The sequence below is a fragment of the Mytilus trossulus genome, chromosome 14, assembly GCF_036588685.1.
Source record: "Mytilus trossulus isolate FHL-02 chromosome 14, PNRI_Mtr1.1.1.hap1, whole genome shotgun sequence".
In the NCBI taxonomy this organism is placed as follows: domain Eukaryota; kingdom Metazoa; phylum Mollusca; class Bivalvia; order Mytilida; family Mytilidae; genus Mytilus; species Mytilus trossulus.
Genome location: NC_086386.1, coordinates 29,118,615 through 29,190,703, shown reverse-complemented (window position 1 = coordinate 29,190,703; position 72,089 = coordinate 29,118,615). Strand labels below are relative to the sequence as shown.

At 32.0% G+C, this 72,089-nt stretch overlaps 3 protein-coding genes across 3 annotated transcripts; 1 reads left to right on the top strand and 2 right to left on the bottom strand.

The window, feature by feature from the left end:
• Nucleotides 1-6,121: 6,121 nt before the first annotated feature.
• Nucleotides 6,122-8,599, bottom strand: LOC134696568 (uncharacterized). The gene is made up of 3 exons (XM_063558423.1): nt 8,558-8,599; nt 7,499-7,623; nt 6,122-6,643 (listed from the first exon to the last, which is right to left on the bottom strand). Exons 2-3 carry the CDS (start codon nt 7,566-7,568, stop codon nt 6,174-6,176), a joined length of 540 nt encoding a protein of 179 aa, XP_063414493.1. The 5' UTR covers nt 7,569-7,623; nt 8,558-8,599; the 3' UTR covers nt 6,122-6,173.
• Nucleotides 8,600-15,490: 6,891 nt separating this feature from the next.
• On the top strand, nt 15,491-23,357 carry LOC134697647 (uncharacterized). The gene is made up of 4 exons (XM_063559930.1): nt 15,491-15,707; nt 16,661-16,720; nt 19,507-19,569; nt 21,461-23,357. The coding sequence occupies exons 1-4, from the start codon at nt 15,491-15,493 to the stop codon at nt 23,284-23,286; spliced, it is 2,166 nt and encodes a 721-aa protein (XP_063416000.1). The 3' UTR covers nt 23,287-23,357.
• Nucleotides 23,358-30,761: 7,404 nt separating this feature from the next.
• Nucleotides 30,762-69,412, bottom strand: LOC134697401 (PDZ domain-containing protein 8-like). Its single transcript, XM_063559661.1, has 21 exons — nt 68,957-69,412; nt 68,139-68,257; nt 66,983-67,061; nt 65,778-65,867; nt 61,821-61,997; nt 57,516-57,596; nt 56,862-57,075; nt 55,739-55,935; nt 54,931-55,013; nt 54,129-54,183; nt 50,670-51,134; nt 48,788-48,958; nt 47,515-47,658; nt 46,839-46,945; nt 44,419-44,625; nt 43,792-43,867; nt 42,275-42,369; nt 39,752-39,894; nt 36,151-36,374; nt 35,387-35,569; nt 30,762-34,544 (listed from the first exon to the last, which is right to left on the bottom strand). Exons 1-21 carry the CDS (start codon nt 69,104-69,106, stop codon nt 34,032-34,034), a joined length of 3,573 nt encoding a protein of 1,190 aa, XP_063415731.1. The 5' UTR covers nt 69,107-69,412; the 3' UTR covers nt 30,762-34,031.
• Between the last annotated feature and the right edge of the window lie 2,677 nt (nt 69,413-72,089).

Sequence of the window (72,089 nt, the reverse complement as noted above, 5' to 3'; positions counted from 1 at the left end):
AAAGACATTCTAGTGATTTGCGTTTATATGCCATGCAAGGATAATAGAGTTGAAAAATTGATTGAATTTCTAGATTGTACAGAACAACTTCATTCGCTCTGCTCTCAATACAATAACACACATCATATTGTTATAGGTGGCGATATAAATGAAAACATAATTGACAAAAGTGAATCAAAACGCTACGAGGCAGTCAAAGCACTAATGGAGGACCATCGCTTATATACAAAAGATCTGGGCCGAACATTCATAAACTACAAGCATGAAGAAATATCTTCTATCGATTTCATATTACTAGACAAAGAGCTGTTTGAGAACCATTCCGGTTTTCTTAAACTTGACTCCTGTAGTTCTTTAGTCTCTGATCATTATCATATAACCTGCAGACTAAACGTCAAAATAAAACATAGGCAACAAAGTACAAAAATATTGCCTACCAATAGAAAAATTAAATGGAGTACTATTGACGTGAATCTATACGAGGAGAATATTAACAAGTCACTAACAGCCATTTCAAGTGAGATTCAATCGGGTGATGAGCTAACTAAAGTTATGACACAAGTTAATACCATTATGAAAAATGCAGCAATAGAATCAGCTCCTAAACCCAAGGTATACAAGAGAAAGAAACAAAAACCTAAGATAAGATCCTTTCAAACAAATCAAGCAAGTAAAAGATGTAAAGAAGCTTTTGCAAAATGGAAAGCAAATGAAAGACCGACATCACCAAACAACAAAATATACTGTGATATGAAATCTGCGAAATATCAACTTCGAAAAACATGTAGAATAGAGATAGCGATGGAAGTCCTCAATGATAGACAAGAAATTTTAGATGCTAGAACTAAACATGATCAAATATTTTACAAGTTACTTGGTAAAAAAAAAGGAAAGCTGAAGAATTGTATATCCGAACTGAATGTACAAGATAATATCTATAAATCTGACAATGAAATTATAGTTGGATGGAAACATCATTTCAACAAATTAGCGCAACCAGCAATTGATCCTGAATATGACGACGAATATTACAAACAGTTAGCATTAGATCTAGACAATATAATTGATATATGTAACAATCAAACTAATACCATCTCTGTAACAGAAAAAGATGTTCAAGACGCCATAAATGGATTGAAAATAAACAAATCTCCAGACATTTATAGCATATCCTCTGAAAATATCAAATATGGTGGGGAAAAGCTGCAAACAGTAATAACAAATATGATAGTATCATCATTTAAATTAGGATTAATACCTGAAATACTTAAAAAGGGTCTCCTCACTCCTGTATTCAAGAACAAAGGAAGTAACAAGAATGCTTCCAACTACAGAGGGATTACTATCATGTCAATACTGCTGAAACTAATTGAGTCTGTAGCAAAGGCTAAGGTCCAACCTAAAATATTGAAAGAACAAAATAGGCTACAAAGAGGATTTACTGAGAACTCAGCTCCAATGAATTGCTCCTTCTTCATTGAAGAATTTATTAGAGAATGCAGGGATGCTGGTAAAATAATATATATATCGCTTCTAGATGCTAAATCGGCATTTGATGTGGTAACGCACGAGAGTATCCTACGAAAGCTATACATAGCAGGTGTAGATGGACTACTATGGAAACTTATACATAGTCTTCACATGGACTCTAGCAGTGTAGTTAAATTTAATGGTCTAATATCTGAACCATTCTCAATATGTCAAGGCGTAAAACAAGGTGGTATACTGAGCGCTGACCTGTACAAGCTGTACATCAACAATCTCCTAACAGATATCGAGTATTCTGGATTAGGAGCAAAAATAGGATCTATTTGCTGCGCAGCTCCAACTTGTGCAGATGATGTGGCACTAATGAGTGACAACCCCGAGGAACTACAGGTACTCATTAACATGGCATACAACTACAGTCGAAGGGAGAGATATAAGCTTCAACCAGTGAAGAGTGTTATTCTACCAGTATATCCAAATCGTAGAAAACAGAAAGAACCTTCCTTTCCATGGAGTATAGGTAACTCAATAATGCCAATAGTTAGCCAAACAACCCATATGGGGGTCTTGCGCACATCAAAACCAGATGATCCTAATCCGTTGTATGAAAACGTTAAAAAGGCTAGAAGAGCCATGTACAGTCTTATGCCAGCTGGTTTGCATGGGAAAAATGGACTGGACATACAGTCATTACTACATATATTTAACATCTATGTCATCCCTGTACTTCTGTACGGCCTGGAATTAGTAACTCCTACAGGAAAAAACTTTGATATTATTGACATATTCCACAAAAAATGTATAAAGCAGTTACTTTCTTTACCAACAAGTACAGCTACGCCCGCCATATACATTCTGTCTGGACAACTACCAATAGAGGGTCAAATACATAAAAAGATCTTGTCATTATTTGGAAATATATCTAGACAACCACATGATAGTTTAGAAAAACAAATTGCATACAGACAACTACTTATGAAAACGGATGATAGTCACAGCTGGTTTATCACTGTTAAAACGATTCTAGCGAAATACAACTTACCATCAGCTTTACATGTATTAGACAGTCAAATTCAAAAATTAAAATGGAAGACCATGGTAAATAAAGAAGTATCAAAGTATTGGAAACATTTTATCGAGGGTCATTGTAAACTATACCCCTCACTAAAGTATTTAAATATTCAATATATACCAGGGAAGACACATGTATTAGTAAACCTATCTGCTAGTAATTCCATGCAAGAAGCTATGAGAATACCCGTAAAATTAAGAATAGCAACAGGAAGTTATATACTCATGGCTGACAGAACAAAGCATTCAAAAAACAAAGGATTAATGGGAACTTGTCCTTTGTGCCAAACATCAGATGAAACCTTGGAACATTTCCTACTGCTTTGTCCTGCGCTGTCGAACCAGAGAAAATCAATCTTGAGTAATATCCAAATGCTACACGAAAAGCTCCGTATTCAATTCAAAAACAACGGTAGCGAAGTAGGCCTTATCCAAGTGATAGTTGATTCAAGCACAATTGGATTACTGGAACCCAGATGTGACAAATCAATCCTAATGGACATAGAATTTCAATCAAGGAGACTATGCTTTCTACTACACACAAGCAGGTCAAGAATTCTCAATGATATCGATCGAACATGAAGTTAGCTTAATAGATACCTTGAGCGTGGGTTACGCCACACTCTAGGGATAAAACTACGAAGCAATCTCAAAATTATTGCAAAATGAGCGTGGATTTCGCCACACTCTTGGGACACAACTATGAAGCGTCCTCAACATTATTACAAAATGAGCGTGGATTTCGCCACACTTGTTAACTGATCCATAATGCCTTCTTATACAAACACATATACGTCAACACAACAAAAGCGTGGATCTCGCCACACTTTATTGAAGAGGCTAAATATTTGTCATTGTTTATAACAGAGTAAGCGTGGATCTCGCCACACTTTACTGAAACTTACTACAACTTAGCCCAATAAAATCCTTTGAAGCAGTAAGCGTGGGTACGTGGCCACACTACACTGTGGTATACAGATAAAAGCTAACTATCTTAAATAAAACCAGCAAATATACAGAAGACCGATTTCCGCGGATCAACATCAGTGTAAATAAACTGTAAATATCGAGAAAATATATTTTAGATTTTAAATGTCATGACATTGAATTACCTCAAGTTTTTATGCCGATACATATGTATATACAACCACTTTTAATATTCCTTTTAATGATGATAGATGTCTACCAGTGTGACTTTTATATTTTAATCATTTAGAGATAAACATGTACATTTACAAGGTGGTGGAATACTCATGATTGAGGTGCTCCTTTATTGGAGGAAGTTACGATATACAAGTTACAAGTTACAAGATAGTATGGATGTTTTGATTCTGTGATTTTATTTGGTATAGTATATTGAATGTTTGGTATTTCTATCAAACCTCGAATGATGAATGTTCGACCTTTCTTCGAATACTAAAAGCTTGGAGGAATAACAAACAAATAGAGCGCTTCTTAGGCATAAATGTTTTATTCATAGGTTGTCCTATTTGACATTGATCCAAGGAAGACTCTTTCGGATGTTGCTAGGTGTTAATGTGCTGGTCTCCAGTTCGTGACCCAGGATAAAAGGTGGAGTTCCAACTATAATATTCCCCATTTAAATGCATTGATCGGCCCCCAAAAAGGGAGGGTTCCAACCCCCGGAACACCCCGTGGATCCGCCACTGCTAAGCAAGATGCAATTAGGAGTAAATGCGATGAGTAAGCGACCCGCAGTCAGGATACTAATATATCCAGATACTAATAGAGTGATTTTTTTTTCTGTGGATATTTTCTTTTATATTGGCTAGCTTAAGGTCAAGTCCAGTGTGTTGGTCTTTTATGAATTAGATCAAATTAAGGTGCAGTATTCATATTCAAATTAAAACATCGATCAATCACGGGTTCATCTAGTTTTTTTTTTTATTGTGCTTCATCCACTCTGCAAACATTGGTAATATTGATAATTTTTTAGAATAAAAGCCTTTGTTTCCGGGCACATCTTGCATGGTCATTGCAAGATTTCTTGCATTGTAATTTGCATGTCCAGATGAGTATTTCGGAAAAGACGCCCCATGAGCTGGTTAATTTAGATTTATTTACCGTGGCAATTACATGCACAGATAGCTTTCTCCATGGTGGCAATTGCTAGGGACTTCCATATTAGGATATCGCAATAAGAAGACATGGTGCCAATGAGGTATTACTCAGAGGCGGATTTAGAGGACCCAGGGGCCCGCCCTCTCCCAACCTTTTTTTTGGGGAAAAAATGGTTGCTTATATAGGGAATCACTGAAGCGTGACTGGCGCGGCCTCCTCTTATGCCGCAAGTGGGCCCCCACTTACGAAAAATTCTAGATCCGCCAGCGTTACTCTCAACAAGAGACCAGTTAATACAGAAAAGTAGTCAATATATTCGTGATACAGCTTTGCCGGCTAATCAGATAGCATATATTGAAAGCCTCTTTTTTTTTTTAACAAAAATGTTAATATTTGATAAATCAAGGGGTTGTATAATTGAAAGCATAATAAATAAGATCAAAATTAGAAACATTTTAAAACGGTTATTTATAAGACTTCTTTTTTATAGGATCACCGAAACTACTGTCTAAAATTACCATAAAAATGCAGTATGACAGGTAACTCGGGAAATCTGACATACTTGAATAAATCGATTATTATATGTTCCAAGTTCCGTTGGTCATCTCAACGAGATTAAGTTTCTTGAGCCGGTACGGTTGAAATGGCTTCAAATATAATTTAATACAGTTATCTCTTAATTTTATTTTTAAAACACCATTTGCATAAGTTTTCAATTTATCTATATTACAAAGCAGAACAATTAGATATCAAGCCGACGACATGAGTATCTATCAAGTTGAATGTAGAAAATGCATAACCACCGATTTTATTTTTTTCTCTCTCTCCCACGGACGGAGGCTACAGGTTGACTTCATAACATAAGAAATTCACAGCACAGTACTAAAAGATGAAATAATGGGTCAAGTGAAATACCTTTCTAATGAATCACAAAAAAGTGTAGGTGTTCGAAAATCTATTTTTTCAATGACTAAAAGTACTTTACGACAGTCTTTCAAGTTGAAGGATGAAAATGCATATCTTCGAACAAACATAACTTTGTGTATGTGATAATTAGGGCTTAAAGTCTTCAACCAAAGAACGTTCTTAGTCAGCCCCTCCACAAAATATTTAATTAGATTTTTTTTTAAATGTTTATGAATTTTCGAAAATTCCACCTGACAACCGATCAGACAATAGTTTAAGTTGACTCAATCAGAGACGTATAATGTATTATATGTCTCTGACTCAATGCAGTCACGAACATTAACTTATACTCATTAGCTAGAAGATACGTTGGTTTTTTAAAATACAACTGACATATAAATAAGGATCGTAATGGTGCTATTTGGATAAAATAAAGAGCTAAATTGGGAGTGAATCATCCCTACAATGGCTTCAATTTCTACGATTGTAAAAATTAACTGGCGTACTGGTGAGATAATTTTGACGAAGTACATATAGAATCCTGACTGTAAACAAGTGATTCAACTATGAAAACGTAAAAACGACTGAGTTTATTATTGAACTGATCAGCCTATATGTACAATGTATTATGTTGGTGTTGTCGGCCGTAAGGTTGCCAAACAGTTAAAGACATCACCATGGATTTGACCTGAATAGTCACACATTGAAAAATGGCACCAGTTTCCTGATTGTCCGCTTGATATTTGTTCCCCGAGTTGGTAATGTCTCCCTTCAAAGAAACATCCACGTGGTGTTGTGGTTCGTGGTAAGTTTGTAGTTGGGAGTAATGTAGTTGTAGAACAGTGGAAGTCATCCCCATGTATGATTTGCCCTGAAAGGTCACACATTGTGAAATGGCACCAGTTTCCTGATTGTCCCTGTTGAATCATCTCACCAAAACGATATGTTTGTCCTCTATAAACACATCTTGGTGGCTGGGGTATCATTGGCATTGAAGGCAGTGGACGCATTGTAGTTGGTGATGGCGTCGGAGGCATTGTAGTTGGTAGTGGCGTCGGAGACATTAAGGCTCTCAACACCATATTCATTTTAGTATCTACAATATGAAGGTACTGATTTACTGAATTATAACTTGTATTAAATATATAATGTTGTTTTTAAATATTCATATATTATTTATGGCTTCTAGTAACAAACGTCTGAGAACGTATCATCATGTATCAGGGAATACGAGCGCTAATTGTAAAACACAATAATTATAACAACAAAAAAACGCAGTTAATTTGATGCATCATACATGTTTTTCGAAAATGTATTTCATTACAAGCGCTAACAAGTCCTAAATAACCCCTATGATAAGAACAAATAATCATATTTATTTAATTCTCAGGTTCTTATTACGCAGATAGTCAGATATTTTTATATTTTGATTCTTTTAAGATGAATTCTTATCTTCTTTCATGCATTTCTGGGTTCTCTTTAGACACAGACGCTAATACATAATATGGCGAAACGTAAAATCGAATTTGCAGGGATTACCAGTGTAAACCGTAGTCTTTATGAAAAGCAAACCTAACAGTATCAGATAAATTCTACTATATTGTACATATCCGTCCTAGTCTGCACCCACTTGAAGTTCATGCACTCTTGAAATAAAAATCCACTCTTAAAATCCCATGATTATTATAAATTGTTTTGGTATAATATTAATTAGTCCTATAATATATGAACTCGGGGGCATTATTTTCTATTTCAATTTCCTTTTACTGATTTTGCTAATTTTTTATTTTTTTTATATTATCAATGTGCTACCCGAGCATATAAAAAAACGTTAAATAGTGAATATATAATGCGAAGTCATATATCATAGGACTAATTATTGATATGCTTACTTAAATACTAGGAACAGATAAACTGTCCCCAGTTACTACCAAGAGAAATACAAATTTACCTCCACTTTCCACTATCGTGTGTAAAAGTCCAAAGTATATTGACATTAAAAAATGCAGATGATAGTTCATGGTTTCCGAATATCCGTTACCAGTCTTATCTTTTTGTGACAAACACTTCAACAAACTGAAACGAATAGATGAAAGATTTCAATTGAACTGTTCCATTTGAAGAACAGGGGGAGGAAGTGTTAAAATGATTCAATCTTATTAAAATATGATCTCTGATTTCGTTATACTACTCATATGTAGAATAACGCAATCAGAGATCAATAAATTTAATTACTAGATTGAAAATGATTTTTTTTTTATACATTGGACCATTTTATTCCATTTTGACAGCAAATGAACAGGGAGGGGAAGAGGGTGTCAAAAGGCGTCATTTTCATTATAAAATGAAATCATCAATGGTGAAAAACAAATGTTAATTCATAACTTTCTCAGCCTCAAATTTCTGCTTAAAAAAGTATATAACATGTGAACCATTTTGCATAAGTTAAACAGATTTTTATATCTACGATAATCTACGTACCAAACATGCCAAACGTGTACAAAATAGATAAATAAGTACACATATAAAAGAGAAGATGTGGTATGATTTGCTAATAAGACAACTCTCCACACGAGACCAATTGACACAGCAATTAACAACTATAACAGGTCACCGTACGATCTTCAATAATGAACAAACCCCACACCGCATAGTCAGCTAAATAAGGCACCGAAAGGACAAATGTATTAAGCAATTCAAACAAGGAAACTAACGGCCTAGTGATTTATGCACAAAAAAATAACGAAAAACAAATATGTAACACATCAACAACCATGCACTGAATTACAGGCTCCTGGTTTGGGTCAGGCACATACATACAGAATGTGGCTGGGTTAAGTTAGCGGGATCCCGACCCTCCCCTAACATGGGACAGTGGGATAACAGAACAACATAAGAACGATCGACTAAAAATTGTAGTTTTATAAATAAAAAGAAAAAACACAACACATTATATTACTTCTTTAAGTCGAAAATGCAAACGGAACAGTAGTTTATAAAATTTACTCACAGTACATCCAGAGGTTTCTCTACATTTAGAAATAACCTTCGCTTGACACATAATCAGACACAAACATGTGTCCTATAGTTATACAATAATAGGTTAATTATCTCTCGGATATAAGTAAAATGACATCCGTTGTTTTTCTGATTGTTTTCCGAGATAATGGCTTTATTGACATTCTAATTTTCCAAATTATGATGTATATTATAGGATTAAACGCCCTTTTAAAGAAATTTATTGGTGTATAAACTCGACCAATTCACAACTGATTCACTCACAAACAAACAAAAGTCCCAAGGATTCTAATGATATGTTTGTGAGTGACTAAGTCCTGTTGCCAGGAACAGGACTCCTCTAACCCCCCATATTATACTAACGCATGAGGGTCTGGATAGCCGGGGGGGGGGGGGGGGTGGCTGTTATTCTGTAAACATTTAATTTACACCCCTTTTTTCTCTAATCTTCAAAAAATTAACCCTTTTTTTCTATAATCTTCATTTTTTTTTGCTCGTCGTGCACTAATCAATATCTTGAATAAATATTGTCCCCGGCATGGCGACTTCCGTGGTGTGGTTAATATTTGTTAACATTTCCTAACTGCTCAATCGCTTTTGAAGATTTCTACCTTGACAGTCACCAATTATAGATTCAAGGTTTAGTGTTTTGGACAGTTAATATATTTACACTCGGTTTATTTACGTACTTCTTTGTAGATGTATTTATTAAAAATGTTGGTTCTAAGTCATATCTTTATTAAAAACGAAAGTAGAGTCTTCAATATTTTATTTCCAGGAGAAGTCTATAGACATCTGACTGATCGGAATAGAAGAGAGTAAATCAAGTTTACACAAAGTAAGAAACACGTTGGTCGTTTGATCTTTGATGTCATAATATTAGTTTCTCCTCTTCCGGTCCATTGCAAGATATTTTTTATTTTAATTTTAATTTCCTGGTTAGAACAACAAAAACAATAATTTGTTAATCAAGACGCTCCTAGGAGCAGTACAATTACAGTTAAGATTAAAGTTTACAGATAATAAAATGTGGTGACCTTTTTAATTGAACTATTTGAAATTACAAAACATGACAATAATTTTAACAAAAACTATGTATAGAAGAAGGGAAACAACAAACACAGTATAATATATAGTATCAAAGATAATGATTGAGTGAAAACAATCAGTACCCAGTACCGTTGTATTCTTTAGAATAAGACATGAGTGCTACTCATTTATCACTTAATTTTGCTCTTCAAGTCTCTATCAAACTTTTAACTTTATCATTATGTTAGTAACAAATGGATCTTCATTAGACATCAACCTTATCATACAAATTTTGATTGGTCATTTAGAGTTTTAAATTTAGTAAATTTAGAGGATAAATCTAAAACGAAACTGGACCTTTCAGTTTTAAGTGATGGACATTGAAGAGGAAAATGAATTTCATCCACAACAATGTCATTAATCCATAATTTACAAAATCTTTTGTTAGTGGGGATATTCCTTTATGTCTTTCCTTTTCTATTTTAATTATGTTTATTGGAATTCTGATTTTAAATTTGGTTAACTCATTTATTGTTTTACAGTAAATATTTTTCAAGGCCAATGTTATTTTTAAAAAGAAGTCTATAGGTTCTTAATTCATCTGTGTGCACCATGCCAGGTTTATGGCTATTTAATTTGTTAAGCCAAATTCATCATATTTAAGATTTAAAAGCTTCCTAATTATAACATACGTAATTATGCTGTATTAATTATTTGTTAAAGTGTACCAGAATCTAGTGATATAATCTCCTTTTGTTCTGTTTCGGCATTTTGTATTGTTGAATCCTTGATAGTATTTTCGGTTATGTTGACTCCTGGACTCTGTTTGGTCTGATCAAATGAAATGATGGTTTGATCTTGTAATCCTAAATTCGCTTTCCTTACTGATCTGAAATTACGGCAACCAATTCATGTGATTGCCTATCGTTCTCATGCACAGCCTCACACGAGTCTGGATCCTAGTCCTCGACCCAGATGGCACATTTGAATCATTCACGCTCATCCTCATTCAAGTCTGATACTTCACCTTCTAGAATTTCTTGTAGGCAAGTTTCCACTTCTGTGATATCAAGCACATTTGCTTCAATGTTTTAAAGTTTTCTTCGCTGGCGAGTTATCCATAGAGTTACTGAATTCAACATAGCTGGCATACGTCTATCATGGTGCAACATAGTTGTAGTCTTTTGATTACCGATTTCATATAAAACTTTATCAAAAGGTTTGCTCACCACATAAGGTCCTTTCCATTTAGCTTGGAGCTTTGGGTTTTCCCCTATTTGCTTTGTCGTATCCATCGCGTAGACAAGATCTGTTTCAAGAGATGACAGTTCTTGTCTATTCGTTTTTGATGCGTTTTGTTATTTGATTTTGCCATGTGATTATGGACTTTCCGTATTGATTTTCCTCTGAGTTCAGTATTTTTGTGATTTTACTTTTTTCAAACGTATGCTCATTGTTTTCTGAGATCATATGTAGTCGTTTCTGATGTTCTGATGTTCTGATGATTTCATTGAGGACTTTCTTGCAAACTCGTGGCATTTCTGTAAAGAAGAAGATTATCTGTTAACATAGTCTTCATAGTCACAATTGATTTCTCTTGCATTCCAAAAATAAGTTCTTGCGGGAGATGTACCTCACGACCCAACATAAGTCTGTTAGGTGTCAGTCCAGTGTGAGGTGTACTCCGATATGCACTTGTTAATAAATACAGATGTTCATCCCAATTGTCTTGCCCTTGAAGGTCCTGTTGCTAAACTATCCCATTTGAACTAGGGTGATAAGGTGTTGTTCTTGTTTTTGCCCATCCAAGTAGTTGTCCTAGTCATCGCATTAAGACAAAATCGAAAGATTTACCTTGGTACGTGTTGACTTCTAATGATATTCCAAAACGAGAGAAGAATTCTCTGACCACTGTTTCTTCAACTGTTTCAGCTGTTTGGTCTGCTAACGGATAGGCTTCTGTCCATTTTGTGAACTGGTCCACAAGAACTAAAACATATTTACTTCCTCGGCTGGATTTTGGGAACGGTCCGAGATTATCTAGCTGTATGCGGTCCATTGGTGCTCCAGTCTGATAATTTTGCATTGGTGCTAGTTTTCGTGCTTTTCTTGTTGACTGCACACTGCTGGAAGGAAGATATATATAAGAAGCTACGTCATTTCTCATGCCATTACCAATAAAAATTTAACCGAACCTTTTCATTGTGCGGTGAATTTCAGGATGTGCTGCAAGTACTGATTTGTGACAAACTTCTTAAACTTTTTTCCTTATACTATCCGGAACGATAAATAACTCGTTCTCATCATAAATTGTTTTCCATTTATATTAAACGACTCCATCTCAAATGCTTACTTGTTGCAAGCAAAGCCAATAATGTCTTAAGCGGAACATTCTTTACTATGTGGTTGCGTTCTGGAGGTCCGTGTTTCATCCATTCAATTAAGTTCTTAGTGGCTGAATCTTTAGATTGTTCCTCCTGAAGTTGCATGCGCGATTAGCTCTCTTTAACCTATAATGGTTTACTTTTTAAATTGTTATTTGGATGGAGAGTTGTCTCATTGGCACTCACACTACATCTTCCTATATCTATATCATTTGGATCGACTGCTGTAATCCTCCTCGTGGCTATTGGGAGGACATCATAAACGTCTGCTTCAAATTTTACCAATTGTGTGTGCAGTTTGCTGCAGTGTTGGCAATCATTGCATGGCAATGTTAGCGGGTCTATTTTAGCTTTGTAGCAGTCACAAACATGACTTGTCTCTGGATATCAGGATAGTGCGTCAGCGTTGCAGTTGTCTTTTTCAATTCGATGCTGGAATAAAATGTCAAGTTGACTGAGCTGTTCTAGCCAGCGGCAAGTTGACCCTGTGGGCTCTTGAAACGGTAGAGCCAAGTTAGGGAGCTATGGTCTGTCCTCAAAGGGAATCTTTTAAGTAGATAATGCTCTGTAAAAGATACCACGGCAAGGAGCTACTTATGATTGACACAATATTTCTCCTGAGCAGGACTGAGACGTCGGCTGGCGAAGCTGATAACTCTTTCCACACCTCCCTGTATATGTGACAGCTACAATTGAAGTGTTTGATGCGTCTGTGTCTGTAAATGTCTGTTCCGGAAGTGGATAAGCTAAATTAGGCGTTGACGTTAGCGAGTCTTTAGCGAGTCGAATGTCATCTGTTGGTCTGTCCCACATGTAAACGTACATCCTTTGGTTAGTAACCGGTACAAGAGATCCGCAATATCAGCGTATTTGGAAATAAATCGCCGGTAGTAGTTGGTCAGTCCGAAAAATATCCGAAGCTCCTTAACATTGGAGGGGACTGGCCAATCTATAACAGTATCGATCACTCCGGAATTGGTCTCTATACCCTTGCACCGACATAGTGTACCAGAAACAGAAATCTCTTCTGAAACAGTTTACATTTGATGGGTTTGAGTTTGAGACCATGATCACTAAACCTTTCAAATACATGAGTAAGGTGACTTATGTGAGATTCAAAATCCGAACTGGCTATTATCACATCGTCAAGGTATATAAGAACCATTTCCCACTGAATACCTCGCAGGTGTAATAACATTACCCGTTGAAAGGTTCCTGCATGGTGCTCCACATAGCCCAAACTGCATTCGAGTGTATTCAAACAGTCCGTAATGAGTTTTGAATGCAATTTTGCATCGATTGTCGGGTGCAACTTCAATTTGATGGTACCCGCTCTGAAGGCCCAGTGTCGAAAATACACAAGATGTCTAAAAATTCTTCGATATTCGGAAGAGGATACGAATCTTTGGTTACTGCGTTGATTTTCCTGTAGTCAATGCACCATCTTATACCTCCCTCTTTTTTTCCTCTTAAGAACAACTGGTGCTGACAATTTTTAAAAATCAAACGGTACAACTGTTTCACTTTGGAGAAGCTTATCGTGTTTATCGATATGCTTTTTCTTCCCTTTGGAATACTTATGTATGACGTCTTAGGGGCTGACGAATTGGCCAAGCTTCGCCAGTCTTTATTTGGTGTTGAATACCAGAAAAGCAACCAAGATCTTCATCATTCTTAGCAAATATGTTTTTGAATTCCATTTTAAGTCTTGCAACCTTTTGTTTCTGGTGAGATGTAAGGTTTTCTCCTGTTGAATCCATAATAGGTCCTAGATATTTTGGGAAACTGTCTGTAAATTCAGGTATTTCGAAGTCTCTGTTGTCGGTATCAGGATTTATAGGTAATTAATATAAATTTATTTTTTCTCATTTATATAAATAAGCTGACCATTAAATGTGATTTTTTTCTTCCTTTGATAACCTTCCTGTGTTAGTACATAAGTATGATATTATATAAATAAAAATTACTTGTACAAAGTAGTACACCTGACTACTGGAACCGTTACATGTGTCCAACTGTTCTAAATATTAGTTTATTGAACACTAATTATACCCCACGCAACGAGTTGCGGAGGGTATAATGTTTTTGACCCGTCTGTCCGTCTGTCAGTCCGTCCGTCCGTCCGTCAGTCCTGTTTCTTGTCATCGCAACTCCTCTCAAACCACTCAACAGAATTTCACAAAACCTTTTCAGATAATAAGGACATACTATGTAGTTGTGCATATCGACGGGAAATTGCGATTCAATTTTTTTTCTAGGAGTTACACCCCTTTGAACTTATTTACTTTAGTGTACTACTGTAACAGTTTGTCATCGCAACTCCTCTCAAACCACACAACAGAATTTCACGAAACCTTTTCAGTAAATAAGGACATACTATGTAGTTGTGCATATCGACGGGAAATTGCGATTCAATTTTTTTTCTAGTAGTAACGCCTCTTTGAACTTATTTACTTTAGTGTACTACTGCAACAGTTTGTCATCGCAACTCCTCTCAAACCACTCAACAGAATTTCATGAAACCTTTTCAGATAATAAGGACATACTATGTAGTTGTGCATATCGACGGGAAATTGCGATTCAATTTTTTTTTCTAGGAGTTGTGCCCCTTTGAACTTATTTACTTTAGTGTACTACTGCAACAGTTTGTCATCGCAACTCCTCTCAAACCACAAAACAGAATTTCACGAAACCTTTTCAGTTAATAAGGACATACTATGTAGTTGTGCATATCGACGGGAAATTGCGATTCAATTTTTTTTTCTAGGAGTAACGCCCCTTTGAACCTATTTACTTTAAAGTGCTACTGCAACAGTTTGTCATCGCAACTCCTCTCAAACCACACAACAGAATTTCATGAAACTTTGTAGATAATAAGGACATACTACTTAGATGTGCATTTAGACAAGAAATTTTGATTCATTTTTTTTCTAGGAGTTGAACTTATTTGCTTCAATGTACTTCTGCAACAGTTTGTCATCTCAACTCCTCTGAAACCACACAACAGAATTTCATGAAATTTTGTAGATAATAAGGACATACTATGCATGTAGATGTGCATATTGACAGGAAATTATTATTCAATATTTTTTCTTATACAATTTTTTCCTTACACTTATTTGATTTCTCCAATGACAATGTGGGAACGTGGGGTATGTGAGCGTGCTCACTAAGGTTCTTTAATTTATACAATATGCTAATTCATATTGGAATTTTCCAGGTCTAAAATGGCCAGGGCAGCAGCATGTTACACGAACAGTGATCATGATGATGTGGAAAGCAGCATAGAAGAATGTGATCAACATAGTGTTAAATTACAAAATGTTGTAGCAAATAAGAAGGGTGAAACTTTAAATGACAATCAAAACAATCCATGTTCTCCTCTCGTCGAAAATGAACTTGATTCATGGCAAGATATTACAGATAGTGGACATTACGGAAATGTTATAACTTTCACTCACAAAAAAAATAATGTAAATCAATCTGAAGTTCTAACTGAACATGGATCGTCTATGCCAATTCAAATTCCAAATGTGAACCAGAAACAAGTTACAAATTTCAATAAATCAACAGAAAGCAGACAATTTGGTAAAGATGTAAAATCAATTTCATATTTAAAAGAAGATGAATTATGTCTAACACATTCAAATGTTAGCACGGAAAAGATACACCGTGCCTTGAATATTGCAAATACGGTTCAGCAACAATTATCATGCACGTCACAGGAAGGTACGTCTACTATTATAAGAGCCTTAACCCTGGTATTCTTCTTGTTTAATTTGAAAGCCGTGATGCTTTATAGAAGAACATTCATAATCTTCTTTTAAAATAGTTTAACAAAAATACTGAATTCCAAAGAAAATTCTAAACCAGGGAGCCTATAAAACAACCGAAATCAAATGTTATGAATCAACAATCTGAACAAGTGAAAAACAACTGCCATAGATAGTTCTGATTTTAAAACAGGCATATAAAAAAAAAAAAAAAAAGTGGGTTATATAATTTTTTTTTATCGCTAGCTAAACCTCCCACCTATACATCAAATATTCATTGTTCCATAACTTTGAAAGAATTGGGTAAGTAACCAAAACTGTCATATTGGGATAATATGACGATAATTAGGACCCAGCTGTAGAAACCGTGTAAAATTACACACAAAACATCGGCACATCACGCTGACTTAAATATTCAAACAAGCATACAAATTAATCTAACAAAGACGCAAATGATATAGGTATAATATATGGTAATAACTTATCTTAGACAATGAAATATGCTATAAATAAAAACTTTGTAAGCCAGACACTGGCCAGGTGTTTCATGTACAAAACAGCATGATTAACCAGGTATATAAGATAAAGTAAAACTTAAGTAAATAGAACTAAAAGTATAAACAAAATGAAACACCAATATTTCTTTACTCTTTTGTGACACATTAAGTTATACAGTTTCCTGATATTTTTCTATCAAAGGTACATCAGTTACCTAATAATTCTCTATCGAAAGGTATATCAGTTACCTGATATTTCCAAATCAAAGGTACATCAGTTACCTGATATTTCTATATCTAAGGTACATCAATAACCTGATTTTTCTCTATTGTAGGTACATCAATTACCTGATATATTTTTTATTATTTTATTATATAGGTATATAAATTACCTGTTCATTCTATATTGTAGGAACATCAGTAACAAATAATGTTACTGTATTTCAGTCTGAGAACATCAACCTTTCTTCAGGTATGATAGGCATATCAAGTTATATATAAAAAATAGATACTCGCATGCTTAATATACAATATTATAATTAAGGAAGTGGGTTGAATAATCTCCATGGAAATGAGATGAGGCAATACAAACGCATCTACATACCATATACATGTCACATTGACATATCACTAAGTAGTGGTTTTTCTTACCTTAACGTACTATAATAAAATATGTAAAGTAAGCAAAAGTACGATGACTGATTGGACTGGACCAAATAATCTTCATTGAAAGATAGGTGCCACTACAATACAACTACATACCATAAATCAAAGACCTACCATTAGATGTTCTTCTTAAACTTGCCTTTACACAACTTAATATATCGTTGACTTAGCTGCAGATGCTATCATAAACAGCATACCTAAACCTTACTTTTTGACCTGGTCAAATGAGACCAAAATAAGGAGGTTGTATATTTTAATTCAAGGCTAGTCTTATAAAATTCTGATCCAAACCAGTGTGAAAAATGTTGTCACTGAAGTGTAAAAATCATATGTATCACATATTTGCTAATTAAATGATTTAAGCCTTAAACATGTTAAAATAACACAAAGGATTAGGTTTGGTAACGGCTGATTTTGGCTTAAAACTGCAGGTTCATCTGATGAAAGATTTTGAAAACTTTTTAAACACTGAAGTGTCTACTTGAGTCTACTTTAAGGATACTACAGATACAGTTAAGTCGGCTTCATATCTTGACTTACATCTAGAAATTGACAATGAGGGTCGGCTGAAGACAAAACTTTACGACAAAAGAGATGATTTCAGCTTTCCAATTGTGAACTTTCCATTTCTAAGTAGCAACATTCCAGCAGCACCTGCATACGGGGTATATATCTCCCAATTGATACGATATTCCCGTGCTTGCATTTCCTATCATGATTTTCTTGATAGAGGGTTACTGCTCACAAGGAAGCTATTAAACCAATAGTTCCAAATGGTGAAGTTGAAATCATCCCTTCGTAAATTTTACGGACGCCATCACGAGTTGGTTGACCGTTATGGAATAACCGTTTCACAAATGATATCGGATATGTTCCTAACGTCGTAACTACAATCCCCTTCCCTTTCATGAATTTGACCTACCGAATTAGACTATTTACCGGATTTGTAATCACATAAGCAACACGACGGGTGCCGCATGTGGAGCAGGATCTGCTTACCCTTCCGGAGCACCTGAGATCACCCCTAGTTTTTGGTGGGGTTCGTGTTGTTTATTCTTTAGTTTTCTATGTTGTGTCATGTGTACTATTGTTTTTCTGTTTGTCTTTTTCATTTTTAGCCATGGCGTTGTCAGTTTGTTTTAGATTTACGAGTTTGACTGTCCCTTTGGTGTCTTTCGTCCCTCTTTTAGTAGATTCAATTAGTTTATGTGAAAGATTTGAACTGATTTAGGCCCTCCAACTCAAGCTTAAATATTAAAATCCAGCAAACAAGTCAAATTTGCCATAAACCGTACAGAAATTGTTAAAAAAAGCACATAAGTTTCACATGTGAAGCACATGAGATGCAAGTAAGAATTGAATGCCAACCAGGCTGCTTACATGTGCAGTTTGGTAATTCATATGTGCCAACAAAAATCTAACATATTAATAGGTCACTTTTCAGATGGGTTTTGTCAAAAATGAAAATGGCTGCATCCATGTTCATCCTCAACCTTTATATATGTTATCAGGTTATGAATTATCATTAAATACAACTTATATTTGAATATTAAGATTGAACACAAATGTGGCCACTACGATTTATGACAGAAACCGTTTAAAATTTGTCTCAAATGCTAAAATTTTTAAGATTTCAGTAATATAGCATGACTTTGTAATGCTAGTACCCGATACATGTGCATTGTTTTGTCAAAACAGCCCATATTTATATAGCAGATAGTTATCAAAGCTACCAGGATTGTAATTTAGTACGCCAGACGCGCGTTTCGTCTACATAAGACTCATCAGTGACGCTCATATCAAAATATTTATAAAGCCAAACAATTTATACAAAGTTGAAGAGCATTGAGGATCCAAAATTCCAAAAAGTTGTGCCAAATACGGCTAAGGTTATCTATGCCTGGGATAAGAAAATCCTTAGTTTTTTTAAATGGAAATTTATTAAAATGACCACATTATTGATAATAGAAGTATTCTATGTTTAAATTAATATCTTAAGGTTTACATTTTAACAACGTTTTAAAACTGCTATACGTCATGTATTTTAGGGCCAAAAAGTGGTCTTACTGGACCTACTGCTTAGGCCATGTTCCTCTAGTCATATTTTTTTCTATTCCTTCTGCTGAATCTTTAAAACAATAAAAATAAAATCATTTTCTGTAATCTTAAACATTGAAATAAGCACAAGTGTGACATTACAGGACAATACACAATAATGTAATACATCTAACATGTATAAAATAATTTTGGACAATACACAATAATGTCATACATCTTACATGTATAAAATAATATTGGACAATACACAATAATGTAATACATCTAACATGTATAAAATAATATTGGACAATACACAATAATGTCATACATCTTACATGTATAAAATAATATTGGACAATACACAATAATGTAATACATCTAACATGTATAAAATGATATTGATCATGCAGGTTAGTTAGACAACTTTAAAAAATATATATATATTTCAATGTATGTCATGTATTATATATGTACATTATACCTACATATTAAATATACTGATGATGAATAAAATATTCTCACCTTTTTAATTCATGTTATTGTTATAAATAGGATCAGCTGCCCCTGTCGAAAGAACAGACAGTCATACTAGCGAGACTTTGGATAATTTAGATGGTAAGTTTTTGTGGAAGTTAATACATTTTTTTTGCCCTTGGTCAAATGAAAAATAAAGATTGGGAAATACTAGGTAATGGTTGTCCGTCTGCCTGTAACATATTTCTGCCATATTTTCTCAGCACTACACAAGTCATGTAGTTTGTTTCAAAATAAATGGAAATAAAATTATGATTGTCATGGAAGGGAGACTTACATGTGCATCTGAAATATTAGCTATAATAATTGTTTAACTTTGTGATAAGGTTACATAAATACAAGACATATCTTTTGTTATTGATCTAACAGTTTATTTTTTAAATTGGTCCTAATTGGGGTTTGTATCATTTTAGTCCTGGATATGTTTGCAAGGGACAACCAGTGTTTTTATGACTCAACTTCGATAGCAGAGGGGCATTATGATTTTTAGTCTGTGCATACGTTCGTCTGTCCGTCCGTCTGTACCGCTTCACACTTAAGTTTTTGGTCAAGGTAGTGTTTGATGAAGTTGAAGCTCAACCAACTTAAAACTTAGTACATATGTTTCCTATGATATGATCTTTTTTTTATTTTAATGCCAAATTATAGTTTCTACCCCAATTTCACGGTCAAGTGAACATAGAAAATGATAGTGTGAGTGGGGCATCCGTGTACTGTGGACACGTTCTTGATTAATTTGTTGGTTTACATATATTTTTAATGTGAAATACTGAGTGGGTTTGTAGACTTCAACGAAAAGTTTAAAATCCCATTGAACTAGAGGTAAAGGACACTACAGATACAGTTAAGTCGGCTTCATATCTTGACTTACATCTAGAAATTGACAATGAGGATCGGTTGAAAACAAAACTTTACGACAAAAGAGATGATTTCAGCTTTCCAATTGTGAACGTTCCATTTCTAAGTAGCAACATTCCAGCAGCACCTGCATACGGGGTTTATATCTCCTAATTGATACGATATTCCCGTGCTTGCATTTCCTATCATGATTTTCTTGTTAGTGGGTTGCTGCTCGCAAGGAAGCTATTAAACAAAGAGTTTCAAAGGGTGATGTTGAAATCATCCCTTCGTAAACTTTACGGACGCCATCACGAGTTGGTTGACCGTTATGGAATAACCGTTTAAGAATATGATATTGGATCGTAACTTCAATCCCCTTCCCTTTCATGAATGTGACCTACCGAATTAAACTATTTTCCGCATGTGATATCACATAAGCAACACGACGGGTGCCACATGTGGAGCAGGATCTGGTTACCCTTCCGGAGCACCTGAGATCGCCCCCTTGTATTTGGTGGGGTTCGTATTGTTTATTCTTTTGTTTTCTATGTTGTGTCATGTGTACCATTGTTTGTTTGTCTTTTTCATTTTAGCCATGGCGTTGTCAGTTTGTTTTAGATTTATGAGTTTGACTGTCCCTTTGGTATTTTTCGTCCCTCTTTAAAGACATAAATGTGCATAAAAAGTGATTCATAAATGTGTATAAAAAGTAAAATTACAAAAATACTGAACTCCGAGGAATATTCAATCGGAAAGTCCCTATTAATCACTTGGCAAAACAAAAATGACAAAACACATCAGATGAATGGACGACGCCTGTCATATTCCTGACTTGGTACAGGCATTTTCAAATGTAGAAAATGTTGGATTGTATTAGAAGTATAGAAGTGTATTTAAATTTAAATTAAAAAAAAATGCAATAAGTAATCATTTCATACAAAGTATATCATCCTCACAGACAAAACTCTATATGCTAGTGGAATAACAATTATACTTTGGTTTGAATGTTTAAAAAAAAAACCCAAAGCAAACAAACAGCCTTCTTTGCTCTTACACATAAAATGCACATTGTTCCTACATGAATTTTCCTCAAATAAACATATACTGTAGTATTCCAAATATTATGTTTTAGCAAGAACAAAGGTTGTCATACAGAATCACATTAACACAGGCATAAGAATGGATAAAACAGTTGCTTTTCTAGAAGCCATAAGAAAACTGGAAAAAGTACAATTCCTTGTCATTACTGGAAATTTTGGGTGTGGAAAAAAATCTATGGTTAAAGAATTATTGTACTATTACACTCATGCAGAGATAGCAGGTAACCACTTGAATCCTGTTATAATATCATCACCCGACCAATGGAATTCATGTATACATATACATCCAAACGATAAATCTATCATTTGGTTAGAAGGTATGTTTGGATCCAGTGGTACATTTGAAAAACATACATTTTCAAAAAACTGGGAATGCCCTTTGCAAAATATGTTAGAATTCATAAAACGATCTTCTTTTATATTAATTGTGACGACTATGCCAAGCAGTATTTGGTGTGAATATGAAAATTCTCTCCGAGATTTTACATTTTTTAAAGACTTCGAAAGATTCAGATTTGATATGGAAGAAGAATTTACTTTTGATGAAAATGAGCGATATCTTATGATAAATGAGTACTTTAAATATGCATTGAAAGAAGATTTAACTAAGGTACATATATGCTTAGACTATAGAGATGAAGACCTTGAATCTGAAAACCCTAGAATATCGACAAGAACTCTGAGGCATGTTTCACGCATATATACACCTGTAGGATTTATTGAGTGTTGTTACAAATTTGTATGTAATGACCATTATTTTAGAAGGGGTGTTGACTTTTTTCACCACCCACTAGAGCTTTTTATCGACAAAGTGATATATTTACAAAAGCAGATGGAAGACCAAGAAGGAAAAAAGTACCACTTTTATTTGCTGTTGTTAATTCTTAGTCAGGATGGAAAGGTTTTTATTGAACATATTGAAAACATTTTTAGGAATGAAGAAAACTTGATGTTCAAAGAACTTGCCAACATTTGTTCACTTAGAGAATCTCGAAGTTATGAAATTTTGAATCATTTGGCAAATTTCACCATTAAAGGTTATAATGGTATTTATTTCAAATACAATGAAGAAGATAATTCATGTGAATTTGTCCATAAAGCTTTTGCAGATGCAGTCTGTTTGACCCTTGGATTAAACACTGTCTCATTGGAAGGTTTATCACTTGCTTTGCGTAAATGTAGTAGTAAATTTCTTATAGAATATGTGCGTGTCGGCAAATCAAACCGTAATAGAGCCACTGCTACAGTACATGAAGATCATATTAACAATCAAAATAGAGATTTATGTTTACGTATTTATCCCAAACATTATCAAAATTTATTAGAAAGATTTATAAAGGAGATAAAAGATGGAAATATTGACAATGTAGCAACACACGAAGCATTAGATGATGATACCTTTGTAGATTTCATTAAACACAATTTTATCACTAATGAATTTGACAGTTATGTAGAACTATTACAGAAAGAAAAATCCCAGTTTTATGGATTTTTATGGTATTTGTTTCATCAGGAAAGACCAAAATTAAGACTTGCAAGTCATATATTAATTCATCCACCTATAAAAGATTCATTATTAGAAAAAGAATGGTGGTTGAATTCTAAAGAAAAATGCATGTGGGCTGCTTGTCATCTGGGAAGCAATGAATCATTGTGTCTACTTAAAGAGCATGTGAACATTTCTAATAAACACATTCTAGTGGCAATCAGGGCTCATGGTGAGGAATCTGAATTTGTCCAAGAATTAAACAGATATAAAAATGACCAACAACTCAAGAGAGAAAAGGAAGAACTTGATCAGTGCCGTAGAGAAGAAGCACTGCGAAGAAAAAATAAGTCTAGTTGTATTGTTCTTTAATAACTGTCTGTCATAAACAAATCAGGTTGACTGTATAACATAAGAAATTCACAGTACTAAAAGATAAAATACATTTGTCAAGTAAAATACCTTTCTAATGAATAACAAAAACAGAGTAGGTGTGTTAGACTAGCTAATTTTTTTTTTTACCAAAAGTACTTGACGAGTCTTTTAAGTTGAATGGTGAAAACGCATATCTTAAAAAAGCATATTTTATTGTGTGAAAATAAGGGTTTAAAGTCTTCAACCACTGAACAATTTTAGTCTGCCCTTCCACGAAATATTTAATTATTTTTTTTTTAAATGTTTATGAATTTTTGAAAATTCCACTTAACAACCGATCAGACAATAGTTTTAAGTTGACTCAATGCAGACAATAACATTAACTGATGCTCATTAGCTGGTAGATAGATTTCTACGATTGTGAAAATGAACTGGGGTACGTACTGGGGAGATAATTTTGACGAAGTAGAATCCTGACTGACACATGTTCATAATTGATTTTTATAATTGTATAACATGCCAATTAGAGTTTTGATTCCAATTTCACGGTCCACTGAACATAAAAAAATGATAGGGATAGTGCGAATGGGGCATCCGTGTTACTATGGACACATTATTATTCTTTATCTTTTGAATAGCGCTTGATATTGTGTAAAAATCTAATGAAAATGATTTTACAATAATTTTTTCAACAATTCTTTGATTGTATGTATGTATGTATGTATGTACTGGTAAATGCCTCTGATATCCGAAGAACCCCTCGAAAACTGCGAGGGTACAGTGACATCCATGTACACTCCCAATCGTGATTAATGGAGATGTGTCACTAACGTTTATTTATACGACAATTATTTTTACAAGGACAGTTCAATCCCCATCCAACAGAAAGGAAGTGCTATGACACCGGGAAGTCTGTTATTATGGTGGAGGAAGGCGAAGTACTCAGAGAGAACCACCGGGCCACTCGGTGGAAACAGACAAACCACAGAGATATCAGAAGATTGATCTCCAGGCCAAAGTAGGGGACAACTTTGACCAACCGAGGCCCTCAAAGTACCCATTCTAGTTTAAACTCCGGTCTGGGTACCAGAGATGTGTGTGAGAGGGTGAAAATTACCCTTCTGATGTACTGATAATTTTAGCACCCCGAGTGAGAATCGAACTAGGGACCTTCAGCACTGTAGCCATCGGTCTTAACCACTTGACCACGAACTCACATTGTATTGCTCATAGGCCAAGTGAGCTTTTCTCATCACTTGACGTCCGTCGTCCGTAATTTATTACAAAAAATCTTCTTCTCTGAAACTACTGGACCAAATTTAACTAAACTTGGCCACAATCATCATTGGGGTATCTAGTTTAAAAATCTGTCCGATGACCTAGACAACCAACCATGATAGTCACCATGGCTAAAAATAGAACATTGGGATAAAATATAGATTCGAACATGGGTCAAATTGTTTATCAGGTCAAGATCTATTTGCCCTGCAATTTTCAGACGAATTGGACAACATATTGTTGAGTTGATGCCCCCGAATTAGTAGTTTAAGGGAAATTTTGCATTTTTTGGTTATTATCTTAAATATAATAAAAGATAGAGATAAACTGTAAACAGCAATAATGTTAATCAAAGTAAGGTCTAAAAATAAATCAACATGACCAAAATTAAGGAGTTATTGCCCTTTATAGTCAATATTTTCCACTGTAACTACTGGGCCAAGTTCATTATACTTATAGATTGAGATAATTATAAGCAGCAAAACGTTCAGTAAAGTAAGATCTACAAACACATCACCATCACCAAAACACATTTTTTTGTTATTAATCCATCTGTGTCTTTTGTTTTAATATGCACATAGAGCGACACAGGCTCTTAAGAGCCTCTAGTTATCAACAAGAAAATAATTAAGTAGCTGTGGAGTAGAAGGATTATTTCGACAACTAGCTATATTGTATTTTCATTGTGTCATAAATCAAATTTATTTGATCAGTGACTAGGTCTTAAATTATAATCGAATTTGGATTTACAAATCATTTCATAATTAAATTAAGGAAAATATATTCTTAATGATTTAACTTTCAAAATGACATCTTTCTTTTTATACCGGTGGTCAAAAGTATGTTGGCCAATTCTGTAATTGACTATATAATTTTTCTACTTTACAGACATTAATTTGTGTTTAAGTGTATGGATCTCTCTGAAATTGTACTGCAAGGTACCATACCTCTAAGGGGAGGCTGGTATTGAGTTTGGCGTTAATTACTTCAAAGGGGGTGGACAAAACAAATTTGGGAGGGGAATTTATTTGTTCATAATTTTTGGTATTTTTTCTTAGAATTTTCCATTTTTCAATTAATAATACAAGATACAAATGTATATAATAAAAGCAGAATATACTGATAGGAGAAACACAACAAGCAGGATGTGTTAGTTATCATATGAAGTATTGGGCAACAGCAAGAAATCTTCCAATTGCATAAAATAGCAAGAAATCTTTAATTCACAGTATTGAGCAATAGCAAGAAATGTTTAATTTCACAGTATTGTGCAATAGCAAGAAATATCAAATTGCGCAATATTGCACAATATAAAAAAAAATTTCAATTGAAAATTAATACAAATATTTTAACCCATTTAAGTTTTTAAAGATCTTTCACCACATTTATTTAGTGTAAGAAACCTAGCTATATATTGTGTCATATAGACTATTTATGTAATAAGGATCTTTTCCTTATGGTCTTTGTTTATGTTAGCATGTATTCTACTATATGCAATGGTTATTATTTATACACAGATTTATGTTATTGTTATTCTTTATACTAATTAAGATCTGATTTTATAAAATATAAAATGTTTATATTTTTAATTACTCATTGTTTTGTCAATGATTGATAATTGATTTTGAGTTTTACAGCCAGCATGCTTAGAACCTTTGAACTGATGCTTTCCAAATTTTAATTTATTGTTACTGATAAAACAAGCGCATGATTTGCTGACTGTTGAGTTTTAAGTTAGAAGATAAATAACATGATAGCCAGCTAGATAATAAAAGTGGCACATATTTCAGCATTTATTGGGTAAAACATAAATCTAGGGTGCTGGCATAAAGCAGCTTAACTGCTTAAAAATTACACAACCTCCTACTGAAACTACAGAAATACATTCCCACTATGAGACTACATGAAATATATAATAACAGACTACAAGAAAATACAATAGAACACTACAAGAAAATATAATATGAGACCACAAGAAAATACAATATGAGAGATATAACAGAATACAAACACCATTAAAGTTTGTACAAATCCATGAAATGAGTAAGAGGTCAGGTGAACCCTGTCAGACTGACACATTGACATTGCAAGGAAACCATATACAAAATAAAGATAACCTATTTCTCATAAGTGAGAAATTTTTACTGATAGCTGATGTACAAAAAGATCCTGTTAAATTTTATTCAATTCTCCTTCAAAATACAAGTAACTATTCCTAACTCAAAATATAAAGGGGTAACGCTTTAATATTCTTGAGGGTCAATCTAAACCTCTGCATACCTACGAAAAACCTTGAGTACCAAAACAATTTAATTGATCACAGAAAATTAACACATCAAGTTGTACATACTTTATTTTGATAAAACAAAAAAAAATACATATTGCACACATGTGACCAGCACAAATATTATATCATGTGACCAAATATGCAGTCACATGGTATCACAGAGAGTTTACCCAACATCATGCAATACTACAGAATAGCATATACAGCAAAAATATTCATGCTTGATAAATAATACTAGCACTTAATACATAACAGCAAAGTTTGTTTCAAAGGCCACAAATGAGGATTTGGATTGAGCTTGGCCCAAATGAGAATAACAGTCTTCATGCCGAGTGGCAGGCCAGGCGGCTGGTAAAATTGCTCTCAGGCCTGTAAAAAATCAGACCCACAGGCCAACAGAATCTAACTAAAATTTTCAAAAATTGAGCTGCGGGCCTGTAGATTTAGCAGTTTAGAGTGAAGACTGGAATAAAGTACCCAAAAAATATAGATTAGATATAAATAATGGGCAAAATAAATTAAAAAAAAAATTAAGACCCCCAGCCAGAACCTTGCATCGTTTACACTTTTTGTTAATGGCAATATCTTGAACTACATACTATTACTAACTTCTTATAATTTTTGTTTGTAGATATATATTTCTTGAAATGTATTAAATGAATAACTTCCCTTTTGTTGTCATTACATTTTCCTTTGCACTCAGATATCATCGAAAATGTGCTTATTTCCCCTAAAATCAAATGAGGGTATACCAAAATAAAATATATAAATTTTCTTGTGAAAAAACACACACAAAGTACCATGTCATGCATTGATTTTCTGAGTAATTACTTTCTTCATTATGATTTTACTTAGGACTATAGAGGTAAGGTTTATTTTAAAACTACGAGACAACTATTAAGCAAAGATGAGCAAGTGACTATTTACACATGGCAAACTCATATCATTAGAGAAACTCTGAAATATTCATGATATTGAATGTAATACAAATCAAAAGAGACAACCAAGTCTTGTATGAACAAAATCATATCTGACAACATGATAAGCAGGTTTTATTTTATAATAAATATGTTATTTTAATAACTACCTACATAAATATTTGTGTATGAACTTTTAATGGAGTAACTATTACATGTACAAGTTTTCCTATCAGGAAGAGAATGAATGATATAACATTCTGTAGATTCTTTAAAATATTTGTGGGATACTGTGAATTCAGGGGAACCACAAATTAAAATATTAAACAATTACAAATTTTCTTAAGAAATGTATACAGACTTTGCCAAATCCACAAAATGCAAGTTTTCCTCAATCCACGAAAATTGGTGCCCACGAAAAATAAATGAATCCACAGTACCTATTTTCATGAATTTTGTAGTTACGGTAACCATGAATTTAAATGTCTAACGAAATACACATTACCTCAAAGCTCATACACCGTTTTGGCAAATTCACGAAATTGAATACCTACGCAAAAATCATTTTTCTGCAATCCTGGAAAACTAGTATTCACAAAAATAAATGAATCAACATCATCATGATTATCAGTCAGGGGCGTTACTTAAACAAGTTATCTTTTTTAATTACTTATATTAGTAATTTTTTATTTTAAAAATAATAAAATTACTTAATAGAGTTATTTTAATTTTCAATAGAAACTTACACTAAATGTAGTTTTCATGATTTTAAACAACATTTTATATCATAAAATAAAGAATTTATCAGATTTGAGAGGAGTAAAGAGATAAAGGGTTACTTTGAAAATAATGACAAAAATATTACCTGAATAGGTTATTTTAAACATTTTTGAAAAAAATAGCAATAACACTTATCTAAGGCACATATTTAATTGATTTAGGTTACACATTATAAATAACTTCAGGTCTTAATTAATTCACAAGTATCTATCTATTTATATTAGTCTACCTTCAAGATTTCAGAGGAAAATGATAATTTAATAGTCCCAAGAGACCAATCTTTGACCCAGAAGCGTCGGTATGAAAGATAAGTGCGTCGGAAAGTTAATTAGGGTTTCAGAAGAATTAGTTTTTATATATCAAGGGAAAAATAACCAGATAACTGTGAAAAATATTTAAAGCTAGTAAAATCTGTATTCTTGGACACCTATAAAAATAATATTCAGAAAAATAACTTATATAAGTTATATTTAAATTAGCCTCGTTTTCAACATTACTTGTATAAGTAATTTTAATTGTTACTTATTTAAGTAATGCCCCTGACTGATTATAGGGTCAGAGATTAAAAAAAATTAAATTGTATGCTATGGTTTTTTTTTGGACTTAAACTATGTAATACTCATATGCCATCATACAGGTTTTTGATAAAACACTCTAGATCTAAGACAAACCATTTAGACTTTCATAAAGAAAAGTATAACTATGTATATAAAAAAAAAACAATGTTAGGCAAAAAAAGAAACCCTCACACATTTCTATGTGGTAAGTACAAATAATATACCCCCTAATGTTAAGCTATTCACCAGGGGTGGAAACAACCATTTTAAAAAGGGGGGGTTCCCAACCCAGGACAAAGGGGGGTTCCAACTATATGTACCCATTCAAATGCATTGATCGATCCTTCAATGTACACCTATCAAGTTGTAAAATTATTCTTTTCTTTTCACAGAAACTGAATTGTAAAAGAAAATCATTTCATATAAAGATGTTTACTGTTTAAAAAACAAGTTCCTTCATTGTTTTGAATTATTTACAACTGCTGTTTTTTAAAGTTACACATACAAACATTTAGAACTTAAATTTTTAATACTATTCAGATCCCTTTAATTGATTGAGGATAATTCCCTGCCTGCTAATGTTTTGGTTACCAAAACAATTATTGGCATAAAGAAATCCATTCTGATTTAGTGTTTATTTATGAAGTATAAGAGATGTGGGCTTAATGGACACTGAGACTTGGTATTACATGTTGTAACTGTTACAATAAGTCCCAGATGTACATCAGATAACAGAGCGGCAAAAAGGAAAAATAAGTTGGCAAAAATCTTAATAAAGACAGCAAAAAAACTTCTTGTCTAGCGAAAAGGGTGGCGAAAAAGAAAAATGACCCAGGGGGAAACTCTGACCTGAATTGTTGCCTGATATTTCCCCCAAAAGGGTCCAATTTCTGATTGTAATGATATACAAACAAATTCAAAGTTTTGCTACAGTAAAACATGTTAATAAGAAGGGGGTCTCAAACAAACACATGTGCTATAGATACAATAATTAAGTACAAATGTACTAACCAAACAAAGGTATTTGACATTAAATTTCAAATGGTTATTTTATGGATAGTTTTGAAACAAAATACATTTGAGCAAAGGAGTACATGTAATATTAAAAGATATTTAGATACATTATCGAAAATACATATGAGCAAAGGAGTACATGTAATATTAAAAGATATTTAGATACATTCTTGTAAAATACATCATGTAGAAAAATACCTTTTTTGTTACAGACTTAATTGTTTCATATATATATAAATATGAAAGTTGAGACCTGAAAATAAGGTTTTATTTTTGCCGTCATTGCAGTCTTTCACTAAAAGAATAAAATTTGAGACTGTAAAACCATTTTAAAAATATAAACACAGGTCTTATTTGAAGGTAGTAATGGAGGTACTTTCGTGACAAATTAACGGTAAAAGATTTTGTCAATTGACGTTAACGGTAATTTTTGGTGTATGACCATAAAATGTACACTTTCTTTTAGACGATACAAACATTAACTGATTTTGACGTATCACCTTAATTTTTTTCCAAACATGATGGTAACAATAATTATTTGAGACCTCTGAAGAATCACGATAAGGATATTTTAACAAATCACGGTAGAATTTACCAATTTGACGCTAAAGGTTGCCAAAATGACTGTTTGACGCCTGGCTTTAAAGAGCATTACTATCCTCTTATTCATGTCTTGTGAACGTCTGAAGGATGTGAATTGAATAATTTATTATACTCATGCCTTTAAAGGTTTTAATTAAAAACTTGGACATTTGAACTCTTTGTTCCTACGTATGAATGTGTATGAGTATTTATTTTTAGACATTATGCATATCAAAAATTATATACATGTAACAACAAAATTTTCATAACCTTCATACAACATATTTTTGTAAATTTCAACCATTCTACAAAATGTCCATACACAAAAGTTTTATCAGTTGACAACAAATATATATGTGAGAGAACAATCCTTGTTGGTTAGATATTATTAAATTGGACATATACTAACACCTCATCAACAAAATTCAGGGTTGTTTCAGACAAGTACATCAAGAATATACATGTCATATAAATATTAAAGATAAGATCTGAAAATGAGACAGTCTGAGCAATCTCAGCATATACTCTCTAAGTGCTGCAATTTAAATGTATTGGAAAACAAGAAATATGTATCAGACAGATCTGAAAAGCACATGTACATTAAAATTCATTACTATTCAGCTCTCAGGAGTAGATCCAGCCATTTAAAAAAAGGGGGTTTCCAAACCTAGAATAAAGAGGGGGGTTTTCCAACCATGTGTCCCCGTTCAAATTTATTTATCTCCCAAAAAAAAGACAGGGAAGGTGGAAGGGATTACTGTCACTCAACCCCCAGAAAACCCCTCTGGATCTGCCACTGACTCTTGACCAAATAAGATGCCATTCAAATCTGTAGTATTACACTTTACAAATTGTCACTGTCAAGATGTTAATAACATATAGATTCTACCACTGCATGGAGTGTATTAAGATATTTATCCACTCGAGACAGTTAAATTTTCAAATTTAAAAAAGTAAGGCTTGCCCTAGCGTTTTAAATATTTAAAATTTAACTGTTGAGAGTGGATAAATATTGTATTACAGAAGATTTGGTGGTGGAATCTGTTTCTCTAATGATTTTTCAACATTATGCCGGCAAACTTATTCCTTCTTTTCGAATGATCTACAAAAAGATGTATTCTATCTATGTGAAGTCATCAGGCATGGTGGCCTTTTTTCATGCCGTCAAAATAGGAATTTCAGAGAAAAGCAAGAAAATGTGACGTCATAAATCGATTTTAACTGAGATCAAACGAACCACACGTTGATTAATTTTTTTTATACAATGCGTGCAGAAAGGGATAAATTGACGAAAAATTAGAGAAAATATAATATCATTCTGTTCAAGAGTACATGAGAAAAAATTGATGTAAAGATTTTTTGGACAAGGTAAATGCAATGAAGGTGACTTCAAGAGTGGTGTGTAGTTATATAAATTATCATAAGTATTTAGAAATAACTGGCTATGAGTCATTAATTAAATCAACATGATAAGCGTGCTAGAATTACATATTTCATAATGGAATGTCTTATTATATTGTGTATGAATGAAATTGGTATATGAAATGTAGTAAAAAGGAATGATTGACAACAAATATATTATATGTAAGTATTAAAAATATCTGAGGTAATTTTACATAGTTTCTAAGTACTTTATGATGTAAGTTTTTGCCCTAAATTTTTTGTAGATTATCTCCCCTTTGAATTTTCCCTGCAAATATTTCTTTCATATTCTACTAAAATTGCAGTCTGCATATATGAACATTTATAGCTTTCTGTAAAAGGACACAATAACAGCTTGTTCAGGATAAATACAGACACACCACATTATTCTTAAATGTTCTGTATTCATAGTACCATATTAGGTCCTAACTTATATCTCAGACTGATATAAAATAAAATCACCACAAGAACATTGTAACATGATTGGGAAAAATCGGAAAGAGAGCTTTTACTCTCAAATCCTAAAACTCATGAGTAACATTGTTTTTATGATAAATGTCCATTTTGTCCAAAAATAAAGTCCTATCAATCTGGAATGAAAATAAATAAACATCTTTCTGAGGCACAATTTTCTCATATAACCTACTTTCAATGTCCCTGTTGAATCTACCATAAAATCTAGGTCAAGATCCTAATTTGGCAAATTTTGAAAAAGTTCAAAAAATCAATAAGTACAGAGTTTCAAATTGATGTGACCATGACTTCAAGGTTAACTAACTTAGATTAACACTTTAACCTGACCCTGTTCCATGGTCAGTGAATGGCACAAATCTTGTTGGAAACCTAATTTGGCTTATAATTTTTTTTTAAAGTGCACATCAAATGCACATTTAGTTTCCAGTGGAAGAAAGAGATATCTTATAGTTTTAACATTTGATTTCATTCTTTAAATATTTTTCTAACACACAAAATAAGGTTTTCATTATAATCTATTCAAAATCTGTATTTAAACCCATACTTTTTTAATTTGATTTTTTTAGACACAAAACATGATATTTACTAAATTTTGGCCATTTAAAAAAAAAATATATGCATTTTTACCATTTATTTGTATTATAGTTAGTTATACCGCAAACTTGGATATTTTTATTTTACATATTCTTCACAATTATACTTATTATTTAAAAGTCTAATATCAATTTATAGGTTGTTTAATAATTATTGAAATTGCAATGAATGGGATCAGTCATTTTCATCCTAAAAAGTACTTTTTCACAAAAAAACGAGAGAAAATTTTCCAGGTTATAAAATATCATCCAACTGTATGAAATAATATCAAGTTGACTTTTTGTTACATCTTATGCTGTTAGGTTTTGGGTGCACCACAAGTATCAAACATAAATTATGTATGCATGTTTTTTCTACTTGTATCTTTGCCAATAATAAAATATCATAATTCATATTATAATTCACAGAATAGGATTATACAAAAATAAATTAATTAAAGAGTCTAGCCTAAACAAAAACTCAAACTTAAACCATATATATACATTAAATAAATAATAATTTATCCATAAAATGTGGATTCATGTATTTTCGTGAGTAACAATTTTTGTGGATTTAGGAAATCTTGCATTTTCATAGATATAAAAATAAATCACAGAAAATGTGTCATTTGTTGAAGATTTAGCTCCACAAAATCCACAAAAATTAGTATCCAACAAATAATTATGAATCCACTTCATATTCTTCATTCCATAACTTACTATACAACATATGAAGCATATAATCATACAATAAAAAATGCATTTAAAAAAATTCAAAATTAAACTTCATCATTCAACAATAATTACTGAAACATAGAGGACTACAACAAGTATTAAATTAACAATAAATAAAAAGGCTTTAATAAATTGTGGATTCTACTTCAAGGTTATCCTCTTCAGGTATACAACCATTGTTCAATTCCTTTGTTGATCCATCTTTTACAGCAGTATTTATTTCACAACTTTTTTCTTCAAGAGAACTCAACATCATATCAGATCGTATATTATCAGAAGTTGAGTCACTACTAGAACTTTCGATACTATCAACCATTTTGTTTCTGGATATGCTTTGTTCAGCCTCTTTGTGAATTTGTTCCGTCAGCTTCTGTACCTCTATTGTTTGTTCTAACATTGCAATCTTATCTTTTTCTTTCCCTTTTCGTCTTTCTTCTTCTTCCTCCTCCAAACAGTATTGTAGACCAGCACAATAGTGCAGCATCATCATCATCAAAGCTTCAACTTTCTCATCAGATTTAGATATCTTTTGCTGTAAAGCCTCTTTCTGACTTGAATCTACAGACTCCATCTCTTCCTTAATCATTTCTGTTTTATTTTCCGATTCAATATCTATTTCTTTCTGGAGTTTGGAAACCTGAAGGAAAAATAATCTTTTGAATCAATAAAGTTGTCTTTTGGTCTTTCTACTTTTTTTGGCATGGCATGGTCAGTTTGTTTTTGACTAGTGAGTTTCGATGTCCCTGTAGTGACTTTAGCCTCTCTTTTACTCATGAAAGGGATTTTTAACATAATAGTTAAAGATACTTAGGCAACAACTTTAAAATATCATAATCTTTCATGCAAATCAATTAATATTATCAGTTGTTTTTAATTTTGAAAACGGAAATGAAGGAAAACAAGAATGTGTCAAAAGTACATGGATGTCCCACTTGCACTATCATTTTCCATGTTCAATGGACCGTGAAATTTGGTAAGAAAATCTCATTTGGCTTTAAAATTAGAAAGATCATACCATAAACAACATGTGTACTAAGTTTCAAGTCAAAAACTACCTTGACCAAAAACTTGAACCTGAAATGGGACAGACAGACAGACAAATGAACAAACGGACAGATGCACAGACCAATGCTCCTCTACTATCGTAGGTGGGGAATAAAAATTAACTGTAGAGATTTCTAGACTTTTTTTTTGTGAGAAATAAATTGTTTTCATTATTATAATTTATTACACTCCGAACAGTATGTTACAAGAACTGTTTAATCATGAAAGAAATAAATAAACAACCACAACCATAAGAGAATATAGCATATACATGTATATGTAAAAATGGAGATGGAAACGGGGAATGTATCAAAGAGACAAACAACTTGACCAAAGAGCATGAAACATAGTTCATGAGTATGTCATCCTATAAGTGTAAATTATCTATCCTTATTTTTTGCTGATAAAGAAACACCAAATATACAAAACAATTACCATGGCATCAAGTTTTTCCTTTCTCTCCTCCAATGAGAGCTCAGCATACAATTCTTTTCCCATTTCTTTTGCAGCTGTCACAACCATCTCATCAAGGTTTTGACCTTTAGCCCTTTGCTTACTCAACTGTAACAAACTGGATTCTGAATCTGAATCTTCTGAGGAATCACCTCTGTACTTACTCTAAAAATAGATCAAGCTATTTGTAGTGTGTGTAGGGATTTTGTGTAAAAAACATAAAACTTTAAAATGATGTTTCAAAAAGAGTCACCATATAAATTTACAATTGATCAATAATCTGTTAAATTAGGTTTAAATGTCGCATTAAAATATATAAAGTACAAAATATTTACAATATAAAAATCAGTTCTTTCTATCTTTTATTTACTTCTCACCAGTAATAGTAACTTGGTCCCATATTAAATATTTTATCCATAAAAAGATACTGTGGATTCATTTTTATTTGTTGGATACCAATTTTCATGGGTTTCATAGGTACAGGTGAACCATCAATTTAAGTTTTCAACAAATTAAAGCTTTTCATTGGCTGTGTATGCAGAGATTGGCAATATTTATAAATCAATTATCCACAATTATGTGAGTTTTTCTCCATCCATGAAAAATAAATGCCCATGAAAATAAATGAATCCGCATTACCATAGTCAATAAAAAAGTGCAATTGTAATCAGCAAGTGAGATAAATTATAACTAAAGAGTCCCTCATATTCTGCATTATTTTAACATTTATATTCAATTACATTTACCCCAAACAATTCTTCTGATAACCTTCTAGGCAGGACACCAGTATTAAGCAATGTCTGGATTGATGTTGAGGAACGTGTCTGTGGAATGTTTGTGATATCAAGGAAACTCCCACATTTGACATCATCTGTGCCTGGGGCAGAGTTCCTTCTGCGGATAAACTTTGGACTTGGTTGAGGGGATGGTTTAGGTGAAGGCTGGGGTGAAGGTGCAGGCTGTGTGATTTCTACAATTTTCAAGATACATTAAGCTATAAGGAGAGTGCAGTTATGTTAGGGCTAATCCATTAAAATGTATATGGGAGGTAGGAAGAAACTTTCATACTGAAAAAAGACCCATGACTCGCATTCAATAATTAAACTTCCCTTCCTACCCTCCAATATACATTTTAATGGAATAGCCTTTATCAAAATTCATGAAATCACTGTATCAGAATCTAAAGAATTATGGGTTATCTCCTTGTTTGTGCCCCCAAAATGAAAATAACATTACATCATTGATTTAATTTCAGTCGGAAACCAGGTTGAAATAGAACAAAAGAATCGAAGCTCTCTATTAGAGAAGGCGATAAAGGTTTACTGTATTGTTTACTATTGTGACAATTTTTTTAAAGTTAATAGAAACAAACAAAACTGCATTTTTCTTCTCAATAACGAGGTGTTTTATTTCAAAAACACCATTTGCATAAGTTTTCAATTTATCTAGTACATAGTTAAGCAGAACTATTAGATATTAAGTCGATGACATGGGTATCTTTCAAGTTGGATGACGAAAATGTATAACCTCCGATTTTTTTGAAAAAATTACCACGGACAGAAAACATATCAATCTATTAGTTCAGTAATTTTCTTGTCTGCCCTTCCATTATGTGACTGAAGAAAAAATTCCAAAAAATAGGTAACAATTGTATCGAAAAAAGAAAATTGAGTGCACCTTTTTATGTTAGGGCGTGTTTAAGTTCAGTATTTTGTCTTGATATCGTACAAAGTAAGAGTATTTTATTCATCAATCTCGCTTCAGATTCTATCATTTTTATATATTAAAGCTACAGGTTGACATTATAACACAAAAAAATAACAGTACTAAAAGATGAAATATATGGGTCAAGTGAAATACCTATTTAATAAGTCACAAAAACAGAGAAGGTGTGTTCGAATAGCTATTTTTTTAATGAAAGTACTTGACAACAGTCTGACAAGTTGGATGATGAAAATGCATATCTTCGAAAAATTCTAATTTTTTGTGTGTGATACCTAGGGTTTATAGTCTTTAACCACTAAAAAAATCTAGTCTGCCCTTCCATGAAATATTTAATTAGAATTTTTTTAAATGTTTATGATTTTTCGAAAATTCCACCTAACAACCGATCAGACAATAGTTTTAAGTTGAATCAATGCAGACCAGAACATTAACTGATGCTCATTTGCTAGTTGATACATTTGTCTTTTTAAAATATAACTGACATATAAGGATCGTATTGGTGCAATGTGGATAAATTTATCGGTTTCCAAGAGCAAAATTGGTAGCGCGTCATCACTACAATGGCTTCCATTTCTACGATTGTGAAAATGAACTGGCGTAATGGGGAGATAATTTTGACGAAGTAGGATCCTGACTGATTTACATTGTTTAGAATGTTATAAACTTATCAAAATGTTTAGCAGTACGCTTATAGAAATATTACCCAGGATGCATTAGATTCTGAAACAGGGAATAGACCACTTTTGAGTTCATCCGTCACCGGAAAAAACTCGTCAATTATACGCGCCTTTATCATCGTCATTTGTGCGTTTAGGGGCGTCGTCACTTCCTTCCAATGTTGAGCGAGTTGTTGGAAAACTATAATTCTATATTGTACGAATTATTCGGCAAATTGAATTCTCAAAATTGACAATCAACACTGCTGTCATTAGGGAAATGTCAGTAAGTACCTACAGAGCAACCATTTTTCTAGTTTATCCTGCACAAAGACGATCACTAAGACGCTTGAAGAACGTAAATAGTGCAGGGATACAGGCGAGCCCCTCTATCTGGTAAATGACGTCATAAAGGCGTGTATAATTGACGAGTTTTTGCCGGTGACGGATGAACTCGAAAGTGGTCTATTGGATGAAATACAGATTATGTTACCACACTTTGCTCACAAGTATCTGACAACACTCCCATTTAATTACTCTTATGAAAAGAAAGAATCTAGAAAGGTATTTATTTTACAGTGTGTCTTCCTATGTTGTGATGTTACACTATTGTTTCAGACAAGGGAGAAGGTTTGGAACCATCAAAACGTTTAATACTGCTGCAATTGTTTGCACCTGTACTAAGTCAGGAATCTGATATTGTGTTTATGTGGTTCATAAGTGTTTATTGTTTCTCAATTTTTATATAAATTAATAGATTGTTAGTTTTCGGGTTTGAATGATTTAAAATTTTTTGCAATTATGACCCTGTCTCATTTATAGCAATAATTAAAATATTGCAATAATATCTGAATTTACGGTACAACATCTCCTTCTGACAGTGACAGCCAATATACCATTTTGAGAAATGAACAATAATACACCATTGATGTAAATGTCAAGTGCTTTTGTTAATGTTGTTTCTGGTGATTGGAGGATAATGAGACCTTCATATGCATTAGGCTTACCTGTCTTTGCATTTTAAAGTATTCTGTTTAAAAAAACACATAAACTTTTTTAAAATACAATATTTAAATAATTTGAAATTTCCATAAGATCTCTTATTGGGCACTAAATAATTTTCTGATTTTCTTTTCTTCTGGTTCCTCCATGCAATATGTGGCCAATCATATAACAAGATTTTTTTTGACTTACACTGGCTTCCGATCAAAGCCAGAATTACATTTAAAATCTTAACATACATGTACAACTGTCATGTAGGTAATGCACCGTCATATTTGATCAATTTGTTAAATCCTCAAGTGTCGAAACGTTCATTAAGGTCGTCAGAGTCATCTATTGGTTGTTATGCAGTCCCATATAACAAAAAGAAAACTTTTTCAGATAGAAGCTTTAGTACTATTGGGCCAAAATTGTGGAATGAACTAGGTACAAATGTAAGAAACTCTGAATCTTTGGATATTTTTAGATGTCGGTTGAAAACATTGTATTTCCAAAATTATTTTGAACTTTTCTGACTTTTTTCTTGTGTATCACAGTATAAATTTTCAATTTTTGGTATTGTACATACATATTGTATTTTTGTTTAGTATTTTTGTATTTTATATGTCATTTATGTACAACGCCATTGAATACATATTGTATATGTAGAAATAGGCGTTTAATTAAGTTTTCATGTTTCATGTTTCATTATGAGAAGCCATGGCCCTTAAACTTTACCATTTGAGATCCTTTAATTTCGTTGTAAAAAGCCGTACAGTGACATGAAGTCGTTAAAACTTCTATGTCATTTGGTCTCTTTTAGAGGGTTTTCTCATTGCAAATCATGCCACATTTTCTTATTTTCATACTTGTGGTGAATACAAATAAATTAATTGTGTTGAATACAATTTCATCAATTTATTTTGATGGCTGACGCCACTTACTAATTAAAGAAAGCACATATAAGTTATTCTCTATGACAAACCTGTTTTATTTTCTACATTAGGGTCTTTCCTGAATTTACTAAGAATTCCAACAGGTCCAGATTTATGGCCTTGTCTTTTTCTAGATTCTGGTATAGGAGCTTTCCATTTGTCTTTAGGATTAGATCTCATCATAGCACCATCCCTGTAACAAGGAAATTCAGTACATGTTTTTTGTCTGATAACACATCTTTGTATGCTTAATCTTAAAACAATATTCTTATCATTAAAAGATTGTTTTATAGCACTATTCTGCTTTCCCTTAATTTTTAACCTTTTTTATACAAAACCAAGCTGACTTATAACTTGTTCCATAAGCTTCTTTATTTCACTTGTTTCATCTTTTTTGAAACAGCAAAATATTTTCAAAATTATTTAAACAAACGTCAAAACTTCATTGCTAAGCGTACCTAGTGTATACGGCAGATTCCAAAAAGAAATGAAAATTTCCGTCAAAAAAAAAAAAAAAAAAAAAATAATACTAACTGTTATTTGAATGATAATGTGTGAATGTCTTTTTAAATAGTAATGTTAAATAAAACAAGAAAACCAATTATTGAATATGATTGTTTCCATTAAAAGTAGAAATGATCAAAACAAGTTGAAAATGTGAAATGTTTGACGGAAATTACTTCCCATTTTTTGACACAAGGTTCATGTTTTGCGATGCTTTAAGTTGACACTGGTATAATGGTTTTTATTAGTGTATTTTGATTATTCAAACATCCCTGTTTCCAAATCTTTTGTTTTTCTTTTGTTAAAAACATCTGTGATATATATTTTTTTTCAATTTCAAATACCTTACTTATTAGATGCTCGTCTGTCAATAAATGTTATGATAGCAACAGGTTCATAAAATCTTGCCACATCATTGTAGGTACTTATATAAGCCTGTTAAAATTGTATTTCATAACTTACATTAAACATACACATTTTGGATCTTTCAATTTACTTTATTTTATCAAGAGTTTTATCACTTCTGTTGCTAACATAATTTCTGTCAAACTTGTCATTTTATGTTAGCAACATTTGGATGTGCTACAAATTAGAGTTATATGGCCTGGGTTGAAATCTTTTTAAATTTCAGGCAGAGGTATTTTGCAGGAGTTCTTAATATGACTTTCAACTAGGATAAGATCTCCAATGTTGGTTAAAAATCTCATATATATATTGTCTGTCAAATTTATTTATGTTAGCACAATCTTATGTTAGCAACAAGTCCGTCAATATATTATGTTAGCAACACTTTTTAGTCCGTCAAATTTATGTTAGCAACAATAATGTGCGTCAAATGTTATGTTAGCAACAAAAAAGTCCATCAAATATTATGTTAGCAACAAAAAAGTCCATCAAATATTATGTTAGCAACAAAAAAGTCCATCAAATATTATGTTAGCAACAAAAAAGTCCATCAAATATTATGTTAGCAACAAAAAAGTCCATCAAATATTATGTTAGCAACAAAAAAGTCTGTCAAATATTATGTTAGCAACAAAAAAGTCCGTCAATTTTTATGTTAGCAACAACTTAATTTCTGTCAAATTTTATGTTAGCAATATTGTTTATGTCTGTCAAACTTATGTTAGCAACTCAAAGATAATCCTTTTTTTAAGTTTTTGCAATTCCTTTTTTATTGGTGCAGATATTCAGAAATGTTTTATTCCAATTTGCCTTTCATATTAAATCAAGATATACATCCAAACCTTGATAATACAGAAAATATCAGGATTTTTTGTGTTGCTAACATAAAAAATTTCCATAAAAATGTCTGTCAATTTTGTTATGATAGCAACATTTTTTTAAGGTGTTCTTTATTTAAAAAATATAATGTGCATAGGTCTATTTTTTGTCAAAAAGTGTTTACTTATATAAGTATAACATGTATTCGAAAACAGAACTTCATTGGTGTAGATTTTGTTAAACATCATTTTGGGAACTTTTCAACCTTCTTATTTGGAATCTGCCATAAGTCTAGCAATTTACAAGTACCATCTAATATAATGAAAAAAATCGGTCATTTTCATCATCAGATACTACCTTGACCAAAAACTTTAATCTGAAGCCGAACAGATGTACTGACAGACAACAGACGGAAGAAAGAACTGCCAAATATATGAACAGATGCACAGACCAAAAACATAATGCTCTTAATAATAAAATAACACATTTTCTTCTGAACCATGTAGAAAATTGCTTGTTCAAATGAACCTATGCAAGAAATGCACTTTCCAATTTTGGAAATATCAGGAAATTGAAAACATGAGAAGGTGACCAACATATCTGACAAGTTCTGATACAAACAAGTCATCAGTGTCAAGCTGCTGACCACAAAGTGGAAAGCGATTTATATAATTTGCAATAACTTGTTTCAAAATCCAATATAAATAAATATGTTTAAACTAGATATGTAATCAATTCTGTCCAGCATTTTCTGAGAAAATTACCAAGAAATGATTTTTGGATGAACAGACAAACAAGACTTCTGACTACACATTTCTTATGAATAATCATTAAATAAAACCTACTTTGTACAGAGTGTCTGCGTCTGACATCTGACTACACATTTCTTATGACAAATCATTGAACACATACAACATAGGAATGCATCTTTCAACCATATCTGAAAATATTGAAAAAATATTTTTTCAGCAAAAATTAATTATTAGCATAATAAATGTGTTAATTTGTGCCCAGTGTCCTGACACATTACTGTTTTGCCTATGTCTAAGCTTTTTAAAAATATGAAATCCATAAATTCAAACTTTTTTTACAACAAATATGTCATTTTATATTTGCTCATATACATGTACTATATAAATACATGTTATATCTATATGATATGGTGATCTAAATTCAATCTAAAATTGTCTGGATTTCTTAACTTATCTGAAATCAAGTTTGTGGTTCATAAAACAGACTAACATGCATCTGGTAAACAGGATTTTTAATTTAAATCAAAAAGAGTATCTTAGGCATAAACTAAATGATATCATACACCAATTGACCAATAATATTTTGTTGTCCTTTACTATCAAGCAGAATAAATTAAATATATGTTCTATAGATGCAAGTTTAATGTTACTATACACAGGGAGTGGAAATAAAACAAAATAAATAGGGAATGTGTCCATGGGACACAGATGATGCCTCTACTTGCATAAAAAGTTATAAAGGGATATAACTAAAGAACTGTAAAAGACATTATCCAAATTTATACTTGATCGTAATTTTATTGTATTAATCACAGTGCATAAGTTTTATTATTTTGGGTGAGGCAAACTAAAGTTAGAGACCAGAAACATATATTTCAGGAATTTTTCAATTTGTTAAGGAGCAGAATTCTAGAAAACTTGAAGGAAGGACACCAAAATTCAAACTTGACCTGTGTGTTGTGGTAATAAGCATATAGTGTATAAGTTTTATAACATTTGACTCATGCAAACTAAAGATAGAGAACAGAAACAAAAATTTCAACAAATTTTCCATTTGTAAAGGAGATATAAGTGATGCCATCAACATTTAAAATTGATCTATGGTTTATAGTAATAAGTATTGTGTATAAGTTTCATAACATTTGGTTTAAAGTTAGAAAACAGAAGAGAAAAAAATCAGCATTTTTTTAATTTGTAAAGGGGCATAACAAAAAAACTAGATGATAAAATTGACACCATCAAATTTCAAACTCCATCTATGTTTTATGATAATAAGCATTGTGCATAGGTTTCATAACATCTGGTTGAGGAAAACTAAAGTTAGAAATTTTTCCTATATGCAGACACAAAGTGCATTTTGTGTATGGAAAAACATTATGTATGAAATTAATTTCATAGTATTATTCATATTTAATTTTAAACCCTCAAATAAGTTCTTCCTACCGAAGTGTCCAAACACTAAATAATACAGTTGTTTTTAGATCATTTTTTCTCTGAAGGCAAAATTCAATTTGACATTTCTGCTATTTAAGAGTATTTTGATTGTTTGATCAGTGTTTTAGCTTTATTTCGTTTCTGAAGGTCTTTTTGTTTATTTTCTGTACACCAACCTTTTTCCCACAGAAATGGCAGTAAGTAGCTGAAGTAAACTGGGTAGCTGTAAAGTCATGTTTACCAATCTCTAATCTGAAATATATTTATTTTACATTATTGTACAAACATTCTGTTTTCCCTTTGCTGGCTTGGGACTAATAATCACCATTTGTACTAGTTTTCTCTTTTTTTTTTATCTATAAATTCAGTCATACATATGCATCAAATCATAAGGAAATTAGGTATGCAATATCTCCTAACAATTTTTGTGAGTCAAACCTGGTCAAATTATGGCTTTGACCTAGAAGTCTAAGGAAATGTATTAAGAACAAGAATATTTCCTAGGTACATGGATGCCCCATCCACATGATCATTTTCTATTTTCAGTGGAGCTTGAAAATGGGGTAAAATCTCTAATTTAGCATTAAAATTAGAAAGATCATATCATAAGGAACATGTGTACTAAATTTCAATATAATTGGACTTTTAACTTCATCAAAAACTACCTCGACCAAAATCTTTAACCTGAAGCTAGACAGACGGACGAACGGACGAACAAACAAACAGACCCACAGACCAGAAAACATAACGCCCTTAAATGGGGCATCAAAAAATCATATTCAATAATTGAAAGTATCAATTACCTGTTTTTTTGTCCCAACAATAATGAATCAGGTAAGGAAACAAACTCTTCAGAACTCTCCTTGTCTGAGATGACCTTGACTTCAGGAACTCTCCTCTCTGTATCAACTGATTGACTTGATCCATACTTAAACCCCAGGGTGATATCACCATGACACATTCTGTGATCAAATCCTTGATGGCTCATATACTCCTGGAACTTTGTTCGACTGAAGAAAAAAAAAATAAAAAAAAAACTTTTTTCAAAGATGACTGTCATAGTTTTAAAAGAACATGCAGAATGGTGAATGAACCTTTAGTGATAAACATAATTTCTTTTAAAAACCATATTCAAGTTGAATTTCAACCTGCATGACATGATTTAAAAGTAACCTTATATATTTTAAAGACTTCATCATTTTTTTGCAAAAGAAAACAAGAGTGCACATGCTGAAATGTCTCGCCTTCTTAACAAATCATTGATTTTAAGTTAATAGTCCTTTACTACAAGTTTCACAAAAACTTGATACTAGAAAAGATCAAGGTCAGATAAACCAAACAAGAAATACATGTACACCTTACAATCATAAAGTACACCAAATATAGTTGACCTATTGATTATAGATTATAAGAAATAAGACAAATAAAATTAATCATTGCCTTAAGAAGCATTTCATACAAAATATATAGAAGACCTATTGCTTATAGTGTCTGGTATGTGGACTTGACTACCAAAACTTAACCTTGTTCAATAATCCATGAAATAAGGTCAAGGTCACTTGAAAAAATGTCTGGTACGCACAAACTAAAAATCACATTCTTGAAATTAACATTACAAAAAATTTCAACTTTTTTTCAAGTGGTCACTGAAACATGAAAATGAGGTCAAGGACAATGGACATATAACAGACAGAAACTTCGTAATATAAGGCATCTATACACAAAGTATGAAGCATCCAGGTCTTCACCCTTTTAAAATATTAATCTTTTATGAGATGAACTAACATCAACCCAGCCACTGGATCACTTTCCTTATGTGGAGCTTTTGCTTTCTGCGACAGAAGTCACAGGCTTGAATAAAACTGTAGCAAGCATCCAGCAACTGTTTTTTTTTAATTTCACTCCAGTGTCTTAAAATAAACTTTTTCAAAATCAACTTTATTTTTGATGGAACATGATAAGTTTAAGAAATACTGAATTTGGTTATGGTAAAATCAGGGTTTTAGCTAGGATTTTGAGGGCTTTAGTCACTTTTGCGCGTGATAAAAATCAGCCTTATTTTTTTATAAAGCAAGGGATCTAGGATGTTTATCAAACTAGCTATACATATATGTCCAAGTCCTTCAAGGACTAGTCTAGGATCTTTGAAGACTTTAGGATTGCTAATGTAGGCAGTTATTTGCAATATTGAATGAATTGACTGATGTGATGCTAAGATATGAAGATAAGAACAGGGATCTGGTAATATGGTCAAAACTTCACTTCAGTTATTTTCAGGGCACACCCCTTATCAACAAAAGTTGGGTGCCTTTATTTTTAACCACTGCACAAATGAACTTGTAACGACTTTTTCACTTCACAATCATTTATATCCTTGAAAATACGTTTTAATATCTATTTGGAATCAATTTCTTTAATATTGGATAGAAGGATCTGCATCTATACTTAATGGGATAATTCTAATGACTCTAGACTGTAGATCACGTTTACTTTCGATTTTTAAACGAAATGAAATGAAAACGGGAAGTGACAATTGAATAATAATTTTAGAATAAAACCGGATTCATCTACGAACTTTTACGCATGCGCAATGCATTGAACAGGAAGCACCTGTTTGCAAGTGAAAATATTTACGTTTTGAATAAAGTTCATTCTTTTAAATCGAAGTTGTCGAAAGTTTTTGATGAATATATTTATATAAAGTATGACGAAAATACGTTGAAATGACGAAACTACGACAAGCAAACTGCAAATTATAATCCTAAGGGAAATATTGAAATTTAAATAAAGTTGAAATGTCCGGGAAGTTTATCAATTTTGTTCAAATGATGAAAATACGACTGAACTGTGAGAAATGATTAAAATGAAATGCTGACTGACTGATTTAACTTAAATAGATTATTATGATGGTCATTTATGAGGTTTTATAATGATAATTAAGGGATTAGTGACCCATCTGATTGGCGATAAGCGGATTACTTGTCATCACAACTTTTAACACCTTTGGTAAACGTTAATTACCTGAGGGCCATAAACTTGTCAGAATCATAAAGACAGGTAGAATTCAAGTAATTTGATGTGTAAATACTTTTACACTTTCCAAATTTAAGTGACGAAATTGATATGAAATATTTTCGTCATTTCGAAAACCTTTTCGTAAAATACGAAAGTGACGAGCGCTAGCTAAATCACTGGGTAAAATTATATGTATTTTTTTACTTACCTAACCCCAGCTATATTTTCTGGTGGTACTAAATTAACACATCTTTGTGAATCTCTCTGAATTGTCAATAAACAATCTAATGATATATCTGCTAATGGCAAACTGATCTGTGAATAAGGAAAAAAAGCCTTACATGTATTTGAATTATTTAGGAAAAAATATTTCTCCTTTGGTTTTACTTTAAAGCCTTATAACACAAAAGGAATAAGACATTTTTATTTCTTTCTTGTATTAAAACTCACTGATAATTTGTGATAAGAAAAATAAAATTCAGAAATGAATTTCTTGGATTTATTTCTGAAATTATTTTTTTATAATATATATAATGAGGTTCATTACTATATTACAAAAAAGGTAAATATAATAAAAAAAATGTTTAAAGTATCATGTATGACTTAAAAAGCATTGATAGAAAGATAGAAAACAGGAAAATAATCAATAGTGAAATATTCTAAAAATTCCTTAACATAAATTTTAAATCAAAATAACCAACTGATGCCTGAAAAAAGTTTTCCGATAATTACAGATATTTGCAGTGAATCAATCTATTTTCACTAAGTGCTATTCTATCAAATTGGCAACATTAAATGTGCTAGGACATAAACATGTAACAAAAATTATGGAAAAAGTTATTTAGTTTCAAAACATGCAGAATTATCATTTTTCCATTACTTACATGCCCTATCAAGGTTTCTCTTCCAGGTTTGATAACTTTCTCATGTTTATCAAGTTTTGGTGGTACCCTACACCAGACACAAACATTGAGATATTTATCCTCTGGGCTCGTATAAAACACAAAGTCTTCATTCCAGTCGGGATTCTAAAAAAAATAATTTGAAATATTTTTGAATGCTTTTTTATATATATGCACAGGCATGTATCAACATCACTGCTGGTGATCTGATGGATAAATCTGTTGGTTCCGACATACTTATAAATATAATTATTTCTGTGACTGTATATTACATTAATTTGTACTAGGATCCTTTACTATAGATAATTTAGCTGATCTGTAAAAAAATAACATCTTCATGTCTTATATATCATGTTCTGTAGTACAAAGCTAGATTAAAACTTACTGACGTGGCAAGGTAACACCTGGACACGGAAAGCTTCATTTTTATGAAACCCAGGTGGTCATGTGGTCTAGCACACCGGTTACATCGCAGGTGATTTGGTGTCACAATATCTCAGTAGCATGGGTTCGAATCCCGGCGAGAGAAGAACCAACAATTTGCGAAAGCAAATTTACAGATCTAACATTGTTGGATTGATGTTTAGAAGAGTTATATATATATATATGTCTATTTTTGTCTCTATTGTTTTTGATTCTCTGTATAATTGACTTTCAGAAGCTAAAAAAACAATTAGGTCTTTATCCTCCTCCTTACAAATGAGGAAAATAAGGAAACTAACAAATAACAAATTTTCTTTAAGCTTTGTATGCAGAGATTGGCAAAACTATGAAATCAAACATTAACATAAATTGGTACCCACAGAAATAAATGAATCCATATGTATGTGCAATTATCAATTTGCTAATAATAAACAGAGATAAAAAAAAAATGTCATAGAATTAATTGAGAAAACGAGAAGAAATTTCTAAACTTTGTTCAATTGATTCATGCATAACATGCCTATAAGGAGAATCAAATAAACAAATTCTACATTGTTGAACTAAATCCCCTGCTTGTGAACAAATATGTTGGCAAATCTTTATAAAGATGCTCCTTTTGCACAACTTTTTCTTTTTTTAACATGTTTTTTGAAAGTTCAATATATCTTCAGTATTGTTTAATGTTTATAAGACTTTGTCCTCTTTTGCAGCCATATTGACCTAAAACAAGGTAAAAAAATCCTTTCATTGCCATACAATAAACCTACAAACCATATTATCAGGATATATTATCATCTTACTGCTTTCTAAAACGAAATCTTTTGAAATTTACCTGTTGCGCCTTGACCTCTTTAGTTTTTTTCATGTCAGCAAGAGATTGCTTTTCAAAATCCTCTGATTTGATACTAACGCCATCTGGTGGTAATGATTTGACTTCCTGTTCCTTAGAAGTTGGATCCTGATCTTCCTCTTCATCTTCTGATGCTGATTCATCACTATTGAGCTGTGTATAAAAAGCTGACTTTTACAATAAGTTCTCTTCATGATTCTCAGTTAACTTACAAATAAGCTTAAAAAAGAAGTATAGTCCTCAATAGATTGTGTACTTTATATCATCATATTGATAGATGAAGAAATTAAACATGTGTAAGAGCAAAGGAAATGTAAACGTTATAAAATGAAAATAAAAACAAAGATTTGTCACCTTCCTTTTAAAGGATTTAATAAAACAAAAACATGAAATATTATTTCCTTCCTAACTGTACAATTAATTTTTCCTGATAGGACCAACATTAGCTGTGGCTTCACTCTAAGGTAATACACAATTAAGAGCATCAAATGAGATTAACTAGGTGCATGTCCTTTGTTTTATTGCTACAATAACATCCATTAACACCTTCATCAATTACACGCACCAGAATATACAATTATTGTACCGAATAGTGAACACCTGTTGAAAACTCAAGATTGTCATCAGTGTCCTTTAATCTTCAATCTATATGCATAAACATGATACATATCGTTTGAATACTAAATAAAATAATGAAAAATATTCACATTTTAATTATGTTTTCCTCTTGTTTGATTTCAGTTCTTAATTTGTATTTCACAATTTGTGTATGTATTTTCTGGACAATTATGCACAAATAATGCAAAGTTAATTAAATATTGTACAAAAATAGTTTTAAAAACAAATAAAAAGACAAAATATATTATTGTTCTAAAACACAAGTAAGAGTAATACCATAAAACGACAGGGTAAAGGTAATACTTCCTGTGATACCTTATAAAATATCATGTAAATAAATGTAGCATCTGAATAAGATTTACAAGTTACATTTTTTTCCCTATCAAAATTAACTTTTCTGTCATTGAAATTGTTTTCTTTTGCATATTTTTTAATATTTATTTCGAATAAGTAATATAAATAAAAAAATGTTTTCTTGTTGCTAGATAGTTTCTGATTGCTAATATTATTCTTCTTGTCGCTTCTTGACGCTTTTTGTCTCTACAATTCTTTTTGTCTCTAATTAGTGAGACCACACATGGGCATTAATACATAAACAAACCGCGTCTTGCGATTTGGAACAAGAACGTTTATTAAATGATATGATGAATGGTTCTCCATTTCTTTATGAGAGTACAGTATCAAATATCAGTTTCATAACGGTAAAATATTGAAATACTCCACTTCAGTTCTTGTGACAGAAATAGAATTATCGATCGGCTTTCAGAGAACTCTCGCAAGTTGTCCAAATTTGGGAATTCCCTCTGACGTGTTTCTAAATTTATAAAAACACTAAATATAAATACTGTTTAATTCTGATTTCCTGTATTGTTAAAAACACGCATATAAGTGAAGGAAAATATCACACATGAAGGTTATGAGTAAAACATTGCAGGAAAGTTGTTTATGTTCAATTGTTTTGCTTATTTTTACCTTGTAAAGCAAGACAATCATAAGAATCTGAGAAGTTTCTGAATGTTTAGAATAAAACGAATGACGTGAGGGAGTGTATCATAGGGTCAACGGTAAAAGTCTACAGATTGCTTGACAGCAATCGTATCCCAATAAACACCACATCACAATGATGGCAAGTATAAATTCATTTTTGAAGTGTTATAAATCAACAAACTTGATTTCAATACAAAATGATGAACTTATGCAAACAAGTATTATAAGAGAGGAAGAATATCTGTGCGTTAAAACTTACCAAAACAAAGCCTGGATCACTGTTTGTACGATTTTTAATGAAATCTCCAGATTGAGTAACAATTGGAAGTTCTGAGGGCTGGTCATCTTCTAGATCCTGTCCATTTATGCTTCTGGTCAACTCTCTGGAATCCATTGATTTTGAGATTCTGTGACCTGTTGGTGATTTAGGAATACTCAACTCTGATTGGCTAGTTGTTGTCATGGAGACAGAACCCTCTGATACAGTGTGACTTTTTACCCTCCTTCTTAAGTACTCTTTCCCGGTGGTGACCAATGACAAAACTTTTCTATGGGGACTACTTGGAGTGGATAAAGATCTTCTGTCTCTGGTGATTTGATTGGATGATAAAGAATTTCCTGTTTCTCTTTGTTTATCATCTGAGTCACATGGTTTAATGACAATGTTTATATAATCATCTTTGACTGCGGGATCCTTTATTTTACTACTTTCTGAATCTTGAACCTAAACAAAATTAGACTATTAACAAAAACTAGAGGCTCTAAAGAGCCTGTGTCGCTCACCTTGGTCTATGTGAATATTAAACATTGGACACAGATGGATTCATGACAAAGTTGTTTTAGGTGATGGTGATGTGTTTGTAGATCTTACTTTACTAAAAATTCTTGCAGCCTACAATTATCTCTATCTATAACAGTAGTTTCTGTGGAAAATGTAAGTGAAAATCTACAAATTTTATGAAAACTGTTAAAAATTGACTATGAAGGGCAAAAAATCCTTAGGGGGTCAATTGACTATTTTAGTCATGTTGACTTATTTTTAGTTCTTACTTTGCTGTACATTATTACTGTTTACAGTTTATCTCTATCTATAATAATATTCAAGATAATAACAAAAAACAGCAAAATTTCCTCACAATTACCAATTCAGGGGCAGCAACCTAACAACCGATGATCCAATTCATCTGAAAATTCCAGGGCTGATAGATCTTGACCTGATTAACACTTTTACTTCCTGTCAGATTTGCTCTTAATGCTTTGGTTTTTGAGTTATAAGCCAAAAACCGCATTTTATCCCATGTTCTATGTTTAGCCATGGCAGCCATCTTGGTTGGTTGGCCGAGTTACCGGACACAATATTTAAACAAGGTACCCTTAAGATGGTTATGGCCAAGTTTCAATTAATTTAGCCCAGTAGTTTCAGAGAAAAAGATTTTTCTAAAAGATTACTAAGATTTACAAAAAATGGTTAAAAATTGACTATAAAGGACAATAACTCCTAAAGTGGTCAACTGACCATTTTGGTCGTGTTGACTTATTTGTAGATCTTACTTTGCTGAACATTATTGCTGCTTACAGTTTATCTCTATCTATATTAATATCCAAGATAATAACCAAAAACAGCAAAATTTCCTTAAAATTTCCAATTCAGGGGCAGCAACCTAACAACAGAATGTCGGATTAATCTGAAAATTTCAGGGCAGATAGATCTTAACCTGATAAACAATTTCACCCCATGTAAGATTTGCTCTAAATGCTTTGGTTTTTGAGTTATAAGCCAAAAACTGCATTTTACCCCCATGTTCTATTTTTAGCCATGGCGGCCATTTTGGTTGGTAAGCCGGGTCACCGGACACAATTTTTAAACTAGATACCCCAATGATGATTGTGGCCAAGTTTGGTTAAATTTGGCCCAGTAGTTTCAGAGAAGAAGATTTTTGTAAAAGTTAACGCCGGACGCAGGACGACGACGACGACGGACGCTGGACGCCAAGTGATGAGAAAAGCTCACTTGGCCCTTTGGGCCAGGTGAGCTAAAAATGTGCTGAGTCAGAATTGTCTAATCAAAAAACATTACAGCGGTCCCTATTTCTAGCTAACATTTCAAATAAAGTTGCATTACTAATAAGCTCCAGATAAAAATTAAAGCCAAGGTTGTATGGCATGAAAAAGGTCAGTAACCTTATTTTAAATAATAGTGGACTTTTCAAAACAGATGTAACAACATGATACTTTTAGATGTTTTTATCAGTAACAAATGAAAGTCTTTTAATAAATTTTCAATTGTTTTTAAACATCTATCATAATCTTATCAATGATTCTACTTGTTTTTACACAATCATACATTTAACTTTTATGTTTAGTTAATGTTTGTTTGTTTTTAATTTGTGTTATTATTGGTAAACAGTTAGGCTTATAATGCATATTTATATGGTTTAATTTTGTGTTATTTTTGGTAAACAGTTATAGGCTTATAATGCATATTTACATGTTTTTTATTGTGAGTTACTTTTGGTAAACAGTTAGGCTTATAATATATATTTATATGGTTTAATTTAGTGTTATTTTTGGTAAACAGTTAGGCTTATAAAACATATTTATATGGTTTAATTTAGTGTTATTTTTGGTAAACAGTTAGGCTTATAATACATATTTATATGGTTTAATTTAGTGTTATTATTGGTAGACAGTTAGGCTTATAATATATATTTATATGATTTAATTTAGTGTTATTTTTGGTAAACAGTTAGGCTTATAAAACATATTTATATGGTTTAATTTAGTGTTATTTTTGGTAAACAGTTAGGCTTATAATACATATTTATATGTTTTAATTTAGGGTTATTATTGGTAGACAGTTAGGCTTATAAAACATATTTATATGGTTTAATTTAGTGTTATGTTTGGTAAACAGTTAGGCTTATAATACATATTTATATGGTTTAATTTAGTGTTATTTTTGGTAAACAGTTAGGCTTATCATACATATTTATATGGTTTAATTTAGTGTTATGTTTGGTAAACAGTTAGGCTTATAAAACATATTTATATGGTTTAATTTAGTGTTATTTTTGGTAAACAGTTAGGCTTATAATACATATTTATATGGTTTAATTTAGTGTTATCTTTGGTAAACAGTTAGGCTTATAAAATATATTTATATGGTTTAATTTAGTGTTATTATTGGTAAACAGTTAGGCTTATAATACATATTTATATGGTTTAATTTAGTGTAATTTTTGGTAGACAGTTAGGCTTATAAAACATATTTATATGGTTTAATTTAGTGTTATTTTTGGTAGACAGTTAGGCTTATAAAACATATTTATATGGTTTAATTTAGTGTTATTTTTGGTAAACAGTTAGGCTTATAATACATATTTATATGGTTTAATTTAGTGTTATCTTTGGTAAACAGTTAGGCTTATAAAATATATTTATATGGTTTAATTTAGTGTTATTATTGGTAAACAGTTAGGCTTATAATACATATTTATATGGTTTAATTTAGTGTTATTTTTGGTAGACAGTTAGGCTTATAAAACATATTTATATGGTTTAATTTAGTGTTAAGTTTGGTAAACAGTTAGGCTTATAAAACATATTTATATGGTTTAATTTAGTGTTATTTTTGGTAAACAATTAGGCTTATAAAACATATTTATAAAATGTTAAGGAGCTGGATATTCTAGTTGCACTTACTGATATAGGTACAAACCTTAATATAATCTTCAGAAGACCCAGTTTTAGCTCTCTCCAACCTAAGCATAACACTAGAATAAAATGTAAATACAAAATGACAAATGGGTGTAAGATGATACCTTTCACTGTACATGGCATTTAATTTATCTTATCATTTACTGCAGAAATGTGCATCTAGTGCTGTAAGATAGTTTTGTGCTGGAGAAAACCATGCAATAACCTAATTATGCTATTAAGCAGTATGCAATTAGTGGAGCTAAATATTTGGTACTTTGTTTTTAAATCTACTTTTCAAACTTTCAGATTAGGTTTCAGACTTTCCAATAAGTTGACACCAAGAATCACTGAAGAGACAGTATGTCTTATTAACAGCTATTGAAGCAGAATCAGTACATTTTGATTTTATTCAAACAATGCTTTCTGATATTCAAATAGTTTGTAAACTTCGGTATAGGGGGTTATTTTCGTGGAGTGTAAATTTTCATGGATAGAACAAAATTGCCAAAATAAATTCTGCCAATTTCAAAGGGCAAATGCAAAGGTATTGATAAAAGTTTTACACCGGTTAAAATAACTTGCTATACAGTATATCATATATATTGCAATTTTCATCATCTGTTTTTTTATTTCCTTCAATCATTAAAAAAAAAAGTAATAGCAATGTGATTTCAATATCTGCAGATCATGTCATGATGTTACATGTGTCATATCTTTACTTTAAATATTCAACTTTTATGTATTCATGGTGTTTCTAGTAAAGAGTATATTGAAGTTTGTAATAAAATTGGTTTACAGTATTGAGCTTAAATTATGCTTACCTATCATTGACATTTCTGAGTATTTTTCCTGCTTGTTTTACTGATGTTATCCTTGTCATGCCTACACTTACTAGTACATCACCCTAGAACAAACACAGATAATTATCAAAAGTTTATTTGATATATAGGAAAGGGTGATCTACAGAATCAATCAATATCAATCAATATTTAAGGTGCTTTCTGATCCTTTACCATGTTTCTGAAATGCTTTTTAATATAATATACATGGCGATATAATGCTTTTAATTTTATCATTTTGTATTCTAGCATATTCTGCTTGTACTTTTCCTGACCTAGATATATATTATATCAAACTGCATATATATTACTTTGGGATCTATTTAAAAATCCATGTATAATAAAAAAAAAAAAAGAAATTTATTCAAATATTTCATTTCTGTTTAGAGCTTTAAAGTTACATAATCTACAATCAGTATTCAGTGTTATAAAAGACATTAGTAATGGGGTACCCCACATGACTAATGACGGTAAAATATTTGTTAAAGAAATGTTAAAGATAAACATTCTATTCCCTTTGACACAAACAACAGCTACAAAATTGGTTTTGACATGACAATAAAAAAAACTAAGGTTCAGTTGACACTAACAGTAGCAAATAACAGACGTTTGACTCTTATATTAATGATAAAGAGCATTTAAACCTCATAAAAGAATCTGAATTTTGTTTTAAATAAAGCCAAATTTAACCAAGAACAACACAACAATCCCTTTTTCTTTGTAAGACTTTTTAAAATATGTGTGTAATTTGCTTACACATGAATTTTTTGAATAGTCAATTGTACACTACCTTCCTAATATCAGTGGCTGAAGCAGGAGAATTAGGAGTAACATTGTCAACGACAACCACATCTTCATACTTCTCCAACATAAAATCATCTTTAAAAGTTAGTCCTATCGATTGTGCTGGTCCTTTTATTATCTTCACTTCATAAACTACCCATACTTTCTTCCTTAGCTCTTCATACTCAATCCATCTTAGTTTGTCTAAAATAGATAAACAGCATTTTTAAGTTGCAGTTTATAGTTTATGTAATGTTTTATATGTGACATTATTAAAATAAATATTAAAAAAACTGTATCTACTGTTGATTCATTAATATTCATTAGATACCAATTTTCATTAATTTCTAAAGCATACCTGCCAACTTTTTAAAATACCCATGGGGGTTTGACACGCAAGGTGGCTCTTGTAGTCCTACAAAACCTTCTAGGGGGCTTTTAAATTCATTTTAAAGTTGTTTTTTGTCTTCTAAATAGTTTTACAATCATATACCCATTGTAAAATTAATTGATTGTTTAAGATTGTGAAAACAATTGCTCTTTTAAAATTTCCATATGGAGCCTCTATGGGGAAAATCTCCAGCAAATAGTGGCAGTTGGCAGGTATGCTAAATGAAGGAATGCAGACTTTACCAAAACCACAAAATTAAATATCCATGAATATGCAAGTTTTAGTTAAACCACGAATATTGGTACCCACTAAATAATAAATGAATCCACAGTATAAACATGTACAAATGCATTAACATAAAATGAAAAGAACTTACATTTTCATGTTACTAGGTATTGAAAATAAATCCCTTTCTTTTTAAGGAAAAGATATACATCTGTCTACACATTTGAAAGTTGTGCATATATTTATTTTGTTTACAATTTCCATACAGTCTCAAATATACCTTATTGATCCCTGCATCAACAGTAGTTGTTGAGAGGATTTACAGCTACTGTAAAGATAAAACACAAAAAAAGAAGATGTGGTATGATTGTCAATGACACAATTGGTGACCTAAAGTTGGTAATTTCTGTGTTATTTGGTCTCTGGTGGAGAGTTGTCTCATTGGCAATCATTTATGCTTTGCCTTCAACAATGAACAAAGCCCAAAATGCAGTCAGTTATATAAGCTACTTACCAACACTCAGTGTACAAAATAGATATCTCTCAGCATGCTCTACTAACAAACTGGAACAGTTTATGACCTTGACCTCCAGCTGACCTTCACCTATTAGATTTCCTTTTAAAGAAATGTCTTTTGGATTATAGGATTCATCAGGAGGGATGAAAAATGGCTTATATCTCATCTTGTAATGAGGCAGTGTATGTTTTTTTCTAAGAATTCTCTTTATCTGTAAATGAATCAAATAATTGTAAGTCAAGGTCTTGTCCATTACATTACAGCAATATAAGCAAAGCATTTGTCAAAAAATCTTTTAAAACAACTTTACAAGACTAATGATTCTTTCCAAGATCTCTATGATAACTATTTCATATTTTTTTCAACTGAAATAGATTAATCTAAAAATAATATCTCTGTAAAAGCCACATGATAAGTTTTCCCATAATATCAAATTCAAGACCTATAGGTATAAATTTTGATGATGTTTTTTTAAGATTTTAATGAAGACAATAACAAAACAAATAATTCTGTTTTTTCATTTGATTTTTGTTTCAAACAATGTGAATCCATATGCTTTATTTCAGACTTTATTTAATACAAAGTTAGCCTAAATGTAGAAAGGACTCTCCATAACACAAGAAAAGAATGGATGTAATAAGAAAAACAAACCTGACTAATGATCAGAGAGGTCACTTGAGGAACAGGACGGCCTCCAAATTTGGATTCCACCTCAAATTCTACAACTGGATCCTTAACAAAAAGTCAAGAAATTCTATTAATAACAATCAGAGAAAAAATAACATTTTTGAAAGTTATACAACACACAAAAACACAATCCATAAATTTTATATCTCTATTGCAGATTTACAGGTTTGGATTTCAAATGTAAAACTTGAACATCTAAATATGAGTATATGAGTGTAATTTTATAACATGCATCATAATATTTATAATTTTAGAAAAAAAGAAATAAATAGAAAAAAGTAAGAATGCAACATATCTTTAAAATAGTATATCTGTATACAGCACTATTGTTAACACAAGCTTAGAAGAAAAGGTTAGTTTTTTAACCTAATTTCTGAACTAGAGGCTCTAAAGAGCCTGTGTCGCTCACCTTGGTCTATGTGAATATTAAACAAAGGAAGCAGATTGAAAATTGACTACAAAGGTCATAAACTCATACAGGGGTCAATTGACCATTTCGTTCATGTTGACTTATTTGAAGATCTTACTTTGCTGAACATTATTGCTGTTTACAGTTTACCTATATCTATAATAATATTCAATATAATAACCAAAAACAGCAAAATTTCCTTAAAATTACCAATTCAGGGGCCGCAACCCAAAAACAGGTTGTCCAATTCATCTGAAAATTTCAGGGCAGATAGATCTTGACCTGATTAACAATTTTACTTCATGTCAGATTTTCTCTAAATTATTTGGTTTTTGAGTTATAAGCCAAAAACTGCATTTTACCCCTATGTTCTATTTTTAGCCGTGGCGGCCATCTTGGTTTGATGGCCAGGTCACCGGACACATTTTTTAAACAAGAAACCCCAAAGATGATTGTGGCCAAGTTTGGATCAATTTTGCACAGCAGTTTCAGAGAAGAAGATTTTAGTAAAAGATATATAAAATTTACAAAAATGGTTAAAAATTGACTTTAAAGGGCAATAACTCCTAAAGAGGTCAACTGACCATTTTGGTCATGTTGACTTATATTTGTAAATCTGACCTTGCTGAACATTATTGCTGTTTACAGTTTACCTATATCTATAATAATATTCAATATAATAACCAAAAACAGCAAAATTTCCTCACAATTACCAATTCAGGGGCTGCAACCCAAAAACAGGTTGTCCAATTCATCTGAAAATTTCAGGGCAGATAGATCTTCACCTGATTAACAATTTTACCCAATGTCAGATTTGCTCTAAATGCTTTGGTTTTTGAGTTATAAGCCAAAAACTGCATTTTACCCCTATGTTCTATTTATAGCCATGGCGGTCATCTTGGTTAGTTGGCGGGGTCACTGGACACAATTTTTAAACTAGATACCCCAATGATGATTGTGGCCAAGTTTCAAATAATTTGGCCCAGCAGTTTCAGAAGAGAAGATTTTTCTAAAAGATTACTAAGATTTACGAAAAATGGTTAAAAATTGACTATAAAGGGCAATAACTCCTAAAGTGGTCAACTGATCATTTTGGTCATGTTGACTTATTTGTAGATCTTACTTTGCTGAACATTATTGCTATTTACAGTTTATCTCTATCTAAAATAATATTCAAGATAATAACCAAAAACAACAAAATTTCCTTAAAATTACCAATTCAGGGGCAGCAACCTAACAACGGAATGTCAGATTCATCTGAAAATTTCAGGGCAGATTGCTGTTTTTGGTTATTATATTGAATAATAATATTCAATATAATAACCAAAAACAGCAAAATTTCCTTAAAATTACCAATTCAGGGGCCTCAACCCAAAAACAGGTTGTCCAATTCATCTGAAAATTTCAGGGCAGATAGATCTTGACCTGATTAACAATTTTACTTCATGTCAGATTTTCTCTAAATTATTTGGTTTTTGAGTTATAAGCCAAAAACTGCATTTTACCCCTATGTTCTATTTTTAGCCGTGGCGGCCATCTTGGTTTGATGGCCAGGTCACCGGACACATTTTTTAAACAAGAAACCCCAAAGATGATTGTGGCCAAGTTTGGATCAATTTGGCACAGCAGTTTCAGAGAAGAAGATTTTAGTAAAAGATATATAAAATTTACAAAAATGGTTAAAAATTGACTTTAAAGGGCAATAACTCCTAAAGAGGTCAACTGACCATTTTGGTCATGTTGACTTATTTTTAAATCTGACATTGCTGAACATTATTGCTGTTTACAGTTTACCTATATCTATAATAATATTCAATATAATAACCAAAAACAGCAAAATTTCCTTAAAATTACCAATTCAGGGGCAGCAACCTAACAATGGAATGTCAGATTCATCTGAAAATTTCAGGGCAGATTGCTGTTTTTGGTTATTATATTGAATAATATTCAATATAATAACCAAAAACAGCAAAATTTCCTTAAAATTACCAATTCAGGGGCCGCAACCCAAAAACAGGTTGTCCAATTCATCTGAAAATTTCAGGGCAGATAGATCTTGACCTGATTGATAATTTTACTTCATGTCAGATTTTCTCTTAATTATTTGGTTTTTGAGTTATAAGCCAAAAACTGCATTATACCCCTATGTTCTATTTTTAGCCGTGGCGGCCATCTTGGTTTGATGGCCAGGTCACCGGACACATTTTTTAAACAAGAAACCCCAAAGATGATTGTGGCCAAGTTTGGATCAATTTGGCACAGCAGTTTCAGAGAAGAAGATTTTAGTAAAAGATATATAAAATTTACAAAAATGGTTAAAATTGACTTTAAAGGGCAATAACTCCTAAAGAGGTCAACTGACCATTTTGGTCATGTTGACTTATTTGTAAATCTGACCTTGCTGAACATTATTGCTGTTTACAGTTTACCTATATCTATAATAATATTCAATATAATAACCAAAAACAGCAAAATTTCCTTAAAATTACCAATTCAGGGGCTGCAACCCAAAAACAGGTTGTCCAATTCATCTGAAAATTTCAGGGCAGATAGATCTTCACCTGATTAACAATTTTACCCAATGTCAGATTTGCTCTAAATGCTTTGGTTTTTGAGTTATAAGCCAAAAACTGCATTTTACCCCTATGTTCTATTTATAGCCATGGCGGTCATCTTGGTTAGTTGGCGGGGTCACCGGACACAATTTTTAAACTAGATACCCCAATGATGATTGTGGCCAAGTTTCAAATAATTTGGCCCAGCAGTTTCAGAAGAGAAGATTTTTCTAAAAGATTACTAAGATTTACGAAAAATGGTTAAAAATTGACTATAAAGGGCAATAACTCCTAAAGTGGTCAACTGATCATTTTGGTCATGTTGACTTATTTGTAGATCTTACTTTGCTGAACATTATTGCTATTTACAGTTTATCTCTATCTAAAATAATATTCAAGATAATAACCAAAAACAACAAAATTTCCTTAAAATTACCAATTCAGGGGCAGCAACCTAACAACGGAATGACAGATTCATCTGAAAATTTCAGGGCAGATAGATCTTAACCTGATTAACAATATTACCCCATGTCAGATTTGCCCTAAATGCTTTGGTTTTTGAGTTATAAGCCAAAAACTGCATTTTACCCCTATGTTCTATTTATAGCCATGGCGGCCATCTTGGTTAGTTGGCGGGGTCACCGGACACAATTTTTAAACTAGATACCCCAATGATGATTGTGGCCAAGTTTGGTTAAATTTGGCCTAGTAGTTTCAGAGGAGAAGATTTTTGTAAAAGTTAACGCAGGACGACGACGACGGACGACGACGACGCCGGACGATGACGGACGCCGGACGCCAAGTGATGAGAAAAGCTCACTTGGCCCTTTGGGCCAGGTGAGCTAAAAATTAAGTGCCATTTTCATCATAGGCAGATTATCTCCCTTGCTACATTGGAAAAGTTAGTATCAATAACGCCATGTGTTCAGGTTTCATTAGACATAGGTTATGTTAAATTAATTTTGCACAGGGGCTACCAAAATATTTCATTAAAAACTGATTTTATTGTTTTTCGAATATTACACCTAATATATATATTTAATGTGTTAATGTCAAATTTCTCATTGATCAAACAGCTATGCCAACAATTGTAATTGTATACAAATATTATATCTTATATGTTTACTAAATTTTAAAAGTTGCCGAGGAAGATTTATGTATTCTAACATTGCTCTAACATGTTTAAAGAAACAAATGTTGGAATTTTCAAGTTGAAATTGAATTAATAGCAAGTATAATCACTAGAAACTGCTGCTTCCCCAAAAAAAATCAGTAATAACTTAATAAGAATTACTATAAACATACCTCATAAAATGTAAAAGACCAGTGCGTATAAGGATTACGTGTAAACTGTAACCGTCCAATGCCCTTCAATTTTGTAACAGTCACAGATAAATATGCCCACTTTTTGAAAACTAAGTCTATTTCTATGGCCAGTTGAAATCCCCCAGTATAATCCAGATCTGCCATAATGTCCAATTCCTGCAATGAATAAATATATATAATTACAATTAAGAATCAAGAGAAAATAAATATAATTGACAAGGCATTGTTTTGTATTTCAATAAAAAACATGATAAATTTACTAATATTTACATTTGTACAACAATATAGTCAAATAGTTGTTTCTAAAGGAATCAACTGTATATCTGATAAAATAAAATAGTTATGGCTACTATGATTTGGGTTAAATTAGATCTTCTAATGATCATTTTCTAATGTTCAATTACACTAAGACTATAGCAACCATTTTCTGCTTTCACAGATATATTTTAAACGTCAGAGGAAAAAAATCCAAAATTGCGAAAAAATCAACTTAAGTACAGTACAGGTAGGGACTTATTTTTATGGAAGCCTTAATCCGTCTAGATGTCAGACTGGTCGGACAGTTGTCCCAGAGTAATAAACACCTGCTGTGCAATATCCAAGTGGAAGGTCGTAAATCAATCTGTACCAGCTTGATTAGAATTAAATTTTACCTGTACAGATATAATTGTATTTATGGAGAATAGATAAATGTAAATATTGTTTTGTATTCAAAGAGAAAGAATTGAAATTAAAATTAAATATAAGAATTTAAATTAAAAATTAAATATTTAGAATTAAAATTAAAATTAAATATCATGAAAGTGGGTTTTTTTTTTTATAATTTGAAAATGAAATAAAGACGATTTTTAACAATATATTGTGTTGCCAATTATTATAATAGTTTTGTGCCAATAAACTATTTTGTATTTGCATTTGTATTTGTAAACCGTAAATATTTCATCTAATTCAAAATAATAAGCCTAATAACAACCAAGACTGTTTTCAATCGAAGTTTAAATCAAATGGTTGAGACATCAATCCCGTAAATTATACAAGTTTTCATTGATGGTTATATTATTTCCCCTTTTTACGTCCTGTTCCTTTATATGTTATCATTAGAAACACAATTCTAAGTATAAGGCCAACATATCGTATTTATAAAATATGTATAGGCATTGTGAATAAAGTTATTTTCCTTTTGATACAACTTTCCCCGTCGGAGCCTCTACATCAATTCACACCTGTCAATCATTTCTCGCAAGTAAAACATTTTGGTCAGACAGATCACTCGTGCTTTCTATTTTGACATATTTTCCGTTAATCTCTTTGAAAGTCAAACAATTGGTTTCTTTAAATACAATATTTATAACGCCGTGATCATATTTCGATTCCTATTTTTTATTTTAAAAAAAATTGTTGACAATCGAGATATTGCCTTTCTATTTTCATGTCTCAGTCGACTCTTTAATGAAAATCGCCGGTGTTTTTATTATAAATATATTTTACGAATCGATACACGAAAATCAAAATTTAACCTTATATAGTTTATTGAATAAATGCACATTTATACCCCAATGGGATTGAAGGCTTATCGTACTATTCATGATCAGCTGTCTTTACTTTTTCGTCGTACTTCTAGTCATTCTATAGCTCGCGCAGTCCGTAAGCATTTTTAAATCGATGTTGTCCGAAGTTTAAAGGAGTTTCCCAAAGTAGAATATTTAAATGGAAATCCGGGAAATGACTGATAAAAATAAAACAAAATAGTTAAAGAAGTGATTTTACATGTATGTAAATCGATTAAATTTCTATTCTGGTCAATCGATCAAGAGCCTAAAAACTAACGCACAATACTGTCAATCATTCCACATCAAATTTAATCATGAATGGATTTTCCCACGGTCGTTCAGTAAGGTCACCTGAGTTTACTGTTACGACATTTCCCGCCATATAAGAATCTCGTGCAAAATCGATCTTTAACATCTTTTATTAGCATTCAATAATATTGTGAGTGGAGTCAAGTTAAAGTTCAACCACGTGCACACGCCGTTGATCACTAATATGTTTATCATGGAATTATCTTTTCACGGCCAATTTTTCTTAACAAATTGCTGTTAAAAATATATTACATACAAGTTTCCTTTTTTACATGGATTGTGCGTAAATTAATATTATGCAATTAATTTAAGTTCGGGGTTCGGGATAAACACTTTCGGGATCTGGGATTTTTTTTTTTCACGATGTCGGGATTTTGATTTATTAAAATTCGGGACCTTGGGACTTCGTGTTTTTAAGCTCGGGATTTCGAGATCCGGACCCTATTTACCCCCTACCCCCAAATGCAGATCAATTATATAAATTTAGCATAATGAACAAACACGGAAATCTTAAAATAAACTTATGTCCGGGAAGAATCAATATCTTCTTCTAGTGTTATTATTTGCGTTATATTTTATTGATACATCTCCAACTTTGAAGTTTCGAACAATAAATTGTTTACAGTAAATAGTAAAAACTACAAAGAATCAGCAAGCTACTAAATAATATACAAGTATTGCTCACTGTAATTATTTTTTATATCTCGGAACTGACCCAACACAGACTGAAAATTAAATACATATTATAGAAATATTTTGCATGTGGCCGCGTCAAACTAACCCTGGAGACAGCATTCTGCTAATGGATTTACGAGTAAAACAAAAATAACCGTAAGCTTCCAGAAATAGAATACATGTAAAAATATTTATGTTTGAAATTTTATGCAAACAAATAAGAAACAGATACACAAAAAAAACAAAAAATAAACAACAAAGAACATAGAACAAAAATAATTTTGAGGAACAAATTAGAAAATAAATAGCAGTTGAAATATAAAAACCATAATTAAAAAAATAGGCTATTTTTATTAAAACAAAGTTTTCTCCAGTACTTCACCTGTAAAAATATTTTATGTCAAAAACGATGTAATCAATAAAGTGACTGAGAGGTTAAAATTACAGGTAGCCTGATTCTGAAATCAGTGAACCGTAATTCTAGCAGCACGGATTAAGATGAAAGGACAAATATATTGCCAATCACACCTGGATTTGTTGATTAATGACCATACTACCTACCATAAAAATGTCCGATTATTCATATCCGACTAGACGGATTAAGACATCCATAAAAATAAGTCCCTACCCGTACTGTACCTCTAAATGTGGTTTGGCTGTATTGTATTTTTATTTTCCTATTTCATTGACTTGTACCATAGATAGCTATTTATTTAATAGTCTGCTTTATAACTTTTTTGTGTAATTTCACCATAGATAAAAATTAGCCAGGTATAACGTAGCCAAAAGTCAAATCAATTGCTGGAAGGTAGTAATAAGAATAACTTGCTCATGTATGATGGGTGACCTTTTTGAAAACTTTGACAATGTGAGACGTTCTGAATGAGACCTAGTATGGTATAGTAAAAGATGATTATATTTATAGAAATGTAATAGTCCTGAACATGTTTGTTAGTTATCAATATTTCTTATTGATACATTAAGCAACCTTCAACAATCAATAACCAATAAGTCTCTAATTATATTTGTAATTTCTGCTCTTTTGTTGGGATGTTTCTTTGATAATTCCCCATTTCCTTTCTCAATTTTATTATCTGCTAATATCAGCAAGTTTTCTCTATTTTAGGAAATTTTCCTTAATCTTACTGACTGATAATTTCCTTTCTCAGCACAGTAGAGTTATATGAAAATTATCTCTTGAAACTAAGGGAGCATCTGCCCTTTGTCAATGAAATTAACAATGGCAGCATAGGTAATATAGAAATAAACAGATTATCAATGGTCATCTCAACTCGATTGCTTTTCTCATTTTTGCCCTACTGGCTCAAGTGAGAAAATCTATCTTGTTGAGATGATCAACGATAATCTATTAATATTGTATTGTAATAATTGAGTTCCATACCTCTAGCGATTCATCCTCTGAGAGTTTGACAGTGTCTACAGCTACACAATTTATAACTGGAAATGTTGGTCCTAAATTGAAATCTCTTAACTAAAAAAAAACACGATTGATTAAAACATCATAATATTCATAGTATATGTATAAACAAGAATATGTCCTCAGTATACGAATGCCCGACTCGCACTATCATTTTCTATGTTCAGTGGACCGTGAAATTGGGGTAAAATCTCTAATTTGGCATCAAAATTAGAAAGATCATATCAGAGGAAACATGTGTACCAAGTTTGAAGTCGATCGGACTTCAACTTCATCAAAAACTACCTTGACCAAAAACTTTAACCTGAAGCGGGACGGACGGATGGACAGACGAACGGATGCACAGACCAGAAAACATAATGCCCCTCTACTATCGTAGGTGGGGCATAAAAACAAAAGTGTGATTTATCTTCAAAACTGTGTAAATAAATTATATGAATTTGCTAACAGGTCCAATGATCCAAAACATACAATATCACATTTATGATTTAGGAGAACAGTGAATCCCAGTAATATTATTTTTTAAGCTTTTATTTGGCTTTGCAGAAGTAATATAAGTAAATTTTATTATTTTAGTAAATGAACCATTTCTAAGATATGTTCTTCAATTGTCTGTTGTCTTTCTAAACTAAATAGAAGACAAGTAATTTTTTGCAATGAATTTAGATGGTATTTTATAATTCAATGTTGCTTGCAGTGTCAATGTATATTTGTCAACCTAGTCATAACAGAAGTTCCAATGGAAACTTTGTTATAAACATTGTCCTAATATCTATTCCTGTTGGAACTAATATTCTATATAGATAAAGGAAGATGTTATGTGCCATTTTTTCTATTAGGAACATATACTGTAATATTTATTCCTGTGAAAATAATATTCCAGAGTAGTTTCTCCTTTTGGAATCAATATTATGAAGGAACTTCTTTTCCGTGACAGACCATGATCTAGCGGTAAGGGTCTGCAAATGTTTTACATACTGAGATGAACAGACAATATCGTTGTTTATTGTAAGTCATTTAGTAGATCCTATCAAACTAACTCAAGCAGAAAACTTAACAATTGTAGATGCTGGTGTCATCACAGGAAAACAATTCATATACATATATGTTACTTTCCCTTATTTTCGCCTCAGGCAAGACAAAAACCAGTGCACTTTCTTCAGACTTACTGTTATCTTTTCTATTAATTTTCCTGTTGTACTCTGAAGCATATCATTGAATTCTATGTTCATTTTCTTTGTTACCCATCTGAAAATTGAAATAGAAACTCAAGTAATGGATACATGTACATCTGGCAATAACAAGTATAGTTATCAAAATTAGAATACAAAATGATACATGTGTTAGGCAAACAAAAATTATGATTGTTTCCTGTCTGATGGCAAAAGATATATACTTGAATATAGTCACTGTCAAATTATGTGTCATCAAGGCTAAGGAATCTGTTGTTTAAGGGTTACCCTTTGATGATGTGGTACATCATGGTACATATATGTGTTTCAAGTTTTTTTTATATAGATTATATAAAAAGGAAGATGTGGTATGATTGCCAATGAGACAACTATCCACAAAAGACCAAAATGACACAGACATTAACAACTATAGGTAACTGTACAGCCTTCAACAATAAGCAAAGCCCATATCACATAGTTAGCTATAAAAGGCCCTGATAAGACAATGTAAAACAATTCAAACGAGGAAACTAACGGCCTTATTTATGTGAAAAAAATTAAAGAAAAAAAACAAATATGTAACACATAAACAAACGACAACCACTGAATTACAGGCTCCTGACTTTGGACAGGCACATACATAAATAATGTGGCAGGGTTAAACATGTTAGCAGGATCCCAACCCTCCCCCTAACATGGGACAGTGGTATAACAGTACAATATAAGAATGAACTATAAAAATCAATTGAAAAAGGCTTAACTCATCAGATGGACAAACTACTGTCTGTTTTCCTGTTTGAATGCTTTTACATTCCAAGTCATTTTGAGGGCCCTTACTGTAAAACTTGCTGTTTAGAAGGTTTAGTGTGACTCAAGGCTCCATATTGACGGCCATTCTTTGACATTTCTTTTACAAATTGTGACTGGCGCTCATACCACATTTTCTCATATACATGTACATGTATCTATATATTTTCTTATAATCTTAAAAAAAAATGATTTGTAACAGTATTTATAGATTTTTATTTTCAGATCATTAACAAGTACAAATTAACCTAATATGTACTTCTCCTTTATCAAACTTGATTTTTAAAAGCATGTGAACTGTGTGGCTATTAAAACTAGCTTCAATCATGAATGTGTGAAACCATACCTTCGAACACGATTTGTATCTCGTAGCTCTTTGAATAAAAACTGAATGACCAAATTTAATGCTATACATGATTCTTTACGTCCTTGCTGGTCCTGGTCACGTATTACTGCTAGCAGTTCCTGTAAAACATTATCAGAACATGCATCATGTTACAAACATTTTACATGCAATGTTTATGTATGGTATTTCTTATTTAATGAAAAATCAACTTTGTATTTCTTATTTATTAAATATTCTTCTGTATGAGTCCTTAATAATGTTTTCTTGTATACAGTATACATACTACATAGGTGTTTACTGGAACATGAACATGAAGACCAAAACTTGGTCTATACCTGCTTTGGGAATTTACTACATGCAATTTATTGAGGTAACCTGTCATGAGTGGGTCACATTGGGGTCTAAGCTTGATGCGGGATTGCTGATTTTTTGTAAGTGTGACATGTGAAAGTCAAATTATTGTGTCATGAAAACGGGAAATGAGGTCTAGTGGGACCCCAGAAATGACAAAAAATGAGAATTGGTTAAGTACATATTATAGTGTAAGCAGGATACTGGAATCTGACAAAACAGTGATCAGGATACGGGAATCTGACAAAATATTAAGCGAGATCCAGGATGGGAACCCCCAATGAGACCCCCTCATGCCCGTCTTCTGAAGCATGAAAATGTTTGAATGTAAATTTTCTTTGTTCAATACATGTTGTTTTGTGAAATATTAAACAGAAAAAGACAATGTCAATGACGACAGATGTTTTCATCTTTTTAGGTCTCAAACGGCTTAGAGTCTTTTTCTTTTTCTATCTTTATTTTCTCACCTTTGGCAGTTTATATTGACAGAACTGTGGTTTGTGGGAAATTGGTTCTACAGGAATGGCAAGAAGTCGTCTTCTGATGACAAATGTCTGGATTAGAATAGTAACCACAACACCAATAATGAAAGAAGCAAGGCACAATGCCACCAACATTCCACTCTTCTTCAGCTCACCATTATTATTGATACTTTATGAGTTATTTGTTCATGTATGACAAGTAGAGAAAATTGTCAATGTTATTGTTTATTTTCATCATTTTTCTGTCTGCAACTACCTCCGCCGTTTTTGGTGTTACCTTTTTGTGCTTTGGTGTATTTGTTTGTCTTATATACATAGATAGAGTTTTAAGAAGTGTATCTACAACATATTAAGATTCATTTCGTGTTACTATTCCACATCATGTTGTCAGAAAAATAAATAATATTTCGATTTTTCTGCTCCTGATTCGTGTGAATGAAGAGTTCGAACCAGGGGACGTAATTATTAGCGCGAGAACTGTACATCTAGATACCGAAAGTAGTTTTAACATCAAGCACAAGTGTCACCTGTCCAAAATTATTTACAGTGCTGCTCACTGTGAGGAGAAGTTGTTTGTGACTTAGACTGTTAGACTACAGTATACACGCAATTTTATTTGGACATGCCTGTTATGTTCTCAATGACATTTACCACACCTTTAAGACTGATTGTTGGTTGCTTAACGTCCAGTGACAAACATTTCAGGCATATTTCAGAACCTTGTTCATTTATCAAATTTTAAATGGGGATGTTTTTTCTTTTTTTATCAAATTTAAAAGGGCGATGTTTTGACTGTTTTATTAAAGTTTGATAGGGGATGTTTTTATTATTTTTATTAAATTTTAAAGGGGGTGTTTTTACTGTTTTATCCAATTTTAATGGAAGAAGTTTTTCACTGTTAATATCAAATTTTAATGGGTTAAGTTTTTCTGTTTTTATCAAATTTTTCAGTTTGGATGTTTTATTGTTTTTATCAAATTTTAAAAAGGGATGTTTTACTGTTTTTATCAAATTTTAAAGGGGGATGTTTTTACTGTTTCAAGTTATCAAATTTAAAAGGGCGATGTTTTTCATAGTACTGTTTTTATCAAATTTAGGCTGGCCGAATATGAAATGGTTATATTATTTCTTGAAATATAAGGTAACAGCCAAATTTACAATAAACCGAAATGTGTGATGTGAATTAAAAAAAACCACATTATCTTTGGATAACCATTATGCAGCCAAAAAACGGATTTAACTGAAGGGTGTCAAAAATACCTTTAAAAAATAAAGAAAATTACAATAAAAAAGTAAGTCCAACTATATTTTAAGATTTGTATATGATGCTTCTTCGATAAGCACACTGTATTAAAAATAAACATCTAACACTGGACCGAATAATGTGTCAGGGTAGCGTCACTTTGATTATTCTATTTGTGAACAATTATTAAACCGATTGAAACTCATAATACAAAAACCAGCAATACAAAACCAACAAAAAGAGTTCATGAATAAACGTTGAAAGTAGGTCCCAGGTAAGTAACGCAGGCTCATTAGGGAGCAACTATTCGATTCTCTGTGATTGGGCAGGGATTTGTATCCTAAATCATTTGGCTTGTCACACACATTTATTTTTTCAGCATATTATAAAACAATGTTTTTTTTACATTTGAATTAGTATGTGTCCATATACAGTAATCGGGGTATATAAATATATGTATTACATTGTGAGATAATACCACCATGTAATATATATATTTTTATCATATATTTAGTACAAAATACAGCTATTTTGTATATCTAATAAAGGTTCTTTTTTCCAGTCTGTATCACCTACCCTGTATCGCATACCCCGTATCGCATGGCTAAACCCGTATCGCATACCCCGTATCGCATGGTAAAACCCGTATCGCATGCCTTTTTTTTTTTTTTTTTTTTTTTAAACTAATTTATTAAAGTCAGTTTTTTTTGGTTTTTTTTGCTTAAGAATTTTTTTTCTAAAAATAGGTAAATTTTTTGAATGACATCATTGTTTGGTCTGTAATGTCACGAACATCAAGTTTTCATATTGAATGTGACGTCACGAACATCAAGTTTTAACAACAAATTTTTTGGCACACTAAATGCAACTATAAAAAATACAAAACACTCAAAATTATACAATAATAAATCAAAATATATTAAAAAAAACAGATTGTAAGGTAACCTAGGTGCTTCGTATAAATAATTGAGCAGTTATTTTAAAGCTTTGAAACAAGACAATCAGATCAGAAAACAGTTCATATAATATAAAACTCTTCTGTTGAAATATATGATAAAGCGTATAATACATGGCAAAATCCGTATCACATGCCGTATCACCCTCGACCAATATCATCCCTCGGGCCTAAGGGCCCTCGGGCTGATATTGATGTCTCGGGATGATACGACATATGATACGGATTTTTCCATGTATTATTCTCTATATATACCAAGCCAAATTAGTTTATATCTTTTTTTCTCCCGAATTATTTTTGAATGAACAGGAGACTGTTGCCTATAAAATGAAATGAGAAACAGACAAACAATAGTACACATTACACAACAAAGAGAACTTAAGAATAAACAACACGAACCCCACCAAAAACTAGGGGTGGTCTCAGGTGCTCCGGAAGGGTAAGCAGAGTCTGCTCCACATGTGGTACCCGTCGTCATGATTGCTTATAATATGCCAAATCCGGTAAATAGTCTTATTCGGTAGGTCACATTCATGAAATAATAAAAAATAATAATAATGAAAATTTATAGAGCGCCCTATATAAAAAATAAAAATTACTCTAAGGCGCTGTACATTAAGCATAGTAATAAAAACAAATAAAAGACAAAAACATAAAACATATACTGTGAATGGGATTGTAGTTTCGACGTAAGGAACATATCCGATATCATTTGTGAAACGGTTATTCTATAACGGTCAATCAACTCGTGATGGCGTCCGTAAAATTTACGAAGAGATGATTTCAACTTCACCATTTGGAACTCTTGATTTAATAGCTTCCTTGAGAACAACAACCCTCTATTAAGAAAATCATGATAGGAAATGCAAGCACGGGAATATCGTATCAATTGGGAGATATATACACCGTATGCAGGTGCT

Excerpts from the sequence above, each read along its gene's own strand:
- LOC134697647 (XM_063559930.1), top strand. The coding sequence starts at position 15,491 with ATGCCAATTCAAATTCCAAATGTGAACCAGAAACAAGTTACAAATTTC. Across the intron at positions 15,708-16,660 it reads ATCATGCACGTCACAGGAAG|GAACATCAGTAACAAATAAT; the intron begins GTACGTCTACTA and ends TCTATATTGTAG. Across the intron at positions 16,721-19,506 it reads GAACATCAACCTTTCTTCAG|GATCAGCTGCCCCTGTCGAA; the intron begins GTATGATAGGCA and ends TGTTATAAATAG.
- LOC134696568 (XM_063558423.1), bottom strand. The coding sequence starts at position 7,568 with ATGAACTATCATCTGCATTTTTTAATGTCAATATACTTTGGACTTTTA. Across the intron at positions 6,644-7,498 it reads CACGATAGTGGAAAGTGGAG|ATACTAAAATGAATATGGTG; the intron begins GTAAATTTGTAT and ends TTCATATTGTAG.
- LOC134697401 (XM_063559661.1), bottom strand. The coding sequence starts at position 69,106 with ATGTTGGTGGCATTGTGCCTTGCTTCTTTCATTATTGGTGTTGTGGTT. Across the intron at positions 68,258-68,956 it reads GTCAATATAAACTGCCAAAG|GAACTGCTAGCAGTAATACG; the intron begins GTGAGAAAATAA and ends AATGTTTTACAG. Across the intron at positions 55,936-56,861 it reads ATTTTGTACACTGAGTGTTG|ACAAACTAAGATGGATTGAG; the intron begins GTAAGTAGCTTA and ends TATCTATTTTAG.